The sequence below is a fragment of the Pogoniulus pusillus genome, chromosome 6 (assembly GCF_015220805.1).
Source record: "Pogoniulus pusillus isolate bPogPus1 chromosome 6, bPogPus1.pri, whole genome shotgun sequence".
NCBI classification, from domain to species: domain Eukaryota; kingdom Metazoa; phylum Chordata; class Aves; order Piciformes; family Lybiidae; genus Pogoniulus; species Pogoniulus pusillus.
Window position 1 is genome coordinate 15,710,420 of NC_087269.1, and position 71,162 is coordinate 15,781,581.

The 71,162-nt window shown below is 40.6% G+C and overlaps 1 protein-coding gene across 2 annotated transcripts; it reads left to right on the plus strand.

The window, feature by feature from the left end:
- The first annotated feature begins 331 nt into the window (after positions 1–331).
- LOC135176045 (gamma-aminobutyric acid receptor subunit pi-like) lies at positions 332–58,882 on the plus strand. Of its 2 annotated transcripts, XM_064144646.1 has the most exons (10): positions 332–473; positions 8,642–8,730; positions 17,410–17,513; positions 30,722–30,789; positions 32,561–32,778; positions 33,464–33,546; positions 38,487–38,624; positions 48,279–48,431; positions 49,785–49,978; positions 58,214–58,882. In XM_064144646.1, exons 2-10 carry the CDS (start codon positions 8,672–8,674, stop codon positions 58,523–58,525), a joined length of 1,329 nt encoding a protein of 442 aa, XP_064000716.1. In that variant the 5' UTR covers positions 332–473; positions 8,642–8,671; the 3' UTR covers positions 58,526–58,882. The 2 variants fall into 2 exon arrangements, with proteins under 2 accessions (XP_064000716.1, XP_064000715.1); XM_064144645.1 differs by lacking the exons at positions 332–473; positions 8,642–8,730; positions 30,722–30,789 and having other exon boundaries at positions 17,429–17,513.
- Positions 58,883–71,162: the final 12,280 nt, after the last annotated feature.

Genomic DNA, 71,162 nt, shown 5'->3' on the forward strand with positions numbered 1-71,162 from the left:
AAGAGACCAAAGTGGATGTTTCTACCCAGGACAGCTGGGATGTAATAGTTTAGAGAATGAAAACAAGGGAACAGGCAGGAAGTTTTGTGAAAGGTCTGTTGCAGAGGCATAGCACAAAAAGAAGCGATGAGAAGTGCTGCCCCTGATTTTTGTCTGGCAGGGATCCCGGCACCACCTCTCTCCAGCATCCTTTCCCCTCAAACACATTTGAAACTGAAAAGGGCTGTGTGAGAGAGAGCTAAGGAGGAGTGGCAGGAAAGGGACAACGCTGCTTAGAGGCACCTGCGCGGTCCTAAACCGGCAAGGGGAGGAGGGAAGGGGCGGGGGGGTCTCTTCTCGCACTGACGCCCACCGCAGCCGTGGGCGGGCTCGAACCCGCGTCCCACAGCGCAGGCAGTCCTGCCAGGCTGCACGGAGCGGGCGGCCGCTGCGCTCCATCCGCCGCCCTCGAGGGGCCGCGGCCCCGGCTGCAGGTAAGGCGCGTTGGCAACTTATCACCCCCTCCCCAGCACTGTTCCACTCCCGCGGGGCCCTTGCCTTCCCTTCTCATTCCTCTCCCTCACCTAGATTTTTTATGTTCTTTTATTTATTTATTTAATGTTAGGGTTGGTTATTTGTTTTGTTTTGTTTGTTTGTTTGTTTGTTTTCCACTCTGAGACATTATTAAGATGCATATTGCTGGTTTAAAACAGCAAAGAACAGCTCAGATTGTTATTAAAGAAATAGGTCAAATCTGAGAAGCCTGAGAGAAACCTTGTTTTTAAAAATGGTGAGTGGCATATGGAGAAACTTCTCCCAGAAAGACAATGTGTGAAAGGCAGCTTCCATTTTCCACCTAAATCTGCACATCTCACTTTAAATCATTATGTAGATGAGCAACATGCTGGTACTTTAAAAGTGTACAATATTTGAATGAAAATAGAACATGTTGATTAAACCTGTTGTTGAGTAGTGATGAAAGGAAACACTTGAACTAAATGAAAGAGTTTTATTTCTCTAGCAGGCCTTTTCCTAATTACATTAAAAAAATCATCTGCCTATGTACAGGATTTTGAGGTCTATTCAAACTTTGTAAATAGAGTTCTTAAAGGTTGTTTTTAATCACAACGAAATAAATAAAGCTAAAGCAGCACATACTTAAAGAAAAAGGAGATCCACTCACACATTTACCACATGGGGGGATTAGTTAAATCTGTATTAGTGGAAAAAACACTCTGAAACACAGGTTTTAACGAAAAATGCCATTTGCTTTCCAAGCCCCTCTTGAGATTTCCTCTTAGGTTGAATTCCAGCTGACTTTGAGTTCAGTTCCATAGCTCAGTCAGAATAACCTCTCTGACTTCAGCCTTAGTAGATACAAAAGCATGCAACTGAGCCTAGAACACTGGACATTGAGAACAGTCACATTTGTGCATGACTGTACAATTAAAACTATGCCCTCCCTGCGCTTATAATTTGCTAACAGATGTTTCTACTAAGTAATTTTCATTACATTAATTTGTGCAAGTTCACTTCAAAAGCAACCACTTTCTAGGTGGTAAAAAAACCCCACTTCGTCTGCTTTGAAAACTGATTTTCTCTTTTCTAGTCTTTCAGCTTGTTGAACTGCACAAAATGGTTAGTTGGTAAATCTCCTGGTTACAGGACACTTAGTGATTCAGTGCGAAATTAGAGAGCTCTGACTCAAACTGACAAGTAGCTGTTGGGTGACTAAGTGTCCCATGAAAAAGAACACTGTGGAGGTTTACAGGCACGCATAAGAATAGTCAAAATAGGAAAAAAATCTGTGCTTCAAGTTAAGAACTTCCATGGAAAACAAGGCATCACTGGGTTGCATTTCCTCCCTTCTTCCCATTTCCCCCCTAAACAAACTTTTGCAATTACAAACAAAATTAATTGCAAAGCAAGGAGCTGAATCTGCGACACATTGCAAAGTATTCAATGAGGAGAGAAGATGAATATGATTTAACCTGACCTGCTACCGCAGGGCTGTTATCTTTCCCTTGCAGCCTCGAGCATGTGTTCAGTGGCATATAGTGAGATGTCCCTCTTTGTCCCATGCTAGAGGCTGCACGATGGGAAGCTGCAGGCGGATTAGTTTGGTCCTAGTTGCAGGTAGCCTCTGCAACCTGGGAATGCTTGTATAAAGCTCACAAACATCAGGTTCTGTGTGAGAAGACTCTTCTCCCAGTTAAGAGCTTGGAGATTCTAGCTCTGTTAACTTTAATAAGGAACAATAATTTAAGCTGACATCAGGAAGAGGTGATTTTACTTGTTTTTTCAAGTAATCAAGTGTTATTTGCTTAATTTGAACTAGCACATTCTGTCTAACTTTCTGGATTTTCAAATGTTTATATAAATCGTATCTATTTTGATAACACCCAAACAAAACTGTGGCTCTGTGTTACTATGGGCTATGTAAATAGGTTCACCTGGTCTGTGTAACTAGTGAAGCATGACAGCAGTGCTGCAGTAACACTGTGTCTACTTTCAGACAGACTTGTGGGTGCCTATTAGAAATTTGGTCACCCAAAGTGTTCATCCAGTCACCTGTCAGGTCTTGGCTGGGAGATAGGAGACCACCGAGCTATTGGTGTTAGGCACATGAAAACTCTTTTCACCTTCCTGAAAAGTGAAAACCTTTGATATTTCATTCATCATTTGCAGTCTCTGAAGGTTGCCTACCTCTTTGACTTGACTCAAACACATGCCTTCTTCAAACTGCAGGGAAATCGAACACTTCTACTCTTTTCTGCTCTGAGACCACCACATGTGACTTGTGAATGTCTAACACAGACCGATGTGGCAGAATGTGACCCCTGACAGTCTACAAGTTTCACTGTGGGAGGTTATTGGGGTGTTGACACACACCTTAAAAAGCCAGTAAAGATCTCAGATTTAAGAGACCTGTATTTGGATACAAAAGGATGCAAACATTTTGCGAGTGTATGTAGAGGTCCAGCTGCACTGATAGCAGAGCTGGGATGCAGAGATTTAAGTAAAAAAGTCTGTATACATGTATAACTAATCATTAACAACCCCACAAACTTCTGATTAATTTGAATAATTACAAATGACAGTAATCATCAACAGTGATTGAAGCACCAGTGATCTGCTGTGATTTGAACGTCAGCTCTCTAAAGGCAGTTTTAGGAACAAGGTGGTGATTAATTATTTAATCCTCTGTCTAGAAAATAGCCATTGTGGGACACTTTCTAGTAATTTTCAATTGAATAGCAATGAGTGTTGTATTTAAGCAGTCGCATGAACACATTAATTTATTAAAGCCTATCCCACGAATGTTTGTTACTACATCAATTTCAGTACATTTTAAAACCATTCGGTTAGTTCTGTGTTATGCTGGTTGGAAGTAGGACATCTGACACTTGTTCTATGATGGCAACTGGAGCTGTGTTCCCACCCTAAACACAGTTATAAATCTGAAATTAATTTTCCAGGGAAACTGTATAACATTAACAACATCTCTGCCAGTTAAATTCCTTCTAAGCTAACCCAAGACACAGACTAATCTGTGTTAAGTGTAGAGTGAAAATGACAACAGATAAGCATAAAATAATCCTACTACAGTTTATGTAAGTCACTATAAGGCTTTGATGTTTATGAAATTGATAATACCAAGAACATGGTGAGAAATACAGGTCTCAGTTGAGAACAGAAAATCAGATAATTCTCATATGCTTATTACAGTAAGTATTAGCAGCATATTGGTCATCACTCCTGATTCCTTTTAAGGCTAGAAGTATCAATACTGAATATAAAAATAAATAAATGATTTTAAAATGGCTGTAACAATGGATTTATTTGACCTAGCTTCTGACATTGCAGTGTGTTTTGAGGACTGTGATCTTACATATTAACTTGTATATTATTCATGATATTGAAATGTAGCATTCAATTGTTCCTTGCTGTGCTTATTTATTTATTCAAAATAAATGAGCCAATTTGTCATGCAGATTGATTAAGGTTCATTTTAATGGCTCTTGAACAGTGAGCTGTACATTTGTAAGCAATGTTTAATTGTTAAGTTTCATTTATGTCTCATTTTGCTACACCAGAGAAGCAGATTTTAATTTCTGGTGAATCTTAATTCATTCTACTTATTTTATGATATGACCTTGGGCCATTGAACAATTTCTTTGGAGAAAAAGAAGTTTCAAAATACTGAACTTTAGAAAGCTGCTGTAGAGATTGAAGCAATTTGTTGAGTGTTTCAGTGAGAAAGTGACATTTTCAGCTGTTTCACCTGGCACATGTGACATATTGATCAGAACACCAAAGCATCACTGGAGATAGCACTGCACTTGGAATGGTTGCTAGACATATCAACAGTAGCAACTAAACTTCCATCCAATTGCTAACATAACACTGTCACCACAGATGGCCTTTGTGCTGCCTATCTCTGCAAAGGAAACATGACAAGACAGCTACTTTCTGTGGACCAAGGAAATCTAACTTTGCTTACTTGCCCAAGGAGACTTTGCATGGTTTATGCCGATGCTAGGCAAGATAAGATATGCCTAGGGTTTAGAAACAAGCTAACTGGTACGCCAAGAGCCAGCTTGTCAACCAAATAAGAGGGTGCCACTTCTAAATAGTATGCACTGGTCCACCTTCATCAGTCAATTTCCCAGTTAGACCCAAAGTTTTGCTGCTGGGTTTTATTCTGTCTTTCTAATTTACTCAACAACAACAAAAAACCCTCTTGTTGCTTATCGCTCAAGCCATAGTCTCTGCAGTATTAATCAATCTTAACATGAGAAATAGTATGTGAGAGTGGCCATTTTATTCTCTTTCATGACCTACATGTTTTAGGGAGACCTAAAAAGAATCATAAAACTGAGACTCTTACAGATACATGTCATTTTACTCATATGGATGTGTATAAAGTATAGAGCGTGGCAGTTTCTTCCACAAAATGCTATCTGTCAGTGACTGTCAATCAGTTGCATGCAGTTGATAGGCAGAAGTCACTCACTGTCCTTTTATTTTCAATTGTCACTTGAGCAGGAGATTAAAAAAAATATTTTGTATGCAATTTGGAAATAAAAAAGAGTAAGGAAAATATCTCAAAACTGGAGAAGTCAACGAAGGTGGCAATACAGTGTCACATGCTGATTTGCAAAAGGCAAGGGCAGGAGCAAAGCATAAAGAAAGCATCTGGAAACTACAGTAGCATTCTGGGGCCATATCCTGGAGTAGTTTTTCTATTTCTCTCTCTGCCCCACTACTCCTAAATCTTAATTGTGTGGCTGCCTTCCACAAATCCACTCCTTTCCTCCACTGAGTCTTCAGTATTTTCAGCTTTCTCTCCAACTGATTCATATTGATCTCACAGCCAGAGGATGGAGTGAAGAATACTGCATGGCTACGCAGCAGTTGTAGTACATGTCATAAGCAAAACAGTGCAGAGCAGGGGAGGTAGTTACACTTCTCTGGCAGTCTTGTGGGATCCTTCCCAAAATCTGAGCTGAGTTGCTCCCACTTTTCTAGCTGCTTTTCAGTCAAAGACTTAATGGAGCTGACATTCAACAGTTTGAATTCAGAAGTAAAATGCAACTGCAGTGCCGATTCAGTTCATACTATCTATAAAACCACTAGTGACTTACTTTAAGGTAGTTCTGCGTGCAATTTTAGATGCCTGCAACAGCAGCCATGGAGATTCAGATACGTGGCCACTACAATAGGACAAAGTGCTGTCTCTAATTATTTGTAGTGTTTTTCATGCATCTGTCTACCCATGGATTAGATAGTTCAGTGTAACAGGCATGCCATTCTTTGATTTATTATCACAAACTTAACTTCTAGTGAAATTGTAAGAGACTGCTGCTACCCTGCCACTTCTCTGCCTCCTTCCATTTCAGTCTTGGAGGTTTGTGAAAGTTGCATAATTCATTTGTCCTCTGACGCTGAAGATAATAAATATTGAACTGCAAGGAGAAATGCCCAATCATTAGATACTATTTTAAAGTCCTAATCTGATCTGCCTCAAAGTAGAAACTGATATTGTCTCATCATATGGGAAACCAAGGCAGATGTTCGTTACCTTTGCCTCAATTGCTTAATGATATGTTTAGAATATGAAGATGTGTTAATATATGCAGAACAATCTACACACCATGTAGCCTGTGCAGTAAAACCAAATAGCTAGATATTTCATGCAAAGAATGGGTTATGTCTATTTTTCCGGGCTCTGAGAAAGAGGAAAACATGGCTCCTGCTGAACTAGTTTTAAATACTGGTATTTAATAAGGTCTACATATGGAGGAAGGCATCCTGCTGTGAGTGTATAGCATCTCATAAAGAAATGCATGACAGAGGAAAGATCCAGATGTACAAATGTGCCAAAAGGCAGGATTTTCAATGGAACAAACCAGCTCAGTGAGCCCAACAACAACGAAAAGACGGCAGAGAAAAATGTGTGTGTGCATGCAAGCATGTATGCATTTGCAGCAGTTATTTTTATACCCAGCTTAAGTATTAGCTGTGAAACTGCTTAAGACTTCAATAGCTACCCAGTTCTATTCACTGCCTGGCACGCAGTGACCCAGTGAATGGACTACCAGTTGATATGACAATTACATTTCTTGATTATTATTACTCTATAAGAAATAGGAGATCCTTTCCTTCCTATCATTTCCATGCTCTCCCTCCCTGAGCACACTGAATTAACACCATAGATTGGATTTGACTTTTCATGTGTTAAAGACTAAAATTCTTCACCCCTTCCCTCCATAAAATTGCTAAATTGGATCCTGGTTAAGATCTGAAGGTAAACCAGTTGCTTTAGAAGGATTAGTAATCTACCCATTGATTTTTATCTTTGGTGCTGTAAAAAAGTAAAAGCAAACAAGCACAGAAATATCCACAGATTTCCTTAATCTCTTTATAACAGATCTTCAAACACACCAGGAGCTCATAGTAGCAATTCGAAAGCTAAATATAAAAGAAGATTTATGAAGTACTTATGAAGTCAGTAAGAGTTTTTCTGGGAAACCAGAAAGATAATTCTTATTTTTGGCATATTTTCCTGTGAGATAAAGATAGTGAATGCAGAACGTATCCATCCAAACCCAAAACAAGATATGCAAAAGACATCTTACAATATGCACCAGAAGTGTTACAGAATCAGCGTTTAGAGAGCAATGTTGACAACACCATCTGCTCATTTGTGCTGTATCTTCCTATAACAGACTCTCTTAATGTCTCATGCATGATTTTCTGTGGAAGTGAGTAGGAGTGCATGATTTATTTTGACATTAATATTTACCAGACTAGTGTATGCTTAAAGTGTCAAAGATGCTGAGATTTTTTTTTCCCTCCCCACTTGTTTAAAAAGATGTTGGAATGTCTTTTATTTATTTATTTATTTATTTATTTATTTATTTAGACATGACATATTTCATATGTCAGAGTGGTGAAGTGACAAGTCAGGTCTCATTCACACTGCATTAATTGGAATAAATACCACTGATGTTGCTCTTACTATAACTATCAACTGAAAGAAAAAAATACTTCGGGGTTAAAAGGTCTGCTAACATTTTGTACTGATTACTAAAGGGTGATGAAATAAAGCTTCAATTTCTGAAGCTTCAAATCCTTCACTGATAGTAATTTTTGTGAAATTAGAGTGCAAGAGACTCCTTTCAAATTGATTTGGGTCATTGAAAATAACATAATTTGAGTAGTGTTTCCTAAAACTTACAACATCTATTTAATTTCTATTTATTAGCATTTAAAGGCTGTCTTGCACCTTTAGGATAAGTCTCGTTCCTGTCAGGTAGGGTTTTTTAAAAGCTTTAAAGCAAGTCTTACACATAACATTTCAGTGCTTTGATGAACTATAGCGAAAGTTTACACAGCCTGAATTATAGATCTGTTGCATGACTGCATTAAACTATTGACTTGTTACTGTTTTCACTCAGAAATGGATTACAGAACTGACAGATTACTTAAAAATAACCATTGTGGATGTGAATCATACTGAGAAACTCAAATCTGATTTAGGAGAAAACATATTGCCTCAGACAAACATTGTGATGAGTGTGGGTGGTTATATATGATTATCTATATGCAGTCAAATGATCTGTTACTAATATCTGAGGGTCAAAACAGATAATTTCAAATTTTCTCATGAACAAAAAGCTTACCCAGGATATGTATAACAACCATTTTTACTACCCATGTATCAGAGATGTTACTCTGAAACACCTTCATATTTTAGGATGGGGTTACGTTGGTTTTGTTTAGAGGAGTGCCCTGATCAGCAAGAGATTAACTCATTTGCAAGCATAAAGAGCAGAGACAACCTCCGTGTTTATGATTCTGTTGCTCATGATTGCACTACTTTTGCAAAACAATTACTTCTCCTAATATTTAAAGGACAGATGCAAAAGAGAAAGAACTGTGGTGTACTAGAATGCATCTTCTTCTGGCAAGCTAAGTTATTGCTGATATGTCTTTTTTTAAAGTATGAGTGTTTTATTGTCATAGATAGTAGTATATTTATAGCAGCAGTTACTAAGATAAAATATCTTTAGTATTGAAAACCTTGTGAAATTTGTGTACTTGAAAACAAATGTGCTGTAAAACATTACCTCTGGGCATTTCCAATTTTTTTTAGGAGCTACAAGAACTTTTGAAACCACACCTGATGATGTGCAGGCTTAAATGCTGCAGTCCCAGAATCTTCTTTCTATTGATGTTGTGTAGGTAAGAAATATTTGATAAGAATGTTATTTCTTTAATGCATAATAGTATTGGTTGGTTTATACTCAATTTACTTGCAATTAGAAATATGTCTGACCAGGTAACAAAGCCAAAATCTACCTGAAACTTGAAATCTGCTGTTTACAAGGATTAACCACCCTGGATATCAGCTACAGAAGTACAGGACTGAACTCCTTCAGGAATCAACTCATCTGCCTTGACTGATTTACAGAGTTATTTTTTTCTTCACTGAGAAAACTGATGGGGAAAAAAATAACTTAAGCAAATGATCCTTCAAATAAAGAACTACTGTGTAGAATGTGTGAATATCATATCAAATACTTAGCAAATTTAGAAGGACATGTGGTCCTTGTCTGGAGCATAGAACCATGCCAAAGCACAGCACACCCTTCACCTAGATGTACTGTAACCTCAAAGTAACAAAGTAATCATTGTACATTCATTACTAAAGAAGACTGTCTTAAAAATAATTACCTGGTTAAAACATTGTCTTCCAAGTTTCTGCTGATGAAGTTGTGACATCTTGGGGAAAGCTGAGTTGTGTTAAGCTAAAACAGATTCCTTTTGTATACAAAAGTAACCCTGCTAACTGCAGTTGCCATGACAAAGAAAAAAAAAGATAGAAATGGATAAGTATAAAATTCCTTATAGGTAACTCTAATAAGAAAATGCAAGCATGGACATGTTAAACATTGTCATCACCACCCTTAACTGAAACATTTAAAGCCTATTAGCCAATTCATTGTGTGGGATTGCCCAACCTATTTGGTCTCCCAGTAAGTTCCTCAAGATAAGGTTCTTGGTGAGCTTTGGTTCAAGTGTGTGTGCAAACACGTTTAGATAAAGCCTCCAATTGGCTGTGAGTGCCAGCAGAATAGTCCCCTGAAAGGGAGTTTAAAGCACACATCTCTCCTACCTTCTCCAGTGCTACAAAGAGATCTTTGTCTTGAGCACACACTTGATCCACTTCTACCTTTCTTCCTTGTCAGCTGTGACTTGCCACACTCCGTAATCACTGGATGATTCAGGGTTTTGCAATGATAAAACACAATATTCTAGAAGCATTTAAATAACATGGTGGCAAAATTTTCCAAGATGTTCAGCCTGTGTTGCAGAGGGGAAAGTTAATTAATGCAAGATGATATTTTCCAAAATTAATATTTTATACTTTGGTTCTTACATGGTTATGGAAACATTCTATGGATAATATCTACATCTAGTATAACCAACAAAATATAGAAACATTAATTGAACTGGAAGAGACTATTCCTGTGGTCAAATGCCACTTGTGGCCAGTATGCTGCTTGCTCAGTAGATGGGCTCAAGGAGCTCTTTCCGCTCTGTGGCAGAAGGCAGTAGAGAATTCCAAAGAGGCATTTAAGCATTTACTCACAGATTATTACTTTTACCCACTCATGGGGGTAGCCACAGTCCAGACAGTGCCCAAATGCTTCCAGGGGACTCTGTCTTGTTGGATGTTGTGGCTTGAATCTTCCCAGCTTCTGGGGAAAGGATGCAGACAATCTCTGACTTTGTTCTCCTGGCTTCTTCTGGATGATCTGTATGTATGTCCAGGGATTCTAGGCAGGGCCTCCAGGTGCAGAAGGCAGATGTGGTGCAGTCTCAGCACGATGTCATGCTGGCCACACAGGCCAATCGCGTGCAGACAGCCAGGGTCTGCTTCTGGTAACTGTCAGCAGTGGAGTTTAGCAGGCAAGCAATAAGGCAGTGTGCAATAGCATCAGGGCTGGGCCCAGCAGAGAGAGAGCAGGCAAAGAGCAGGGAAGCAAAGCAGTGAAGCAAAAGCAGGTTGTTCACCTGCATGTCTCCTTTTATCAATGTGGGCTGAGATTAATTGCCTTTGGACACAGAATAGCCAATCAGGATGGCAGTTAGCCAAACCTTACCATATTAGGCAAAGCCATAGGCTCACTTTTCCCTAATTTGGGAAAATCAGGGGCCTTGCACTAGGCAGGCACAAGCTAAGTGTGTATACCTTACACCACAGGACCCTGGGCAGGCCAGACTCAGTGGCTCCAGGTTCTTTTGTGTCCATTTCCTGCACTTGCCTCTCTGGTGGAGCAGAAAAACATGCCTAGACGTGTATAAGCCTATTTTGGGCCAATGAGGCCTACCACAACGGCCTGTAATTGCCTTTATCATTATTATGAAGTACCCCTTGTAAATCCTCTCTTACAGCAACTCATGGATAGGAGCAATCAGAAGCACTGACAGTTAGTTCCTGAACAGTATCCATGGGAGTTATGTGCATGCACAGGATCTGTTGAGCTTGGACACAAGTACACAGCATTGAACCCATCTGATCATGTTGTATCCAAATACAGGCTGTGAAGAAGCTGCGAAGTTCACAGCCAAGTCGATGCTTAGTTATACAAACACTTTTTTCCAGTGTAGAAACTGGGAAGGTTTGGTGAAAGTGTCGATTATAACACAAAAAAGCTTGTCCTGCTTTGCACTGAAACAGAAATATTTCAAAGAAACATCCAAGGACTGAGGTGCACTCTGAAGCAAGGGCCAGGGTTGCTCCCCAAGTGGCTGCTCTGGTGTGAAGGGTTTTCTTTCCTGAGTACTTTCTTTAAGAGGCCTAGGGAGGGATCCTCTTTTTGGAGACAGACAGAGCCTCATCTTCCCTATCCTGTACAGAGAACATGGCCAGCAGTGCCACACCATTCACACCTGGATCTCAGACTCCATCTTAGTTTCTAGTTCTCCTTTCCTGAATAACATTTCTTCATTTTCAGCACTTTAAATTACATTTTGATCCCACACAAACTAAAAATCTTACATCCAGACAGTTACCTGAATGGTCACTTTCCCAGAAATAATCTTGTTAAGAGGTAGAAATGAAAAAATAAAGGCAAATTTAGGAGAGTAATTAACAAACTTACACTTCAGATTGTTGTAAATGGATGATAGCTGATCCCAAGAAGGGCTCTCATTTATTTCAGGAAAGGCATTTTCAGATTAAAGAATGCTATCTTGGGTTTGTGTAATCTCAAAATCATTTCAGACAGAAAAGGCCTTTAAGATTGTTGATTTCAGTCATCATCTAACTCTACCAAATCTGGTGGTAATCCATGGCTGTTAGCACCACATCTAGGCATCTTTTAAACACCTGCAGGGAAGGGGATTCAACCACATCTCTGGGCAGCCTATGCCAGTGTTGGATAGCCCTCCCAGTGCAGGACTTTATTCCAATACCTAATCTAAGCCTCCCCTGGCACAACTTCAGGCCATATCCTCTTATTCTATCCTTTTATTTTCTAGAGAGGAGACCAACACTCACCTCACTACAACTTGCTTTCAGGTAGTTGTAGAGAGATAAGGTTTCCACTCTGGCTCCTTTTCTCCAAACTAAACAACCACAGCTCTCTCAGTCACTGTTGAGTTGCTTCAGCATCTCAATGTCTTATAGTTAACGCCCCACAATTCTCAAGGTGGCCTCAGCAGTGCTGAATACAGTTGGGACTGGGACCATCACTTTCCTAGTCCTGCTGGCCATATTATTCCTGATATAGGCCAGGATGCTTTTTGCCCTCTTGGCCACGTGGGCACACTGCTGGCTCATGTTCAGCCAGCTGTTAACACCCCCAGGTTTTCCTCTGCTGGGCACCTTTCCAGGCACCTTTCCTGTAGCACTGCATGGGATTGTTGTGACTCAAATGCATGACCTAGCACTTGGCCTTGTAGAATCTCATGCAGTTGGGTCCGACCCATCAATTTAGCCTTTCCAGGTCCCTCAGTAGAGCCTGCATACCCTCACGCAGGTCTACACTCCCTCCCAACTTGGTGCCATCTGCAAATTTACCGAGGGTGCATTCAAACCCCCTTTCCACATCTTTGATAAAGATATTGGATATAGGGTCAGATTCAGAACATTCTGTGGGATTTTTTCTTCTTTTAGCTGTCTTTAAGAGCACTTACAGGAATGAACAAATAATGTGTCTGATAAGTGGAAATATAACTGTTTCAACCTCACCACTTAACAGACACCCCCATGACAATATTGCCTATTTTGATGCAGAGAATTAATCAGTGATCTAAGTGATTCTACTGCAGTTTATCTACCAAGATCATACAAAAGCCTGTATCCTTGAGCAGTCAAGTGTGAAACAAGAAGTAACACCTTTGTTTGCATCTGTAAACCCTCTGCCTGTCAGTGGCTGCCTGAAAAGCGCCTTTTCCTCCTAGCTTTTCCTGAGGGGGGTGTTTCAAAGGCTTGCTCACACTGTGTTTGGCATTTTGTTTCTCCCTCCTCTCAGTTCTAAGGTGTTTTTGCCTCTTTCATGATACATAACTTCTGACAAAAAATAGCCAGGAAAGATATTCCTATACATGTCTAGACTGTACTTTTGTTTTAAGGGATGACACATACTACTCTTTCGGGCAGATGTTCCCTTATCCCCTTCCAGACACAGAATTCTGCTAAGAGTCCAACTTGAAAATATCTTAAATAACAAGCACCCAAGTTCAGCCTATGTTGTAAAAAATGCAACGTTTTTGAGCTGCAAGAATAACTAAGAAAATTAAAGCCAGCTTTTATAAAAGCAAGCATGAGTCACTGGATCTGATGAGTTTAAAGCATGTACTATATGTGACAACCCCAAATAGACAGAGATTCCTGTCAAAGAAAGGTAAAATTTATTCTATCCTTTGTGGCTGTAACAGCTGCTTCAAGAGGATTCCATGCTTAGATGCATGGCAGGTAGTTAAATGTAACAACATAAATACTGCTTAAAAGTGAAGTTTAGTTGCATTGATGAGAAGATGCTCATGCATAGGAGAAATGAGTCTCAGCTTTTGGTTTTATCCTTTGTGATTGCTACATAGGACAGAATACCAACATTTGTGCAGCTGTGAGCTTACTTTCCTAATGATGAAAGGAGCATGTAAACGGAATCATAGAACCAACCAGGTTGGAATAGACCTCCAAGATCATCCAGTCCAACCTAGCACCCAGCCCTATCCAGTCATCTAGACCATGGCACTAAGTGCCTCGTCCAGTCTTTTCTTGAACACCTCCAAGGACGGTGACTCCACCACCTCCCTGGGCAGCCCACTCCAATGGCAAATCACTCTCTCTGTCAAGAACTTCCTCCTAACATCCAGCCTATACTTCCCCCGGCACAACTTGAGACTGTGTCCTCCTGTTGGTGGTTGCCTGGGAGAAGAGGCCAACCCCCATCTGGCTACAACCTCCCTTCAGGTAGTTGTAGACAGTAATGAGGTCACCCCTGAGCCTCCTCTTCTCCAGGCTAAACAACCCCAGCTCCCTCAGCCTCTCCTCACAGGGTTTGTGTTCCAGGCCCCTCACCAGATTTGTCGCCCTTCTCTGGACACATTCCAGCACCTCAGCATCTCTCTTGAAATGAGGAGCCCAGAACTGGACACAGTATCCAAGGTGTGGCCTGACCAGTGCTGAGTACAGGGGAAGAATAACCTCCCTTGTCCTACTGGCCACACTGTTCCTGATGCAGGCCAGGATGCCATTGGCTCTCTTGGCCATCTGGGCACACTGCTGTCTCATCTTCAGCCTGCTATCTATCAGTACTCCCAGGTCCTTTTCCTCCTGGCTGCTCTCCAGCCACTCTGTCCCCAGCCTGTAGTGCTGCTTGAGGTTGTTGTGGCCAAAGTGAAGAGCACTTTGAAGGAAGCAGGCCATCCTCCGATAGAATGTAGATAAACAAAACCACTTGAGGCACATAGCAGCCATAGGTTCTTTGGTTTTCTACACTGGCAAACTGCTTATGAGTAGCCCCAAAGTTACCAGAGAGGGTAATTCACACTTAGGAAGTGTTGTGGTCCTTTCTTATATTGGCTGGCTATGATAGGACTTCTTAAAAACTGCATTGCAAAATAGCAGACAAGAGGCAGTGCCCAATTAATTCACAGCCTCAGTTACTGCACAACAGCTTTCTCATGACAATGAGTTCTTAACTACAAAAATGAAAGACCCAAAGATATGAGGCTACACATCATATGCTAATGAGGGAAATCAAGAATTACCTGAAAGGGTCCTGCAGGAAATTTAAGGGAAGGACTTCACTGCAGTCATAGAATCATAGAATCAACCAGGTTGGAAAAGACCTGCAAGATCATCCAGTCCAACCTAGAACCCAGCCCTATCCAGTCATCTAGACCATGGCACTAAATGCCTCATCCAGTCTCTCTTGAACGCCTCCAGGGATGGTGCCTCCACCACCTCCCTGGGCAGCCCATTCCAATGCCAATCACTCTGTCTGGGAAAAACTTCCTCTTAACATCCAGCTTATACTTCCCCCAGCACAATTTGAGACTGTGTCCCCTTGTTCTCTTGTTGGTTGCCTGGGAGAAGAGACCAAACCCTACCTGGCTACAACCTCCCTTCAGGTAGTTGTAGACAGCAATGAGGTCACCTCTGAGCCTCCTCTTCTGCAGGCTAAACAACCCCAGCTCCCTCAGCCTCTCCTCATAGGGTTTGTGTTCCAAGCCTTTCACCAGCTTGGTCGCCCTTCGCCCTTCTCTGGACACATTCCAGCATCTCAACATCTCAATAATGGCAAATAGGATATCTCTCAGAGTAGGGCTTTTTATGAGAACATACTAGTCCACTCCACAGGTGATCAGCAAAACATCACACCCTTGCAGTGGACAAGAGGCAAGTGTTGCTTTATTGTTTTGCAGTATGTGAAAGTTATTTGAGGACAACCCAGTCAAGCTGTGACATTAAACTCCTGCAGCTCATTGAACAGTTAGTTAAAACCATATGCAAGAAAACAAACATGTCAAAACCCATTGCAAATACAATAATAAGTACAGTTCTAGTTTAAACACTTCTGTGCAACATAAACCTGGTCTTTTTAATTTATATTCACATTTCAACTCAAAGTGCTTGTGATTGTTTATTTAGGACACAGCTTATGGGAGAATTATGCCTTTTTTTCGATGCTGGTATCACTTGAGACCACACTTAACATGAAGAAAAGTTATAGTGCCCTTCTCTAGCAATGAAGATATAAAAAGCATGGTCAGAACAAGGGAGATCAATGGGATGATTTAAATGTCTAAGCTAGATGAGTTACAAGACTAATAATGAAAAGCAGCTGCTTATGGAGAAACGTGGTCTGGTGAAGAGGAAAATTACGCAACAGGAGCAGCACTTCAAGACAGTAGACATCACATCTAAAAGCACAGTTGGCCATGTGCACTCAATGAGACCAACACAGCGTTTAAATTTTGTCGATCTAAGATACTGGCTTATCCACAGTGCATGAAAACCATGCTTTCTGACTGAACAGCTCAAGCCTTCCCAAAAATGTAGTTAAGTGAAAATCAAAGGAGCAGCTTTGGAAAACTGTACAGGTCTACAAATATCAGTAGTAAGGGTAAGATATCTCAGAAGCATCTCTGTGAAGAAAAAAATCAGTGATGAATTGGTGGGACTAGGAAAAGCCACAGAAACACATGTCTGTTTAGCCACTGGTTTGTATCCATCTCACCACAGAGGAGCCACCACACTACAGCTCTTGTCCCCACTATAGAAGAGCTAAGGAGTAGAACTGGTCACTCTTAGCAACCAGTTCCGTGTGACGTGTGTTGTAAGATCAACAGATATGCTCTCTCCTGGTGAATATATAAGTAGCTGCTCTGCATTTCACCTTCATAACTAAAGAAAACTATATCCTTGCTTTTCCTAAATCGTTGGCAATGAGCAGTTACTACCAATTGTGTTTAATTTATGAAGGATCTGTCATGATCTCTTCTTGCAATCTCAAGGCCTTAGGCAGAAATGAAGAACAAAGCTATGGTATCTTTTGCTGTGGGACAGCCACCTGTGGTGCAACAGCCCTTAATAGCTCCAGGCATCCCTCCCACAGCTGCTAACCATCAAGACCCATAAAAGGTGAAGGGGCAGAATGTGCAAAAATGAATTCTGATGTGATACCTGTGAGTAAAGCATTGTAATTCAGGTGTGCATCTTCCCTAGTACCTTCACTCATCCTCACAATGAGGCTATTGCAGGGGCTCTAGGATGAAAAATGGGTCTTGTAATTATTTATATGTTATTTCTGTGGATTGTATTTGTAGCTCTTTCTGGACAAAGAAGTGGTTTCTGTTCTCATTATGCTTAACTGATTTTGCCCAAAAGGATTATTTTCATAACGTGTTTAAAATTTGCATTGTAAAAGCAGGATTTTGGAAGTGTTTTTACATTCTAATCTTTGAGACTGCTTTCTGTGTCTCTCCAGGAGCTAAATTGAATGTATTTCATTATATAAAAAGAAGCTTAATTTTAAATGCTGAAATAAACAATTGGTACCTCTCCTGCATCTCTAGCTTACAACAATAATGCTCTATTTACAGAGAAGGCAATAAAGAAGATTCAACTGTTTCTATAAAGTAATTATAGATTTTAAGATAGAAAAATAATATTTTTTCCAAATAATAGACTAATGCAGATTATAAAACCTGTTATTTTATAGAGTATTATTTTTTGTGGTTCTGTGAAATGCAGACATACAAATGTTCCATGATAATGTTATCTGATGGTCAGTAACCATCAGTAACCTTCAAACTAATGTAACATTTTCTTAGCATGCCATCTCTGCTATAATTGATGATGTTCTTTTAAAACACCCTCACTTTTTCCATTCCTTTTAGGTCAATGCAAATTCTTGAAGCTGAGGGAAAAGGTGAAATTCTGCCTCCTACTATACAAAAAATAATAAGAGGCTACAACAAGTATCTACGTCCTTTTTTTGATGGTAAGTAGAAAAGCAGTTTTAATGAGTCTGGGTCATAACATAACAAAGTGTCTGAAACTCTCCAATGAGAAGAAATGTCTTTTTGCTGCCCTTTTTCTTCTCCAGTGTTTGACAGAGACTGATCTGATTATATATCATAGAATCAACCAGGTTGGAAGAGACCTCCAAGATCATCCAGTCCAACCTATCACCCAGCCCTAACCAATCAACTAGACCATGGCACTAAGTGCCTCATCCAGGCTTTGCTTGAAGACCCCCAGGGACGGTGCCTCCACCACCTCCCTGGGCAGCCCATTCCAATGGCAAATCACTCTCTCTGGGAAGAACTTCTTCCTAATATCCAGCCTATACCTACCCTGGCACAGCTTGAGACTGTGTCCCCTTGTTCTATTGCTGGTTGCCTGGGAGAAGAGGCCAACCCCCACCTGGCTACAATGTCCCTTCAGGTAGTTGTAGACAGTAATAAGATCACCCCTGAGCCTCCTCTTCTCCAGGCTAAACAACCCCAGCTCTCTCAGCCTCTTCTCATAGGATTTGTGCTCCAGGCCCCTCACCAGCTTTGTTGCCCTTCTCTGGACATGTTCCAGCACCTCAACATCTTTCTTGAATTGAGGGGCCCAGAACTGGACACAATACTCAAGGTGTGGCCTGAGCAGTGCTGAGTACGGGGGAAGAATAACCTCCCTCCAGAGCCGAGTACAAGGGGAAGCAATGTCTGAATCAACTTCACAAAAATATTAAGATTTTAAGGTTTAAGATAAAGGGAAAACTATTTCAGCTCTTTGATGTTCCTGTAATTGTCTCAGCTGCTGATATAACTGCTACAAAGTATTTACATGGTCTAAGAAGATTTTCAGCAGTACTACCAACAAGTGAACTAACTCCTCATTGAAGCTGATGCATAATGGAAAAGAACTATGTACAATGACAATTAATATATTCCATTCATTACTACATGCTAGTAAAGAAATATGTTTGCACTACTCTGATGGATGTGCTTTGGAAACAACAAACAGAATTTCATTCTGAAATTTTGTGGTAGTAGTTTAGAGCAACATTAAAGCTTTTTGAGTTATGAATCTCCCTTTTCTAATGTGAGCCAATTTTTTCCTCCTCAGCTGTTGTAATGCAGCAAGGCTATAGCTCTTTTTGTGCCTGGGATTTTTTTTTCAGAGGGATTCTAAGGACTTTCTGTGTTTGCCTGGAAATCCCAGAGGAGCTCAAGCACAGAGCAAGTCTATGTCATATGGAGAGACAGTTCAGCACTTCCAGACAGTGCCAGGATTGTTGCATATGCTCACCACAGCTCAGACGTGTAAACACTGCATCCCTTGATGTGTCTATATTAGCCCTATTGTAGAAGGAAGGGGATGAGACTCTGGAAAATACATTTTATTGATGCCAGTTCTAAATGTAGCATTGGTGGTTTTGTGAGGAATTCCCTCCTTGTAGAAGTGATTTTACATCAAGATGAGTCAGGAAGTGTTCCTCCCGATTTTTGGAGATGCAGATTATTGCAAAACCATTTGGAGTCATTTTCCATGTGACCAAGGCATTTGCTCAGAGTTAGGTGGTATCTGTCTAATCCCTTTTCTGTAGCTGGCAAAGCAGGCTGCAGCTGGAATGAGATTCAGGCCTAGAAGAAGCTATTTCTCTTCTCAGAAGCAGAGCAAATAAACCACCTAAATATTATCTTAACAAATCAGTGAATTAGACTCATTTGTGTGACCACAGACATCCTCACTCTGTTTCATGTTGCATTTTACTTATTTATCTGGATATTGTCTACAGCAGCTGATGTAACTTATATGTTTTTTGGGTTTTTTTTGGTGAAAAAGTTTTCAGTATAACTGGCTTTACCCAGAGTTATATCAATGGCTGAAGCACACCTGCTAAATAGTTAGGGAAGCCAGAATTAGTCATTCCTACTTCTTGAAAGTGTATTTTTGTCCTCTCCATTCATAATTATGCATGAAGAAACTTATCATAAAACTAGCTGATATTATTTGTTGGCATATAGAGTGCATTGAACTTAGTGTTTTCTAGTCATGGTGGAAAGCTGAAACGTGATTTTGATTGTTACCATGTGAGAAGGTCTTGAATTTTGGAATAATTCAAAGTAATCTCAAAATTATTTGTCCTTGATTTTTTTTCTTTAGGCAGCAAATAGGGATTTTGAAGTGAAACTTTCTACAGAGAGCCAGTCACATTATTACAAAATCAGTGGCACTGAACTCCTTAATACTTAGTAAAATGGGTTTTTTAGTCCTAAAAATAAAGCATGAGGTATAAACAAATGATCATAAGATTAAGGTTGTTTTTCCCTAAAGCAAGAGAAACAGAAACATTGACTAATCCAGGGAATTGAATGGCATCTTATCATTTCTTTTTTTTAATCAACCCTTCATTCACCTGTCTGCTTGTGTTTATTTCTTGAGCTGGCCCTGGCAGGTCCCAGTCTGGAAATTACCTTTGCAGGTGCAAGTAAATTAGTGTAAACTAGCAAAGAGATTATGAAGATAATTTTAATTTGAATCCTGTGACTGTGCATAGCAACATAAAAATTGTCTTCTCCTCTCCTTACATGTGTTGGAACCAACAGATTTCTAGACTTTAACCTCGGATTAATCTCATCTTACTTTCATCATATCCTCCCCACAGGTCATCCCCCCACACCCTTTCTATCCAAACACTGACACTTATACACAATACTGGCTGTAATTCCAGTCTCCAGGCCTTTAATTTAGGTGCCTAAAGTTAGATTAGTTGAAAGTAGTCTTCATATGTCAAAGATTGCAGAGTAGTAAAACAGGCTGAGTATTTTCTTTGTCTGTGATGGATGGCACATACCAAATTATAGAGATGCTTTTACATGGTGTTTGGTATAGAAATATCATGGAATCATAGAATCAACCAGGTTGGAAGAGACCTGCAAGGTCATCCAGTCTAACCTATCACCCAACCATATCCAATCAACTAGACTATGGCACTAAGTGCCTCATCCAGGCTTTGCTTGAACACCTCCAGGGACCTCCACCTCCCTGGGCAGCCCATTCCAATGGGAAATCACTCTCTCTGGGAAGAACTTCCTCCTACCATCCAGCCTGAACTTCCCCCAGCACAACCTGAGACTGTGTCCCCTTGTTCTGTTGGTGGTTGACTGGGAGAAGAGACCAACCCCCACCTGTCTACAGCTTCCCTCCATATAGTTGTAGACAGCAATAAGGTCACCTCTGAGCCTCCTCCTCTCCAGGCTAAACAACCCTAGCTCCCTCAGCCTCTACTCACAGGGCTGTGTTCTGGGCCTCTTGCCAGCTTTGTCACCCTTCTCTGGACATGTTCCAGTATCTCAACATCTCTCTTGAATTGAGGAGCCCAGAACTGGACGCAGTATCCAAGGTGTGGCCTGACCAGTGCTGAGCACAGGGGAAGAATAACCTCCTGTGTACTACTGGCCACACTGTTCCTGATACAGGCCAGGATGCCACTGGCTCATCTTCAGCCTACTATCTATCAGTACCCCCAGGTCCCTTTCTTCCTGGCTGCTCTCCAGCCACTCTGTCCCCAGCCTGTAGTGCTGCTTGGGATTGTTGTGGCCAAAGTGTAGAACCCCGCACTTGGCCTTGTTAAATCTCATCCCATTGGCATCTGCCCACCCATCCAGCCTGTCAGGATCCCTCTTCAGGGTCCTCCTACCCTCCAACAGATTGACACCTGCTCCTAGCATGGTGTCATCTGCAAACTTACTGGTGCTGGCCTCAATCTCCTGGTCCAGATCATCAATATAGATATTGAACAGGAGTCCCTCAGGGAGTAGTTATGTGGCTCTGCCCTCATTGGAATGTCACTATTAAGTGTGTTCTCTTAACTGTAACGTTTTAGTGTCTTTGAGCTGGTTCATCAAACAAGTCTTAATAACCTTAACAGGTAGACACAGGAAATTCCATTAGTGAATAAGAAAAAATGCTTAATCTAGAACAATTTTAGACATTCTTTGGACCAGAATAAGAAATACTCCTATACTCTTGTTACTAGATAGTACTTCTTAATGTCATAATACCCATCCTAGACTTTTAGATAGATATTAAAGTCTTCTATAGAAAGGGATTTAAAAATGCCTTTATTTCCCTTAAATGTGCTGCACTTTATCTCAGCAATACAGGTTGTTTTCTACATCAGGTTTTCTCCTGGAATTCTATAGAGCAGTTTTATAACTTCAGGTGCTGTGCCAAACTTCTCTGAATTAATGAGCAATTCTTGCTGACTTCAGTCAGGGTTGGATAAGGTTCATAGAGTTGTTAAGGGGTGCATAAAACCTTGCAAATAAATTTATACAAATAGATTTTATTCTGTGATTAAATTTGATAATTAAAGTGTTCTAATTAAAATGAGAGAGACCAGGAAAAGGTCACAGCTAAGTATATTTGAATATGGAAGCTGCTTTCAAGTGGTATAGAAAAGTATCATGCTTAAATCAGTTATTCTAACACGTACTTAGAAGTTTATTTTCCTTTAGCTCTGTAATGAGTAATATACTTTGTGGTCTTAAGGTTTAAATTTAAGGAAGAGAAATAAAACTTCAAGCCCAAACTTCTGTGAAAGAGAAGTCATCGTATTTTTTCCCCCTCAAATGTAATTTGTATTAAATTCTATTAATTAGATGAAGACATTTTAGTCCTTGGAAGCTTGCAGTTTACCTCTAAGAAGGACCAGGAGATACATGCTGGAAGAGCAGTGGATGTGCTTTACCTTGGTTTCAGTAAAGCATTTGACACCATCTCCCACAGCATCCTCATAGTTAAATTGAGGGGATGTGGTCTGGATGATTGAGTAGTGAGGTGGAGTGGGAACTGGTTAAAGGAAAGAAGTCGGAGAGCTGTGGTCAATGGGACAGAGTCTAGCTGGAGGCCTGTAACTAGTGGAGTTCCTCGGGGGTCGGTACTGGGACCAGTATTATTCAATGTATTCATTAACGACCTGGATGAGGGCATGGAGTGCACTGTCAGCAAGTTTGCTGACAACATCAAGCTGAGTGCAGTGGCTGACACAACAGAGACTTGTGTTGCCATCCAGAGAGACTTAAGCTGGACAGTTGGACAGGGAGAAATTTAGGGAAGTTCAACAGGGGCAAGTGTAGTTTTGCACCTGGGAAAGAACAACTCTGTGTATTAGTATAGGTTGGGAACTGACCTGCTGGAGAGCAGTGAAGGGGAGAAGGACTTGGGAGTCTTGCTGGATGGAAGGATGGCCATGAGGCAGCAGTGTGCTCTTGTGGCAAGGAAATCCAATGCCATTCTGGCATGTATTAGAAGTGGTGTGGTTAGTAGGTTGAGGGAGGTTCTCCTTCCCCTCTACTCTTCCCTGGTAAAGCCTCATGTGGAGTATTGTGTCCAGTTCTGGGCCCCTCAGTTCAAGAAGGACAGGGAGCTGCTTGAACGAGTCCAGTACAGAGCCACAAAAACAAGGAAGTTGAACCTCTTCCTTACGAGGAGAGCCTGAGGGAGATGGGGCTTTTTAGCTTGGAGAGGAGAAGACTGAGAGGTGACCTCATTAATGTTTATAAGTATGTCAGAGGTGAGTGCCTGGAGGCTGGAGCCAGGCTCTGCTTAGTGATGCCCAGTGACAGGACAGTGGGCAATAGGTGGAAGTTGAGGCATAGGAGGTTCCATGTGAAACTGAAGAAGAATTTTTTCACTGTGAGGGTGACAGAGCACTGGAACCAGCTGCCCAGGGAGGTTGTGGAGTCTCCTTCTTGGGAGATATTCAAGAACCGTCTGGATGTGTTCCAGTGTCATCTGCTCTAGGTGATCCTGCTCTGGCAAGGGGGCTGGACCAGATGATCTTTTGAGGTACCTTCCAGCTCTGACATTCTGTGATTCTATAATATCAGATGTTGGCTGTGTCAGAGACCCTTTGATTTAGTGAGACTAGCTCACATGACAAATGAGAAAGAAATATGAAATAATCATCATCTAAAGACTGTTTTATGTACCAGATGGGCAATGCCTAATCCCTCAGAGAAAGGTAAGAAGCCCAGGATTTATATGTCCAATTGTATATAGGAAAGAAATATCATGTTGAATTCTGAGTCCTCAAAATTGTGACTTCATAAGTCAGAAACCTGACTCAAAAGCCAAATTTCAGCATACAGGCAGTAATGTAGATTTTCCTTCCTTTATGACGGGAATAAGAGACATCCTTGAGAATCATAGAATCAGCCAGGTTGGAAGAGACCTCCAAGATCATCCAGTCCAACCTAGCACCCAGCCCTAGCCAGTCAACTAGACCATGGCACTAAGTGCCTCATCCAGTCTTTTATTGAACACCTCCAGGGATGGTGCCTCCACCACCTCCCTGGGCAGCCCATTCCAATGCCAATCACTCTCTCTGGGAAGAACTTCCTCCTAACATCCAGCCTATACTTCCCCCGGCACATCTTGAGACTGTGTCCTCTTGTTCTATTGGTGGTTGTCTGGGAGAAGAGGCCACCCCCCACCTGGCTACAATGTCCCTTCAGGTAGTTGTAGACAGCAAAGAGGCCACCTCTGAGCCTCCTCTTCTCCAGGCTAAACAACCCCAGCTCCCTCAGCCTCTCCTCATAGGGTTTGTGTTCCAGGCCCCTCACCAGCTTTGTTGCCCTTCTCTGGACATGTTCCAGCACCTCAACATCTCTCTTGAATTGAGTGGCCCAGAACTGGACACAGTACCCAAGGTGTGGCCTGACCAGTGCTGAGTACAGGGGAAGAATAACCTATCAATATCACAAAACCCAGCATCCTGCATGCCAGACAGTTTGGATTTTGTTCCTTTTATTTTTCCTTGTTGTGATGACTGTTTTTTTTGGTGCTTTTTTGTTATTGCTTCCCCCCCCCCTTTTTTTTTTAAATTGTTGTTGTTTGGGTTATTTTGTGACTTTTGGACTGACTCTAAATAGTAAGTTTTAAAGACTGTAAATAATGAGCAGTGACCAAGTTAAGTTAGAAAAAAAATTCCATTTATTTGAAGTTTTGTGTTGTCCCCAGCTTCCATAAACTGGGATCTCACTTTGCTTTCTTTGTCGAAGAATGCATACAACTTATTACTGAATAACCTTACTGTGCACCTACTGGTGCTGTGCAAGTCACCTCTCTGTCTTTTCTTTGAGCACTCATTTTCATGTTACAGGATTTCATAGTAAGCTTCCAGAGTTCTTTGTCTTCTGGAATATTTCTCTCTCTCAGTTGAACTCTCTCTGCTGTTTGCACATTTTATTTTATTTTATTTTTTTCTTCAAATGTGGAAAACAAATCTTGTCACTGTAATCTTATAACAGCCTTGCCAACATAGTCTAGATTACAAGATAACTTAATTCTGTGTACTGCTTCCCATTGCAACAGTGCTGCTGCCAAACCATCATACCGAGAGATCACGTTAAAATGATTATCTTTGACAACCTCTAAATCCTTCCAAAAAGCACTGCTTGCCAGGATAGTTTCCTATCCTGTATACAGTGCCTGTGTAATTTGTCCCCACATTAGCTGCTTACATTGGCTGTATTAAAATATGCTTGCTTGACAAAAAATTTAACAAGTTGTTACTAACTACCATCCACACCAATTTTTATCATGTCCACAAACTGCACTAGCAAAGCTACATCACTTGTCTAAAAATCATTGATGTGAGCAAATAGGATTGAAGCCGATTCCTTCTAGAAACGAGTCTGTCTTCTGATGCCTTCATACACACAATTACAGCTGAGATCTGTCAGAGAGCATATCTTAATCTGTCCAGTCTCTTCACATAACTTGTATTTGTCAAGAAAGTTGTCTTGGAGCGAGAAATTAAATACACTGAAAAAAATCAAAGCATAAAACATCTAAAAGTCCTGTAGTACTCTAAACCACATCAAAGCATGACACATCTGAAAGTCCCATAGGACTCTAAACCAAAACAAAGGTGGGCAGACAGAAACAAGTTTTCATGAAACTATAAAAAATTAGGCTAGTAATCGTTTTCCTTCTAATTCTCCATTAGTGTTACATACATGGTATTCTATCCAGTATTGCTGCCAGGATGAGGTGCTCTTTCAAAAAGCCACTCCTTTTAAGATATTTTCAAATATCAGAATTGTTTCAGCTCTCTTACCCTAGCTGGAAAATGGCTAACACTAACAGTAGTAGTCTACCCTAAGAGAAATAGTAGGTCTTCAGAATTACAAATACATATGTGACACAGTGGTGGTTTACTTTGTTGGTACAACATTTAATAGGCTGTGATCACCACAGTGATCCAAACCTAATTTTTAGGTAGGCTGTCTGACACTCTCCTGACTCCCTTCCCACAGAATCACAGAGCTTTAGAAGTTGGAATGGACCTCCAGAGATCATAGAGCCTGACCTACCTGCCAGGGCAGCATCCCCTAGGGTAGGTCACACAGGAACACATCTAGGTTTTGAAAGTCTCCAGAAAAGGAGACTCCACAACCTCTCTGGGCAGCCTATTCCCCATGGATTGCTCTGGATATCTGTAAAGTGCATAAAGTATCAGTCTTTGTACATACATTTTAACTTCATTGAAGTTTGTGTTCATTAGACTGTGTAATAAGACACATCCTTTGGCATTTCTTTGCTGTATTCTGAAGATTCCTTTCACTGATCCAGGACAAATTGACTTTAGTTTCCTTCTGAAGATTGGTAGACTTCTGAACTTGTCATGATACATACAACTCCTGCTAAACAGGGAAATGCAGGAACTGATTGCCTCATCTGGTCTGCTGACCTGGTTTTGACACAGTGTTTTGTGGTGGTGTGTTTGGTGGTTTTGTTTGGTTGGTTTGTTTTTCCCACAAGCCTTCCTCCCTGTTGCTGTATCTGAGTGGGTGTACCTTTCTGCTGAGTTTCGTGAGTGCTTGGCTTGGCAGGCTGGCTGCACAACACAGCAACTCGGGCCACAAAGACTGTCAGGTCTAGCAGAGCAGCCACGACTTAGCACCCAAGTCTGTGCTATGACAACGTATTTGAGCTTGAACTGCCTCCTAACCTAAGGTGGATGTCTTTTGTCACCCAACACCACAGTTCTGTTGTATTTTTCAAAACATTGAGTAACAAGGAGGAAAGAAGGGAGAGAGATAAATAAGTGCTGTGTCTACCATTCCAGAGAAGTTAAAACTAATTTATTTTCAGTAGTTTTCCTGGAAATTAGTTTTTTCCTCTCATTAGAACTGATTATACTGAAATACTGATAATGAACATTTCTCCTCACCTGTGTCAACTTAACCATGTAAGGACCAAGTGTTGTTCCTTTCAATAAAAACAGGATACACACCCCCAGCTCCCTCAGCCTCTCCTCATAGGGTTTGTGTTCCAGGCCCCTCACCAGCCTTGTCGCCCTTCTCTGGACACGTTCCAGCACCTCAACATCTCTCTCAAATTGAGTGGCCCAGAACTGGACACAGTACTCAAGGTGTGGCCTGGCCAGTGTTGAGTACAGGGGAAGAATAACCTATCAATATCACAAAATACAACAAGATACAACAGGAAAGAGCTTGACTATTCCCAGCCATATTTCCAGTGTTGTCACCACCTTAGGATCATCCTAAGTATGTGCCTTGGATGATGAGGTTCCCCCCAAATTCTCGTGCAAATGTTGGCAGCAATATGCTCTGTTACAGTCATCCATGGGAATGTGTGGAGACTGGTTACAGAAAAAGGATTATAAATTGCACTTATTTCAAAATTCCATTATTTTTGAAGGTCTGACATGTCTTTTGGGGCTTGGCAGTATTGTATCTGTAATAATGATATAGTACAATGGTAGGCATAAGTATCAACTGACTCTGTTGTTATTGCTCCCTGGAAAGCTGGGCTGAGCTTTCTTATCCAGGATTGTGTTTTTAACTCTGGAGGGATGAAACAAACCTGCTCTTGGAGTAGCAAAACTTAAAAATAAATGCTGTCAATGATCTGACAACTTCTTAGTCAAATGATTTTGATCCAAAGATACCTCCAAAGCCTTTTAATCCTAAATACAACTTAGAGTATATAATAAACACATAGATTATCATAGGAGGATGCAGCAAGCCTACAGTTCTTCTTTATGCTGGAGCTTTATTTTTGAACTTTTAGCAGAGTCCAGAATAAAGCATTTACAGATTCTGTTAGGAGTGCTAGATGTTTTACAACCATAGCACTTGCATTACAAATGCACCCAAGTGCCGGGTGCTGCACTTTGGCCACAACAACCCCATGCAGAGATACAGGCTGGGGTTGGAGTGGCTGGAGAGCAGCCAAACAGAGAGGGATCTGGGGGTGCTGATTGATACCTGCCTGGATATGAGCCAGCAGTGTGCCCAGGTGGCCAAGAGAGCCAGTGGCAAACTGGCCTGCATCAGGAATGTTGTGGTCAGCAGGAGCAGGGAGGTCATTTTGCCCCTGTACTCTGCACTGGTTAGACCACACCTTGAGTACTGTGTTCAGTTCTGGGCCCCCCAGTTTAGGAGGGACATTGAGATGCTTGAGCATGTCCAGAGAAGGGCGATGAGGCTGGTGAGAGGCCTTGAGCACAGCCCTATGAGGAGAGGCTGAGGGAGCTGGGATTGTTTAGCCTGGAGAAGAGGAGGCTCAGGGCAGACCTTATTGCTGTCTACAACTACCTGAGGGGTGGTTGTGGCCAGGGGGAGGTTGCTCTCTTCTCTCAGGTGGCCAGCACCAGAACGAGAGGACACAGCCTCAGGCTGCGCCAGGGGAGATTTAGGCTTGAGGTGAGGAGAAAGTTCTTCACTGAGAGAGTCATTGGACACTGGAATGGGCTGCCCGGGGAGGTGGTGGAGTTGCCGTCCCTGGGGCTGTTCAAGGCAGGATTGGACGTGGCACTTGGTGCCATGGTCTAGCCTTGAGCTCTGTGGTAAAGGGTTGGACTTGATGATCTGTGAGGTCTCTTCCAACCTTGATGATACTGTGATACTGTGAAAATATTTGGGGAAAAAAAACCCCAAAAGTAAAGCACTGATACCACTTAGAATGACTAGTTTTTAATTCAGTGTTAGTCAGTGGGATAGATTTGGACCCATCTTCCTTTAAATGCCATTTGGAGGCATATCAGATCTATGTACATAATACATTGCAAAGAGGGTTTTGGTTTTGTGGCTGTGATGTGCAGGCATCGTCAGATCTGTTGCGGAGGGGAAATTAATTGATGCAAGATTATTTTTTCCAAAATTAATATTGTTTATTAATTTTGCTATTCAGAACTCTGCCACCCCCAACCACTAAATTTAATAATATTTTGGTTCTTACACGGTCATGGAAACATTATATGGATAATATCCAGATCTAGTAATAACCAGCAAAATATAGAAACATTCATTAAACTGGAAGAGAAGGTTGGCATGGTCAAATGCCACTTGTGGTCAATATCCTGCTTGCCCAGTAGATGGGCTCAAGGAGCTCTTTCTGCTCTATGGCAGAAGGCAGTAGAGAATTCCAAAGAGGCATTTAAGCATTTACTCACAGATTATTACTTTTACCCACTCATGGGGGTAGCCACAGTCCAGACAGTGCCCAAATGCTTTCAGGGGACTCTGTCTTGTTGGATGTTGTGCCTTGAATCTTCCCAGCTTCTGGGGAAAGGATGCAGACAATCTCTGACCTTGTTCTCCTGGCTTCTTCTGGATGATCTGTATGTGTGTCCAGGCATTCTAGGCAGGGCCTCCAGGTGGAGAAGGCAGATGTGATGCAGTCTCATCACGATGTCATGCTGGCCACACAGGCCAATCGCGTGCAGACATCCAGGGTCTGCTTCTGGTAACTGGCAGCAGTGGAGTTTAGCAGGCAAGCAATAAGGCAGTGTGCAAGAGCATCAGGGCTGGGCCCAGCAGAGAGAGAGCAGGCAAAGAGCAGGGAAGCAAAGCAGTGAAGCAAAAGCAGGTTGTTCACCTGCATGTCTCCTTTTATCAATGTGGGCTGAGATTAATTGCCCTTTGGACACAGAATAGCCAATCAGGATGGCAGTTAGCTAAACCTTACCATATTAGGCAAAGCCATAGGCTCACTTTTCCCTAATTTGGGAAAATCAGGGGCCTTGCACTAGGCAGGCACAAGCTAAGTGTGTGTACCTTACACCACAGGACCCTGGGCAGGCCAGACTCAGTGGTTCCAGGTTCTTTTGTGTCCATTTCCTGCACTTGCCTCTCTGGTGGAGCAGAAAAACATGCCTAGGCAAGGCAGGGCGTGTATAAGCCTATTTTGGGCTTATGAGGCCTGCCACAAGATCTCATCTCATCTCATCTATTTCTGCATTTCTCAGTACTGCATACTCTGCTTCTCAGTTATTCAGAAGGATGCACTTATGTAATTTGACTTTCCTTGTACTTGTACTCTGTTAATGATTCTGCACATCTCCAACCAGGAATGATGTCTTGTTTCCAGGAAAGCACTGCACATAGCCTGTTTCAAAATGCACAGCTGGTGATCTTCCTTCTGACACTGCAAAATGCACATTCACAAAGAAATGAGAGCCTGAGCATGCTGACTTTACAATAACACAACAACAGCCCCTTAGATAAGCTGTTTAACCAAACTGAATAAACCTTCAGCTGATATTAATATTGTAAGAATGAAATGTCTAGCTTGTAAATGCAAATTGTTGAATCACTTTAGCTGCTAATGGTCAAAACTTTGATATTGAAAAGGCTGTGACACAATACAGACAATATGTTACTAAATAAGCAGTAAATGCAGTCACTCAGTTATCCCATCTGCATATTTCTCATCTGACATTGCCAGGAGCATCTCCTTGATTCCCTAACATCTGATGGACCAGATGTTGCAGACGGAGGAATTCTTTCCACTGCTCTGAACCTCAGAGCAGAAGGGTGTGATGTACCATGGGGATCGTACCTTCCACAGCTTGTTGTGCAGCATTTTCCCCACCACTTTAATTCTGGGAAATAAGTAATCCTATAAGCCAGGAGGTATTTCTTAAATAAAGGATGTTTATTAAAATGAAGATAATGATAATCTAGAAGCATTGTGCTTTGGTTATGAAATTAAGATTATTTCATAATCTAAATTTGAGGAAGGTTTCCTGTGAAAAGTAGCTGCTAAACACTTCAGAAAAGGAGAAAAAAAGAAAGGATCATGTAGATTTTCTAGACAGTTCTCCTGAACACTGAATATTAAGGAGGTCTGTGCTAGGTTCTGACTTTCTCTCTCTCTTTTTCTTTGGTGCAGATGGTCCTGTGTCAATCGGAATGAGCCTGGATATTGCAAGCATAGATACAATATCAGAAATAAATATGGTATTGTAGCTTTCACAATCTTTTTTGTTTTGCTTGCTGTTTACTGCTGCTGGCAATGTGACTTTGAGACTTTTCTCCTTGTGCAGTCACTGTGTGTTAGGAGATGGAATTTTATTTTTCACTTCAGAGAGTAGTTCTAACACTAAGTATAGAAATGCAGACACAGACCATAGATCTCTCAGATAGAATCATAGAATCAATCATGTTGGAAGAGACCTCCAAGATCATCCAGTACAACCTAGCACCCAGCCCTAGCCAGTCAACTAGACCATAGCACTAAGTGGCTCATTCAGTCTTCTCTTGAACACCTCCAGGGGTGGTGACTCCACCACCTCCCTGGGCAGCCCATTCCAATGGGAAATCACTCTCTCTGTGAAGAACTTCCTCCAGCACAACTTGAGACTGTGTCCCCTTGTTTTGTTGCTGGTTGCCTGGGAGAAGAGACCAACCCCCCACCTGGCTACAACCTCCCTTCAGGTAGTTGTAGACAGCAATGAGGTCCCCCCTGAACCTCCTCTTCTCTAGGCTAAACAACCTCAGCTCTCTCAGATACAAACATAAATTTGCAACCAAGTATTAATCTTAATAAAGGGCATGTGAAAAGGTGTTTATTTTCCAGATGAAACATCTAAATCTTCACATAGTTCAGAAAATTAACGATATATTCATGCGACATGGAAGCCACTCCCCTTTCCTGTAATTAGACACAGCTGAACTCTCATTGTCTTTCTCCTTTACTACTACTGTCACATATTATTTCATTCCAGCTGTGTTTCATTACATTTGTCTCATTTATTTTTGAACAAACTATGAAATGTAATATACTTTTCTAAATAAACAGTCTCTGCTGGTACATAGAAACAAAAGGCAAAATTCATTGATCAGATATTCAATGTTAGATTTTTTTCCCTCCCTGCATATGTATATAAAAATGTATAAGCATATAAAGAAATATAAATGTTAATAGGTGTATATATAAAAAGCACCTCACCATTTCATTACTTGGACTTCCACAAAAGTTGAATGTTAGAATGTCTCTGTGCTTTGTAAGCATTAACCTAGTACTTAGAAAGGAGGAAATAAGGTCAGAACTTAAGATGAACTTATCATGCTGATAAAAACATACTCTAAAATCAAAAATGTTTGTTTTTCTTATGAAGTGCTAAGAAATAGTGTGATTTTAATCTTAAGAAGAAGACATCTGAATTAAAGGTGAATTGGGATGAGAGCTAGAGTTGAAATCTGGATGAATTTGGCATCATTCTTTCCCTTGTGATGCTGAAAGGACAAATTGTGCTGGTGTGATGATGATTCCCTTCCTATTAAACTAACTTGCCCTTTTGTCTGTCTGAATTTATACAATTTTTCACAAACTTGTCTTTAAAAATGCGTTATTTAGTACTTTATGTGAACAAAAGGATCTTTTCAACCACTTATGAATCATCCTAAAATTCAAAGATTTACAGAGCCAGATCATTTGCTTACAGAACTCTGATGACTTCAGCTGATTTATAGTTCCAGACTTAGGCCATCAGCTTTTACTGTAAAATTCCAGTGACTAAAGAACAAAATGTACTCAAGTTAATGTTTCATAATGGTATCAACTTCAGTACAAGAGCCAGTCCAACTGCTATAAGAGAGCCAGCGTTTAAGAATGGGTATGTGAAGTGTCACAGACTGTTTCTGTCCAGCAGCTGTTTCCATATGCTTTTGTAAGTCAGGATATAATAAAGGCTTGGTCTGTGTGATATTTTTTGTTGTTCTCTTCCAGGATTACACAGCTACCATATTTCTAAGGCAACGATGGACTGATGAGAGACTTTGTTTCGATGGTAATAAGAGTTTAAGCTTAGATGGTCGGCTTGTGGAAATGCTTTGGGTACCAGATACCTTCATAGTAGATTCAAAAAAGTCTTTTCTTCATGATATCACTGTTGAGAATCGTCTTATAAGAATATACCCCAATGGAACTGTCTTGTATGCACTACGGTAGGTATAAACCACATACCAGTCTTTATATTTGCCTTCTGCTTGCATTTTAAGCTTTCCAGCTTAGCATCACTTTGTGCTTAAGGAACTGGTGTTTTGGTAAAAGCAGAATATGTATGGTCTTGTATTTTGTGATATAATTGAGCAATGTGGTTAAAGTCTTAAATTTACTAATAGGTCCTCTTCCCCCCCTTCCCCCTCCCCCCGCCCCTTAAGTAGATCCTTTTTGTTTCATGTAGACCAAATGCAGGATTTGTGTATTCCAACAGTTTAACAATGAAGTCATCACAAAGGAAAGAAAGCTCTGATGACTGGTTTGTGTTATTTGTTGAAGACTGTTTTTTAGAGTTGATTTTAGTAACAAAATTGTACGCTGTATTGAAAAACAATCAGCAAAGCTGAAATGCACTCTGCAAGAGGGAAGGAAGCAAGGGGTGACCTTTTTAGACTGCCACAAAAAGCAGTTATTCTGGAGTAATTTCCTATTTGGAATGCTATTACTCTTTCATGTTAAATAATGACAAGTATTAGATTTTGTCCTCACAACAAATACTTTCCTGCAAATAATAGTTCAAATTTCAGTAGTTCAATAGTTCAAAGCAAATAGGCTTACTACTATTTTTAATGATGAACAATTTTATTCCATTAAGAATCAGCAATAGTCCTTTTATTTCTTTCTTTCAAGCATCACCACAACTGTTGCTTGCAGCATGGACCTGACCAAATATCCGATGGACAAGCAGACATGTACTTTGCAACTGGAAAGCTGTAAGAAACTGAACTCTTGTTATTTTTACACAACTAGAAAAAAATATCTCTCATCTTTTCTTTTTTGTTAATAGCTGCTAGATATTATTACCAAAGAGGCTGGAATTTCCAAAGAAGCCAAGGGACAATATGTGACTAATCCCTGTCGACTTACAATAGTGTCTTTATAGAAAGATAAATGCATGAGGCATTATTGAAAATAGCATGGTAATACTGAAATGCTGCTGTATTATCAATGATTAAAACAAGCCTCAGGAGATGATCATAGGCCTGATTTTGCAGTACATCCTGCAGCTATTCTGTTGGCCTTCGGGGGGAGTTCTGCGAACAGATTTTCCATCACAGCGAGGAAAAACCTTTTTCTCTCTTTCAGGTAGTACGTGTTACTTTATCCCTTGAGGCACAGTTCCTTTAGGAAAGAAACAAATTAGAATAAGGTTTATTTGTAAGGTATAAAGGTCATACTTAGTTAATTTACTGCCTTCATACTGAAAAAAAGGGTAATTGCTTAGGCAGTTCTGTTCTGAGATGGATACATGCAGATCCTTCTACGACTTATTTGTCTCTATATGAGTGTCCTGTGGAAAAATGTTATCAATTGATGGACAAAGACTAAATACACCTTTACAGGTTCTCCTTTGAGCAATGTCCTCATTAAAGTGTGGTCTCTTTGTAGGAATGGTTGCTTTGCAAATAGCTGAATTTATTTGCTGTTTTTCAGGTGATACAATTCTCAACATATTTTCAAGTGAGAATGTGTAAAAGGATACCCAATTCTGTAAAATGAAAATGTATGTTCAAATATATGTCAATACATATTCAAAGTATTTTGGAAGACTTTTCAGTACTTCTCAAGTTTTGCTCTTTACCATTTCAGATATGCTTGCTACATTTCCTCTTGTTAATTACCAAGCACAGGACTGTGGCAAAATTTCATTTTAGCCAGAATGTTAAAAGGGAATCAAGGCCAAAAGTTCTTCATGCAGGAGTCCCCCTAGAATCAGCACGTTTATAAGACCAACTGTTCAACAAACAGTAATTTGAATTAAAATTTGGATTTATCTCTATTTTTTTCCTCTTAGAACATATCGATAAGTCAACACATATGGATTTACAGCAACAGCATTACCTAATGAGTCATTCAATATATTCTGTAGTTGCAGGATGAAATATATGTCCCACAGCAACATAAATCTATTTGACAGAATTAAAAAAAAAAAGTCCCTATATAATTATAAATAATCATTTTCCAGAATGATTCCATCTGCTTTTTCAGCAACACACAAGTGACTCCTGTCTAAGGGGAAAACATAGTAATGTCCTCACCAATGCTCCCATGACACTGGTGTTTAGTTTTAGGAAAAAGAGTTAGAAACATTAAAAGCAAAAAGGAAAGAATGTTCCTTTAGCCACAGCCCTTTTTCTTCAGTGCACTGTAGTGTTTTCTTTTGGGTATGCTGGAAATGGTGTTTGTTCCACCATGAGATCAGAGATGTCAGTTTATAGATGTTGATAGGAGAAACCAAGTCATGGATGAATAATGACATCGTCCTAGAATAATGCCTGCAGATGCCATTACCTGGAATTAAGAATTGTGACTATACACACATCCACACAGCACTGATGTGTATAAGATAAAACAAAAAACACATGGAAAAAATATATGCTGAAAGAAAGTGCTGGACCTTTCATTAAGTGATCACTAATGTAAAGACAAACATAGAATCACAGAAGCAGAGAATGTTAGAGGTTGAAAGGGACCTCCAGAGATTGAGTCCAACCCCCCTGCCAAAGCAGGGTCCCCTAGGATAGTGCACACAGGAATGCATCTAGGTGGGTTTTGAAAGTCTCCAGAGAGGGAGACTCCGCGACACCTCTGGGCAGTCTATTCCAGTGCTCCATCACCCTTACAGTAAAGTAGTGTCTCCTTATATTGAGGTGAAACCTTCTATGTTTCAGTTTGTATCCATTGTTCCTTGTCTTATTACTTGCCTTATCACTGACATGATGTTATCAAGCAATAGCTTCATATGGTAAAGCATCCCTAGTGGCCTTTACAACATGCTATTCTGCTGCCAGTAGTTAGTGACATTCATTGACTTACACTTTCTACATAGCAAACCTGATTTTAGCCTTTTTCCAGCCCACACCCTTCAGGAGGTAGTACTGGCATATGTTAGGAGACAGAGAGTTGTGATTCTGAGTCTCTGTTGACATGGTGGATGTGACATTTGGGAACTTGGAGGGCTCCTGCCCTGTTTGGTGCTGCCAGAGGGTTCATGCTGCGTGGTAGGGAGCACCACCATCCGTTCAGACTAGGACGAGGGCTTTTTTTTCCTCTCTCTTTTTTCTTCTTTCCCTTTTTATTTTCAACTCTCCCTCTTAGAGGCAGGCCTCCAGTTGAAATACATATTCATGGTTTGGGCCCATCTCTGAAATTTTATTTCCTTTTTGAACATGTCCTTTAGCATTTATTCAGTGAAGAGCCACATGAAGACACTTAACTTGTGCTTGACAATCAGGGGAAATTAAAATTAGCAATGGAAAGGTAAACTCATTTGTATTAGGCATGATGAATGTTTAATCCCAAATTTACTATTCCTGTAGTTAACTCTGATGATATTAGTTGCTTGTACTGTATCAGTGAGGCACAGGAATGAGACATTTTGGGCTTGAGGAATTAGAAAGAATGAAAACTCAGTGTTACATAAAGAGAGTAGAGATTACTTGTAATAGCCAGATGACACAGCTGAAGGATTTTATCTCTACAAACTTAAAAAATATTTTAGAATTAGTAAAATATTAATCCCCTGAATAAAGAAGAACTCTGCACAGAGGGAGGGCTGTGCTATTTAATTTTACTCACTATTGGGAAGACTCTTACCACAAGCTCTTCACAAACAGAGCTTTGAAATAAATACTTTAAAAAAAAATTTTATAGGAAAGATCACCAAATTGTTCATTTAGTGAAAACACTTTAGAACAAAATTGCTTCCATTAGAGCAAAACTACTCCATTTGGAGATATGCTTGTTAACACACATCTGGCATCAAGAATTCTTCCCATTTCATACAACTTAGAAGACTCGATATGTTGTACAAAGTAAATAACTTACTGTAGTACTCTCTAGTTCTTTGGACTTCATCTAAATAATCTCCAGTGCATTTATACTGAATCACAGAATCAAAGAATCAACCAGGTTGGAAGAGACCTCCAAAATCATCCAGGCCAACCTAGCACCCAGCCCTATCCAGTCAACTAGGCCATGGCACTAAGTGCCTCATCCAGTCTTCTCCTGAACACCTCCAGGGATGGTGACTCCACCACCTCCCTGGGCAGCCCATTCCAATGGCAAATAACTCTCTCTGTGAAGGAAAGTAAAATGAATCCATGCCTGAAATCATGCAATAAAAACTGCTTCTATGAACTTTTTGTTTTGACTAAGAACAAGGCAATAATTTGTTTATGGGAAATGTTGCTTTTCATTTTTCTCTAAAATGTGGGATATTTCCCAGCCTGTGGTTTTAGGGAATCATGAACTTAGCTTGGATGCACATGCTGTTGGCTCAGTCTTCTGACATGGCAGTGTTTTGGCTTGAATTGTTATAAATGTGATAGTGGGAGCAGAGATTCATGGTCATTATACTTTTTCAGAAAGTTGCCAACAATAGTGAAAAGAGGACTTGCATTATAAAAAAAATTGGTCAGGGAAAGAATTTCCAAGTGAAACTGTAATTTTAGTTTGCAACCAGTTCAGTGCTTCCTTTAAACAAAATTTCCAAACACTTGCTTTTCCTACATTAAATAAATGAGTTCTATTTTGTCACTGCAAGAACCAAAGTAATTATCTTAATTTTTAAAGACTCTTTTTCCTTAACTTTAGTACATGCCTTTTATGTCTTTCCCCCCCGATTTTAGAGCTTTGTTCTTTTTGTGGCATATGTCCTTGTGCAATGGATTACATTGTCTCATACTGCAATTTACTTATAATTGACAAAGTCTAAAAATAATCATCTGTTCATGTTTCTGTCCCCTAAGCTTAGCTATTAACTTGCACAATACAAACCTGTCAGCTACAAGATTGATTGATCTGAGTAAGCTAAAGGAAAAGATGTTCAGATGCTCCCTGTTAACATGTAAATTGCATTAACATAATCTTGAATTAATCACATTCGCTAGCCTGAAAATTGCCTCCCTTGTAATATAATGGGGAAAAGCTACAGAGGTATTTTAGCTGTGATTGTGCTGCATATTGACAAGTGTGTGCAAAACAGAGTTGTCTTCTGATAGATGATTCATGTCCCATCTCATCTCCTAATTGCTACCTGAAGGTTAGGAGGAAATCTCCTGGGACCCCTGAAATGTACCATGCTCTTGAGCCCACAGAATCATCGGCATCTACACTGATGTCCTTGGGAAGCATTCAAACCCCTAAGCCAAAATGTTGCTGAGCCCAGCTTGGAACACAGAACCAAAATGTGAAAGCCCTGCTGCTCTCCTCATTCCTTCATGTCTATGGAAATGACGTCCAAATGCACTGCATCAAGACATAGCAGCCTGGGATACAGCAAAGGGCCACGCTTAATGTTGAGTCCAAATGCTGGCGGGGATGCAATTCATAAAACCCGAATTTCTTTATAGATTAATAGCTTTAGAATATCATGTGGTACTGATTTTTTAATGAGTTTGTCATGTACACTAGAAAAAAAAAGTTGTAAAATGACCTCCTCCAAAAAAAGTCAGCTTTCAGATGGTAGGACTTTGCATGCTAGTGGGAGGGATTTTTTGCAAACAGACATTACATTTCTGCCAAAACCTGTCATTTTTTATGTCTAATTGCACTGTCAGAGAAATAAGAAACAGCTGAACCGTAAGTGTGCTCACCACAAATGAATTACTGTGTAAAGCAAACACTTTTGTTGGCTTGTGTATCACTACAGGGGGCTATAACATCAACGATGTCATGTTTTACTGGACTAGAGGAAATGATTCAGTTCGAGGCTTGGATACACTCCGACTGGCACAGTATACAGTAGAAGACCACTTTACCTCAGTATCCGAAGCAGTATATGAGACAGGTAAAATCACCATTCCCAAACTTTCTAGGTACAGTTTGGAATATGGTTTTGCAAACAGAGCAGCATTAAGGAACTGAGCACTTTGCTTTGTCTTAGGATGACTGTTGTAATTTTCTGCTAGATTGCACTCTTGAAACCATAACTACATTTCCAGGCATTAGCAGCAGAGACTCAGCCAATGTAAAGGCTGAGAGTTTTGGAGCATTTTCTTGGATTTTGTTATCTAAAGAATGATGAACAACAGATGTACTACTTCAATGTCAGTGAGATCTCCCATGAAGCAAAAAGCCTGTAGATTTGGCATTCAAACTGGAGGGAAACCCTGGGCAGCCAGCTCAGAACAGTTCCCAGCCTTCCTGGAAACAGCCACTCTGGTGTTTTTGGGCAAGTGACCCACAAAAATTTATGTGAATATGCTGGGTGGTTTTACAACTGCAAAAAATTTGCTTTCATGGCTAGTCCTTGTTGCAGTTACTCTTTCTCTGCAGCAGCCTGTCCAGCGTAATGGGCAGTACAGCACAGATTACCTCGCCTGAAGTTCCTCTTCCCAGGAAGGGGTCAGAAGCATTTCTACAGATCTTCTGCTGATCTTAGGAAACTACTGCATACATTTTTCTCTAACTGCAGGACTTAACCTCATGAAAGTCTGTTCATATTTATTTTCTAGAGATTTTGAAAGGTCTGTCAGAGAGTACAACACCTGCCAAACCTGCTTTATGCTCTTTGAGTTCCGATTAGGTTCTTCATTGCTGTTCTTCATTGCATACTCATTTTCTCTTCTGCTGAACTCAACACACCAACTGAAAGGGCAACCTTTAAACAAAGGCATACACATCCTTCAAAGCTGTAGTTTCACCAGAGGATATTAATTCTGAATCACATATTTATTTTATTTATTCCATTATTGTGTACTATGTCTTTGATGATGCAACACTGAAACTTTATGCTTTCATTTCAGATATTTATTCAGGGTGAAAGTTAAAGTTCACTAACTGTATATAGAAGTAAAAAGGAAATACATGCTCACAGGCTTCAGAATCATAAGTATCTTGCTACTTACATAAGTGACATCTGCTTGCTTTTCTCCATTTTACAGCTTCTGGGTAAGCAACATCAGGTTCAACTGAAGGAGAATAATCCTTTATTGCTGTTCTGCCTGGAAGGGTATTAGAACCTGTTCACCACCTAGGAAAGAGGAAACCTGCTTAATTCTTATCATCCAGGCACTAATGCCAAAAAGCAAAGCTCTGTTATTTTGTTGCCAAATAGAATAAGAACAAATCCAGTTGTAACCCAAGAGGCACAACCAGATGAACTGTGCTTTTCAGCAAATGATGCAATAGTCTTCTCTCCGTATTGTCAGGAATCAAACATATAGAGTTAAAAGCCATTTTTTTCATTTAATTACACATTTTATCACAAAGAACTTAATTAGATTAAAATTTCTCACATTTGATAGTTTCAATTCCCCTGTTCAAGAAAGCCACAATATCAACAGTTATGCAGCGCTTTTAAAATGAAATCTTATAATCCTCTTAATTTTCTGTTGAGTTGTTATGAATTAGGTGTTATTTTCTGCAGATATTTTTTCTTTTCAGAAAGCAGTGCCTACTGCAGCCCATATTAAAAAAGAGAACTAACCAGATTATGGAACTATGTAATCAATTCAAGATGAAAAATGGTTCTCTGCAGTTCCTGAACGCCACTAATAGATAACTGAGAGTACTTTATAAATAGTAGTATCACTATAAACAACAGTTATTTACAGCAGTTGTGATTCAGAAGGCTAAAGCTAAAGATATGAGAGAAGAACCATGTGGAGGATTTCCTAACACAGCAAAAAAAAAGACATCAAGATTTGATACTCTGTGAACTTGAACGGAGAGTACAGCTGCTGTGCAAGTGAAATATTGTACAACAGTGCAACCCTCAAGTTCACATACAGCCACTGACAGAGACAGATATAAAATGCAGTCAGCAAAATTCCTGCATAAGCACCTTCAGTAAATTTAAGTAAGGGACATTGTGGATTAATCTTGCTCATAGGATGGCGCACATTTCATAATAGTAATCACATTATTGTAATCACATAACAGTAAGTCACTTTGAATAATGTTAGATTGCTGGCTAAGGTTTGTGTTGATACAACCAACTTAATTTTGGACATGGGCAAATTAATTATTGGAATAACTTTTTACATGTCTCTTAACTATAGTCCTTGTTCTGCCTACCCTGATACACTCCTAGACCCCAAAATCATATTTCTGCAGTGGTGGCTGCTGTTCTTTTATTTCAGCTGTCTAGCCAACACCACCTGCATTCTCAGAGTAATAAATAGTGATGTAAAAGGCCTGTCGTTCTTATTGGAAAAACATAAATGCAATGAAAGACTGTTACAGTCTAGCTTTTTTGGTGCAAATAATCATAGAAACAAGGCTGAAATACCCTATAAGATGTAATTTAATCTATTCTCACATCACAAGGCAAGGTCATCTAGATCTACAGCCTACTGCCTGACAGCTGTTTCCAGGAGTCAGTTAGACAAACCTCCAAAGTGTCTGCTTCGCCTTCCCTGGATGATTCCCCCCCCACCCCCCCAGTGATTATTACATGCGTATTTTCTCATGTCTAATCTTGATTTCTCTTGCTGCATTTCAAATGCATTAAGTGGAAACAGAAGACAAGCTTCCTGCTGTTTTTCAGCAGCCCTTTCACTCTTTGAGGGCAGATATATCTTTACATAAACCAATGCTTTCCCTCTTTCTAATTCATATAAACAGTCTCCTAGATCTCCTCTCTCTGCTGTTGTTCTCCCATCGCATTTCCCATATCTTGGCTAATGTGCAGCACCCAAAACTGGATATCCCATACCCATCAGATATCCTCCATAGGGGGAAAAGTATAGTTATGTGTTTCATGAACTCTGTGCCTCTTTATTAATTCTGAGTTGATACTTACTGTTCTTCCAGAAAACCATTGTGCATTTTGTACCTCATTCAGCTTGCAATGCATTCTAGCGCTACACCTCCTTTTTTGCCCTGTAGTCACATGTTCCCTATGCTGTTGTATTGGTCTGATTGAAACTTCTCAGGGACTCAAAATAGCTGACAGAACAATATGATAATAGTATGCCCTCCTCTCTTCCCACCTTTGGAAATAAAGGAATTAGATGTAGAGAGGGAAAGGGGTAAAATGCCCAAAGAATAGTCTTGCTTCGATTAAGTTAAAAACTTCAACAATAAATAAAAGGTATTTAAGGTAGGGGAGTTACAAAGAGGTACAGGGAGTGAAACAAGATACAAAAATATATATACAACCAGATTAATGACAATGGATGGAGGTAGATTCCAGAATGAGCTGTCCACCATGTAGTAGGATGGCCATGTGGCAAAACAGGAGCTGCAGGAACAAGGACAGTGCCATCAGGCATGCAGGGAGGGCAAAGAGAGAAAGAAACAGGAAGTTCATCTGTTTCTATAGGGCAGGAAGTGGGAGTGGGCTAACCACTACACCTGGGGTCAGGTTCAGACCACCCCCAGGAGGGTTAACCCTTTACAGTTGTGTTTAGGGAACTAGTAATTCCCACCTAAGTGTAGGACTTTGTCCTTGCTTTTGTTGAATTGCATCTTGTTTGACTGAGGCTTATAGTTATTGAGGTAATTTTGAACTCTAATTCTCTTTTCCAATGTGTTAATGCAGAGTCTCAGCTTGCTCAGGTCTAATCATAGAACCATAGAATCAGCCAGGTTGGAAGAGACCTCCAAGATCATCCAGGCCAACCTAGCACCCAGCCCCATCCAGTCAACTAGACCATGGCACTAAGTGCCTCATCCAGTCTTTGCTTGAACACCTCCAGGGATGGTGCCTCCACCACCTCCCTGGGCAGCCCATTCCAATGGGAAATCACTCTCTCTGTGAAGAACTTCCTCCTAACATCCAGCCTAATCTTCCCTTGGCACAACTTGAGACTGTGTCCCCTTGTTCTATTGCTGGATGTCTGGGAGAAGAGACCAACCCCCACCTGGCTACAACCTCCCTTCAGGTAGTTGTAGACAGCAATCTAATCTAATCTAATCTAATCTAATCTAATCTAATCTAATCTAATCTAATCTAATCTAATCTAATACTGAGTCTCCAGCCTGAGCCTAGAAGGCAGGGAGAGTTAAGTCAGACAGTCAGGGCTCTCAGTGCACTTCCTTTCTTAGAAGACCATGAAGTCAGCAGCACAGCATCTTCAAGTGGTGTTATTTTTGCAGAACAGAGGGAAAGAAGAGACAAAAGCATAGTCAGCCTCTCCTTGATGAACAAAGACAAGACATTTGCCCTCTTCATAAAGACTACAAGGGGAGCTGCTGGTTTTGTCTGCATTCACTGCCGGGTTTTTGATGTCTATCATAAATTCCGCTTTAACCTCTTTGGTCTAGAGGCCACATCAAACCACCTTTGGCTATGTAGTGATGAAAGTCTGCTGGACTGTGGCTGTCTCGTGGTATTGACTTTTCAAGTGGGAAGTCATGGCTGAGCCTGCACATAAGAAAGTGCATAGGCTATATATAAGCTATAAAATGCGTACAACAGAGTAAAAATATCGCAGATTCCTACACAGAGCATATGTTATCAGTCACAATCTCTCTCTCCCAAACTGAAGGCATAACTTTGCTTTGCCCTACAGAACCATCTGCAGTTTCCTAAGGCTGAGGAGACTCCTTAGTTAATAGTTGAACTTTTCTAGGATTTTCAATTCTTGATTTTTGAGGTACGGCACACCGAGTACCTGCCATAACAAACTGCGCATTGCAGACTGTGTTTGCAGCACATAGTCAAGGCAGTAAGATGATTTTTAAAGCTTTCCTCTACTGTGCCCTCAGAAGGTAAAACCAAACCAAACAACAACAAAAAAAAAAAAAAAAAAAAAAAAAAAAAAAAGAAGAAAATGATGCATTGGTGCAGTTATACTGACGTGCTTCTGTGAGATGCGGATCACACGTTTTAGCTGGCACCTGAGGGGTTAGCATACATATTTCATGACAGAGAAGAATGTGCTCTTTGTGCCTGACTGCACAGCCCAATGCAGGACACAAAGTGCTTCTTAGATAAAGAGTGGTGTGGAGCAGTCTTTTACTGAAAAAGAGTTCATCAAAAAGTCTGCAGGAAGCAACTGTGGAGATGCTCCCATCCCATAACACTAGAGTGGAAGTTAGAATCTGCTGGCAGTGTTTGTAGAGCATCAATTCTCCCTTCAGGTGCCTCTGCTGTGACTATCCACCGGTCAGAGGGCAGCAGGAAAGAACAGAGATGTTTTTTTTTCTTGCCTTCAGAAAACTCTGCCTTAGACCTAGGCCTACAGTTGCTCTTTTACTGTGAACCAGTCTATGTTGATGTGGTATAATATTGATAATACTAAAGCAAATAGTCAGCTGGAACCAATTGAAATTTTATTTTTCATCTCTTACTTCTTTCTCCTTTCTAGGATGTATTTTTGTTTGTTTTTCTTTGTTTTCATTTTTGTCAAAGCAGGTGAGAGACATAGTAGGTGTTAAGGCTATGTTCTGATTATCTAGATTTCTTTGTCTACAAGTTGGAGCATTTTGCTGTCTAGTTTTGTACTTCTGCCTTTTTTAGTAAACTCTATGAAGCTAAGAAACTCAGCTTAATCTTTTGTTGTGGGGGTCACCTAGGTAGAATACCTTACCTTGTGATGGGTTTAGAGTATGTATATTGACAGTAATTTCTGATACTTTGGTAAGCACTAACACTGTGCCTTTGTTGCAGAGTTAGTCATCTGCACAGAGTTTATTACCAGATTTAAATCAAACAGTCATACACTGAGATGACATCCACCATGGGCCAGAAACTTGAGTGAAAAAGTATCTTTTCATTTTAATGCATAGATTTTGTTGTCCATAAAACTCAAGCAAGGGACAAAGTCAGTAGTTTTGAGGAGTCAACTTGTGCTGTACTTGAGTTAACTCTAGTAAAGCCAGGACTAGGAACCTGTTTTGGTTTTGATCTGACTGATGGCACCATACCTTCAGATGTGCAAGTCAAAGGCAATGAGATGCAGCATTTCTATCTCATATGCAACACACATAAATAGGAGTAGCAAATGTTTTGGTACATGTGAAGTGTAGAAGAAAAAAGGACTTCACTATTTCTCTATTTTTCTTTTCTCCTGTTGCTCATTTATTTAGCACAATAGGTATCCAGTAGGTACTTTCTTTTGACTACTTTTTTCTTCAGTTTATTACAAGAAGAGCTCATATGAATTCTGTATACAGGCTGCTTCAACATTTGCATTATAAAATCTCTCTTACTCTTTATAAAAATGATGGGACTACTATTATCATGTCTATGCTGTGCCTTTGCATTCTGGCAAGCAGAAAGCCTTAAGGTTAGATAAATGCCTTTCCTTTGTTCCCCCAAAAGCCACAGAGCTATAAGCTGTTGCAACTCAATTTCTCTTTGTTCCTTATATTGCTTCAGAAACATTTATCAGAAAAAATAACACAAAAGAACACAGAAATGTTTAAAGTTCTTGGCTATGATTGGAAATTGTAGGAAAGTGGCAAAATGCAACTTTCAAGCTTGATATTTTGGGCTTACTTCCTCTGTACACACTTGGCTTTCATACTAAGATGAACAGAGATATAGCTGTAGAGCCCTAATGAGGAGAGAGTATTGCTACATGGCTAGTATGTATCAGCTATATCAGAGCCTTTCTTCACGACAAGTTCTAAGGCTGAACCCCCAAATGCCTGTGGTACCCTGTGTGAAGCATAGTCCAATCTCTTCACTCCCTTCTGCTGGGTACATGGCACTACATCCTTCCCTTTGGCCAGCCCAGAAACGTGACACAAATTGCTTTTGTGGAGGATTCAGTTTCCTGATGATGGTTTGCAGCCTCTGCAGTCTCACATGAGCTTTGAGTTGACACCCTTCCCCCCACAGTGGCCATGCTGCTGTCTGTTGTGTGTTAGCTGCAACTGTGCCACTGTAATGGCAGTTTGGGGTACAAACACTGCAGATAAAGTTTTGCATTTCTATTTAAAAGTATCTGTTTGAGTCTTAGTTAAGTAGCAGCCTAGAAGATTGCAGGCAAGATTAATAAAATCCTTAATTGTTTTAATTAAGGTTTTAAGTGCTTGCTCTTGCGCACTGGGAAGCCACAGATTTACAATTGCCTGTACAACCCTGATTCTCTTTCCCTAAATATATATTTATGCTGTGGTCTTTTATTGTACAGAGTCGGTGTGTTCCTATAGAACTAGTGCTTGATTTAGTGCAAGGATGAGTGCAGACAGAAGCAGAGTAAAGTGCACATTTTGCATTTCCTAACTTTACTTTGGTCTGCCTACTCTTAAAATCAATTTTGAGGGCGAAATGACTTTCATTGAAACAAATGTCTCAGTAGAAAAATCACAGTGTTGAGAGAGGTGCATAGATTTACAGATTGCAGAAGAGTAGAAGAAACTCTCAAAGCTCGTGATCTTAAATGTCTCCAGAGATGGGACCTCAACCACATCCCTGGGAACCTCTTCCAGTATTTTACCTCTCTCATGATAAAGAACTTTCTCCTATGTCCAACCTGAATCTACTTTGCTCCAGTTTAAAATCATTGCCTCTCATCCTATCACTACAAGCTCTTCTGAACACTCCTTCTCCAGCCTTCTTGTAGGTCCCCTTTGGGTATTGAAATGTAGCTATAAGGTCTCCCCAGAGTCTTCTCTTCTCCCAAATGAATAGCCCAATTTCTTTCAGCCTGTCTTAGAAGGAGAGATGCTCCATCCCTCATTGCACTAATGTAAGGTTCCTTTGACATAAATAATGTTTGCATCTCCTGTCTCATGGAGACAGTTGAAGTCTACTGTCCACCTGTGTATCCTTTTTACCTATCATTCAGAAATGTGAAGAACTCAATATGCTGAACTTGCAAGGAAGATTCCTAAGTACAGAGTATTTGCACCTTCAGGAGGAGAAGCCTGACTTCCAAAGGACTATTTAATCTTCTAGTCAAAAACCAGAGTGAACATGGCAGAAACCTAAAGTCAGTCCAAGACTAGAAATTAGGCATTTGTTTTAAACAGAAAGAATGACTTTAATTGTAACAGATCACTGGGAGCAATGACAGATGCCTCATGTCTATCTATCCTCAGATTTAGTCTAGACATCTGTGTGAAAAGTGGACTCTATTGCAATCAATGTGATTGAGCTCAAAGGAAGGGATAATTGAGGCAATTTAATGATCTGTGATTAGGATCAGATTCCATATGATTCCTAATGATTCTTTCTGATTTTAAGAGTTCTGTGAAATCTTATTGTTCTCTGGATGTAATTCCTAAAAATGGAAATTTAACAGTGCCATTTCTAGCCTGGAAGCAAGAAGACATTTCTTAGCATCTGTGACTTGCACTTCAAGGTTTTAAAAGTACTCTTCCTTGACTCCATGCCTCACAGCACACCTGAGGGATGAACAAATAGCTTGCCTGTGCAGATATTGTCTTTGCTAAAGTGGAGTCACTGTTCTGTAGTTCTGCCCTGACTCATAATGTGCAGCACTGGAAACAAATATAGGTCCTGGAGATCTTCTTGTATCAAAATAGATGAAGTCAAAGGTATCTGACCACAGTACACTCAATCATTACTCTCTCACAGATAGTTTAGATCAAGAAATTAGTTAAAATTATGTTTTAAAAAATTTAAATACATTAACACTTAACTGCTTTATCACTTAACTTTGAATACCAGAATAAAAAGTCCATTCTGCACATTTAAGTTAGTAAAAAGTGAGTTTATTGCCTTAATTCATTCCACTGGCCAGGTAACAGTTTCATGTCCTGCATTTGTCTTGCCTAAACATAGCAAAATTCTGCTCAGCTACTGAGCTGAATGTCAAATTCAGGCTCTGCTTACTGTTTCCTAATAAAACCCACTTCTGTTTTTGACTGTGGGCTCTATCTTTCATCTTCTGGAAATCACTCATTTAGAAGCAAATCATTTGAGCCACAACAGCGACACTGTTAAGAACAGCAAAAACACTGTAGTGCACTAATGATTTAAAAAAAAAGAACAAACAACAAACAGACAAAAAGGTAGAGAAGGTGCAAAGGCATAGCTTTTTCTGATGTGGAGTATAAGAGGTACCTTTGATCCACATCTTGAGCAACAGTAAGTGAAAAGCAAAACAAACCAGATATTCCTGGTAGTCAAATGTTAGGACATAATTTTGTAACTTCATAAAATTACAGTTGTTTTTGAGCTGGTTTATGCAATAGTTCATTGTGGTAATTCTTATGAATACCCACAGCTAAATATGTATGCAATTTCAAAGTTCCCTGCATTGTGTTGTATAATGAAACTTCCTTCCCACTCATTGATGGATTTTTCTCCTTTACTAATCCTCAGTAGGTTTCCCATTCAAGTTGTTATTAATGAAACTTGGGATATGAGTGGGTGTTATATATTTTGGTGTTTCCCCCTCCTTCAGTTCAATTTAGAGTCTTCTTGATAGTTTTTCAGCTTGGTGTTTATTTTTCTTCTTTCCAGGCTTATTTGTTAAGGTTTTGCTGCATTGCAACACACAGAAGTAAAACACACTGATAATTTAAAGAACTTTTTATGAGTTAGACCTTCACTATATGTATTTTTTTTCCACAGGACGTTACCCCAGACTAGTGTTTCACTTTGAACTTAAGAGAAACATCTTGTATTTCATACTAGAGACATATGTACCATCCATCCTACTGGTTGTACTTTCCTGGGTGTCATTTTGGATAAGCCAGTCATCGGTTCCAGCCAGAATCTGCATAGGTGAGGAGCTGACACAACAAAAGAAAGCAAAGCAGTTGGATCATTAAAGTATTTGCTTTATTGCATGTACATGGCATCCATTTCCAAAAGTTGCACTCATCTGAGCTCTATGGAATTGCTTTCCTGTTTTGCCTTCTGCGGTGCATCACACAGATTCCCCTTAAAGCCTTGCCATTCTTTAACTAAGGAATCATCTTTGGGAACTGCAGAACTCCTGGGTGCAAGGGAGGCTGCTGAAAGTGAAGGAAAGAAGCTCAGTCATTTTGGAATGCAGAGACAGAATTGGGAGGCTTTTGTGAGGTATAATGGTACATACTAATTAACACAGAGATAATAAGAGAATTATAAGAGATTAAATATAATCAATTTCAAATAAAGGATATTCTGAGAGGGAAAGAATGCAAATCAGTTCTGATTAGACTGCAGCTACAGTGGGAAAACACTCTACAGAGTAGGGAAGAAAGAGAGAAATCATTTCAAATGAATCCAGTGGGCAGCTGCACTGAGCAAAATGGTTTTACAGGGAACATTTGCAGAGTACTGCAATAATAATGTGTCAATAATTAATGTATATTCTGTGACACCAAAATCTCTTTCATTTTCATGTCCAGACTTCTGTGTTTTCTAAACATTTCTAAGGAATGTTTTTAAGCATTTAACTTCAGAATCATAAGTTCATTTGTGTCCCAGTTTGAGGCCAGGACCTACTCAGGACTGGAGGACAGAAGGGACTTTTACTCCTTTTGAAGAGTAAGAACAAAGATACTGCACACTGTTTGGAAGTTTAAAGAGAGATTCTATTTACTAGTGCATATATGCAAAAGGCAGTCAGGTAGAATGAATACATCCACGAGTTAAGCCAAGTCTACTGGACTAAAACCATCTAAAGTCCTCCACCCTTCTGACCCTCAACAGGCCTAAGAGTAGGACAAAACTGCCCCTCCCCTCTCATCTTAGGCCTACAAGACCTCATCAGGCCTCATGATGCAGCTCAAATTTACCACAATTTGAGTCTTCTTCCCAAACCAGAACACATACAATCATAGAATCATAGAATCAACCAGGTTGGAAGAGACCTCCAAGATCATCCAGGCCAACCTAGCACCCAGCCCTAGCCAGTCAACTAGACCATGGCACCGAGTGCCTCATCCAGTCTTTACTTGAAGACCCCCAGGGACGGTGCCTCCACCACCTCCCTGAGCAGCGCATTCCAATGGGAAATCACAGCATGAAATGCTGTACCATAGTAGCATTTCACAGAGCCAGCAAAAAGTGTCTTTTAGCAGGGCACTTGCAGCAGAGGTGCTATTGCTCTTAGTGTTCTATCAGAACTTAGATTTTTGCATCCCACAGGTGTTACTACAGTCCTCACTATGACGACGTTGATGATGGGAGCCAGAACTTCACTGCCAAGTGCTAACTGTTTTATTAAGGCAATTGATGTGTACCTTGGTATCTGCTTCAGTTTCATCTTTGGAGCATTGTTAGAGTATGCTGTGGCTCATTTCTGCACTCTGCATCGACTCAGTCCAAAGGAACTTCCAAAGGTATTTAAATTCTTTGATTGTTGTCTTAGAAAACAGACTTCAAATATACCTGCTAAAGACAATAGAATGAATTAGCTCTAAAGGTAAATGTATTTAAGGACTCTTCTGTTTTGGAATAAAGACAGTTGAAATAGAATAACCTTGGAAAAATAACTATTTGTGTATCAAAAACTTTCTGGAAGAGATCAAACAGAGTGAAACACTTTCTATAATGTTTTTCACTTTTGGCATAGACTTTGTGGCTGTTTAGCAAATACTATACTAGACATAAGACAAAAATCACAGGTGCTTTTCTCTCCAGAAGTAGCATGCACTTAATTACAATTTGAAAATTAGACTGAGTTCAGTGACTTTGTCCCATTGCAAGACACCAAAAAAACAGTAGATATTATCACATTCTGTTTATGAATCCTTCTGCACATCCATGGTTTCTGAGTTAGTGTTATCAAGGGACAATTGATTCTGAGATGGTATTTTCCAAGTTAATATTGTTTATTAATTTTGATACTCAAAACTCTCACTACCCTGACCACTAATTTTTAATAATAATCAGTTTGTCACACAGTCATGGAAACATTATAGCAAAAATATATCAACAATTAAACTGGAAGGGAAGGTTCAATATACTGCTTGCCCACTAGATGGACTCAAGGAGCCCTTTTCTGCTTATGGCAGAAGACAATGGTGAATTACAAGAGGCTTTAAGTATTTACTCAAAAAATATTATTTCCTGACTTGTGGGGCTAGCTACAGCTTCAGGAAGTACCCAAAAACTTTCAGGGAATTCTGTTACTGTCTTTTCAGCTGCCGAGACTTCTGATTCTTCCCAGGCTTCTGGGGTATGGAGGCAGACAATCTCTGTCCTTGTCCTGGCTTCTCTGGGTGATCTGTGTACCTCCAGGATTTCCCGCCTTGGAGGAGACTTTCAGATGTAGGCAGGATGTCTTGCAATATGCAGTCTTAGCATGATGTCATGCTGGCTATGCAGGCCAATCACATGGAGGCATTTAGATCCTTGAGGCAGGCAGTTTCCAGGCAATTCAGGATGCAGAGAGGCAGTAAGTAATGGTAGCAGGCAAGCAAGCACCAATACAACAGCAGAGCATGTTGTGTTTACCTGCATATCTCTTTTTATCATTGCAGCCCGAGACTAATGGGCCTTTGGACACTGAGTAGCCAATCAGAATGGTGGTTTGCCAAGACTGACCATATTAGGTGAAGCCACAGGCTTGATTCACCCAAATTTGGGAAAAGCATAGGCCTTGCACAAGGCAGGCACAAGCTAAGTGTGTGTACCTTGTTTACCATGGGATGTAAACAAGTCTGGGCAAGCCAGAGTCCTTAGACTCAGTAGCTCCAGGTTCTTTGCCCTCTTTCCTGTGGTTGCTTTTCCCCAAAACAGAAGGAGGCAGAGCAGAAAAACATGTCTGGGCAAACCAGTACACGTATAAGCCTATTTTGGCCTGCTTATGCCTACCCTGACAGCTTATTAGTGGACAGCTTCATGCATTGCTTCTGATCCCTATAGCCTTCCACTTACATCTTCTCCTGTAAGGCTGCTGCTGAAGCTCAGGCTAGGATTCTCCACCACTATTATAGCAATGATTTTTCCTGCTCTAATGAGCTTATCATAACTCTGAAATACTGTGAAATAAAATAAAAAGAGATCAAGTCAAATAGGCATTTTTGTGTCTGATGGTTGTCATCTTACTGATACAATCAGAACAGGTTTTGTCACATCTTCCATCTCCAGTGTTTAGCACTGTTTTCAGTTCAAAGTTGTCATTAGATTGAGGTGTGTGGAAAAGGACTGAAAAACAGACACAAAGCTAGGCCACCCAGTGGGTTTTAAAAGACACCATCTAATGGGGGAACGTCTGAAATGCTCATTTCAAGTGAAGAGTTGAATGGAAAGCCTGTAAGTAATTTTTCTTGGCAAGGCAGCACCAGTGACAACTCCCTCTGAGCATATCCATCTTGTGAAGTAAGTGGTTGGCATTTTGCTTGTAGAGCAGAAACAACAGTAACAACAAAGCTTATTGGAAGTTTGGGTAAGAAAGTAAAGTGTTTCAGTGCTTGGATGATTAAGCATCTTTGGATCTGTGAAGGACATTCATGACTGCCCTTTCTTTCCCCTACCTGTTTCAGATTCCCTTTCATCTGGGGCACATGTACTAGTATTTGCAGACGAGATAGACATAGGAACTTGAGGACTTAAAAGACATGGAGGAAGTGGAAGTACAGCCCTAAAATAAGGAAGGAGACTTAATGTACAGTTTTGTGATGAACTTAATGACTGAAAGAGATGGTCTGTCACTTCAGGCACAATCCTGCCTTTTGCTGTGCATCAAGAGTGAGCAAGAAAGCCAAACTCACTAATTGCCCTCACAAACGCAAGCATACAAGCCAAGGGCTATTGGTTGGTCCTAGATCAACTCAATACTGTAGAATAAAGGAAATCATGTCACATCCTTTCCTTACTGCAGCCAAGGACAAGCATTGTTTACTGAGCAGAGTGCTATAGAGAGTACACCTAACTGGAATTTCTCCTTTCATAGAATCATAGAATCAACCAGGTTGGAAGAGACCTCCAAGATCATCCAGTCCAACCTAGCACCTAGCCCTAACCAATCAACTAGACCATGGCACTAAGTGCCTCATCCAGTCTTCTCTTGAAGACCCCCAGGGACGGTGCCTCCACCACCTCCCTGGGCAGCCCATTCCAATGGGAAATCACTCTCTCTGTGAAGAACTTCTTCCTAACATCCAGCCTATACCTACCCTGGCACAACTTGAGACTGTGTCCCCTTGTTCTATTGCTGGTTGCCTGGGAGAAGAGGCCACCCCCCACCTGGCTACAATGCCCTTTCAGGTAGTTGTAGACAGTAATAAGATCACCCCTGAGCCTCCTCTTCTCCAGGCTAAACAGGCCCAGCTCCCTCAACCTCTCCTCATAGGATTTGTGCTCCAGGCCCCTCCCCAGCTTCGTTGCCCTTCTCTGGACATGTTCCAGCACCTCAACATCCTTCTTGAATTGAGGGGCCCAGAACTGGACACAGTACTCAAGGTATGGCCTGACCAGTGCTGAGCACAGGGGAAGAATAACCTCCCATGTCCTACTGGCCACACTGTTCCTGATGCAGGCCAGGATGCCATTGGCTCTCTTGGCCACCTGGGCACACTGCTGGCTCATCTTCAGCTTACTATCTATCAGTACCCCCAGGTCCCTTTCCTCCTGACTGCTCTCCAGCCACTCAGTCCCCAGCCTACAGCGCTGCTTGGGGTTGTTGTGGCCAAAGTGCAGAACCCTGCACTTGGCCTTGTTAAATCTCATCCCATTGGCCTCTGCCCACCCATCCAGCCTGTCCAGGTCCCTCTGCAGGGCTCTCCTACCTTCCAACAGATCAACACCTGCTCCCAGCTTGGTGTCATCTGCAAACTTACTGATGCTGGACTCAATCCCCTCGTCCAGGTCATCAATAAAGATATTGAACAGGACTGGGCCCAGCACTGATCCTTGGGGAACACCACTAGTGACAGCTGCCAACTGGATGTGGCACCATTCACCACCACTCTCTGAGCTCTGCCATCCAGCCAGTTCTTGATCCAGCACAGAGTGTATCTGTCCAAACCATGAGCTGCCAGCTTTGCCAGGAGCTTCTTGTGGCAGATGGTGTCCAAGGCTTTGCTGAAGTCCAGGTAGACTACATCCACAGCCTTCCCCACATTCACCAGGCAGGTAACCTGATCATAAAAGGAGATCAGGTTGGTGAGGCAGGACCTGCCCTTCCTAAACCCATGCTGGCTGGGCCTGATCCCTTGGCCATCCTGTAGGTGCTTTGTGATGGCACTCAAGATGACCTGTTCCATCACCCTGCCTGGCACTGAGGTCAGGCTCACAGGTCTGTAGTTTTCTGGCTCCTCCTTACGACCCTTCTTGTGAATGGGTATCACATTGGCCAGCTTCCAGTCTTCAGGGACCTCTCCAGTGAGCCAGGACTGCTGATAAATGATGGAGAGTGGCTTGGCCAGCTCAGCTGCCAGCTCTCTCAGCACCCTAGGGTGGATTCCATCCGGTCCCATGGACTTGTGAGGATCCAAATGATGCAGCAGGTCCCTTACTGCTTCCTCATGGATTAGAGGGGGACTGTACTGGTCCCTGACTCCATCCACCACTTCAGGAGTCCAGCTGTCCTGGAGACAACCTGTCCCACTATTGAAGATTGAGGCAAAGAAGGTGTTTCTCACTGGAAAACCCAAAACATCACAAAGACAGAAGTAGCAGCTAAAATTTCACTGTCTAGCAAGTGGTTAACATTTTTTTGTGTGTATCGTCACCACAAATGTGTTCTCTTCATTATCATATTTTCTTGTGGACAGAGGTTAATTAGAAATCTCACTTACAGTTTGCTATTCCCATGAGAACTGATATGAAATTTGCACTCAAAAATATGTAAATAAATGTAGGAGGTGAATTGAAGATGTAACCCTCTGCCTTGTATAGGAATTAGCTGCACTGCTCTGCTTTCTGATTTGCTCTTTAAAGCACTTTTAAAGACTTGAGGATCTTCAGTCTAGCATCTAAACTGGTGGAAGAGCTCATAGTACCCACAGCCTTGTGATGCCTCACATCATGTGAACCAGGACCAACAGACATATCTTCAAAGCTAAGGGCAAAAACAGAGGAACCACTTACCACAAGGAAGGACAGGCATTCATGTCAGCTGCCTAAGTGGAGAGGTTTCCTCCTGAGTTTTGTCTCTTTTGTACAAAGACATGAATTGTGCTTTCCTACAAAAGGCAGAAATTCTTCTTGGGTTTCACCTGTCCCAACTTAAACCTCTCCCTTTTGTTCAGAAAGGAGGAAAGTTTAAAAACTGATATCAGGGCTACAAGGTCAATGTTCAGCCTACATGCCATTCCTGTACAGGCATTTGTGCAGTCCTGAACTGCATGAGCCCCAGGTGCACAACAGTCTAGGCTGAAATATGTTGAATCTTGTGCATCTTTACTATTCAGTTCAAGTGACAACTTTCCTCCATTCGATTGGCTAGTAGGTGTGAGCAAATGCTTTGTTTAATGCAACAGTAGCAGGTCCATGTACAGTTCTTTTCAGGTGATGTGCAGTAGCTTTCTTGGATGTAACAGATTTCGTATCCAAACAGAGCCCTTCTTATACTGCCATCTGCCATTTTCTCACTGACAGCTGGAATCTGGAGACAATTCAGTGTGTCATTTCAAATTAGAGCCACAGCTGAACACTTGCAACACTTTTTTTAATGATGTAGAGCAGCTTAGTCTTTCATCACAGTCAGCTGAACATAGTAACTTTGGAAAGTGCCTTGGTAGTACCAGTTTATAAGACTGCAGCTTACAAACTAGCACTTGTCATTCTCCTCTGGCTTGCTTTCTCTTTTTATCACAGTATCACCAAGGTTGGAAGAGACCTCACAGATCATCAAGTCCAACCCTTTACCACAGAGCTCAAGGCTAGAGCATGGCACCAAGTGCCACGTCCAATCTTGCCTTGAAGTGCCCCAGGGACGGCGACTCCACCACCTCCCCGGGCAGCCCATTCCAGTGTCCAATGACTCTCTCAGTGAAGAACTTTCTCCTCACCTCGAGCCTAAATTTGCCCTGGAGCAGCCTGAGGCTGTGTCCTCTCGTTCTGGTGCTGGCCACCTGAGAGAAGAGAGCAACCTCCTCCTGGCCACAACCACCCCTCAGGTAGTTGTAGACAGCAATAAGGTCACCCCTGAGCCTCCTCTTCTCCAGGCTAAACAATCTCAGCTCCCTCAGCCTCTCCTCATAGGGCTGTGCTCGAGGCTTCTCACCAGCCTCATCGCCCTTCTCTGGACACGCTCAAGCATTTTCAAGCAATATGATACCATACTTTTGCTGTAAACTCACCTCTGTTCTGCAAGAGCCCTGCCTTGTAATACTGCAAACAGAATCAAGTACCCATGCACTGCGTGCAGTATTTTCTGCTTAAGTAATAACTGTCTCTTGGGTAGCAGAAAGGAGTAAAGAGCAACCTCCTGTGAGCTGTTCACACGTGGCTGCGTGAAAAGAAAAAACAGCACATAAGCAATGTCCTTGCATGCTCTGCAGTAAAATTCATTCTGCACAACCTTTAGCCAGCCCTACCTGAGAGACAAATAGACTCTTACACTGAGTGATGCCCCTAGTCCTGCCAGTTTAGAACTATAGATGTTGTTTTGCTCTTTTTTCCCCCCTGCTTTGCTCTTTTTTTTTCTCTTTCTACAAAAATGAGAGCAGGGGAAACAAAGCCAAGACTCTTCTGGCAGGTTTCTGTATTTTATTAACTTTTGAAGCACTGAGTGCATTCCTTAGGCTGTTGCTTGGTGCCTTGCTTCAAGTGCCAGATGCTGCTGACAAAGGCTTCTCTGCTATCCCTGGTGCTTCCCTCAGCTGCCTGAACTTTTTGAAGCTGAAGAGTCAGGTATTTATAACAGAGCTAGGCCCCAAGTAAAATTCCAGGTTTGAGCTTTAGTACTACTCTGGGGATTGTTCAAGGCTCAAGCTGGAATTTTATGGATTGAACCTCTTAATGCTTTATAGTCACATTCTTATCCTGGCCTTTAGTTTCAAAATTCTCACGTAGCTGTGGGGAGCTAGGTGAAGGATGAGTGGGATTTTGTAGTCAGTGTATTTTTAGGATGAGATGTTGTGTTGAGCTACATTTATCTCTCTCATATAAAGTATACTGGATTTTTTTTTGGCAAATTGAAAGTGGGAAGCAGTAATAATCCCTTTCTGTAGCCCCATCTGTTCTGCTTTACTGATTCACAGCAGTCTGAGGACATTGTCCAGATTCTACTTCAATTTTCGAGGACATTGCTAATTTTAGATTAAGAAAGGCTCAATAACTGTTCTGTCTACAAGTACCCTGGGCAGAAGAGCAGTTCTGCACCAACGAGGAGATCATTCAGGTGACTTAATGAGCTTTCTTTGACTTTAATAACCGCAATATTCCTAAATGAGCTTTCTGTATGGCTACACATAGGGCTGTACATCTTATCTTTTCTAAAGTTTGCCCTTGCTTAAGGTATTCCTTCATATGATACAAATGGAAAAAGCAAATTGGCCAGAGGAAAGAGATTCTACATCCATGTTTCACAAATACATGTTTAGACGTTTCTTGCTTGTATGCCACTCATTGGTTTGGAAGGTAACAAGATCACCAGGTGAAATTTAAAATCATACATACACCAGCCTGAATTAAAAGCATCCCTCCTCCAGATATTTGAGTTTAGTTTAGATGGAAACTTGAAGCCAAGCTTTGCAGCTTGGATGTGCTGGTATCTCTGCGACAACCTAAGCCAAAATAAATACTCCCAAATTCTGAAGAAAGTCTGCATTCAGTGCTGAAGCTGCAACCGATGTCTAATCCCATGTCCTCTGAGTCAGTAACAGAAAACCCACTGACTTCAAAGGGTGAAGATTACATACATGAATTTCATGGCTCTGAGACGCTGCTAATCAAAGAAACAAAAATCCACCAGAAGGCTTATACAACATTCTCCAAAGAGCTGCCTTGATGCAGCGGAGCACATAAAAATTGTGCTTAACCTTAGCCAAACTTTGAACTTAGAGCATGGATTTCAGGGCTTGAAAGCAGTATTGAGCTGCTTAGTATCGAACTAGTTGTGGAGCTTGACCTCTTTATGGTAGTTGTGCCTTTTTTTTTTCTTTTTCTTTTTTTTAAAAGTAATTTGATTGTCATCAAAAAGCACTGGGCATAGAGTAGGCAACTGCAGACAAGAAAAGTATCTTGTATTCTGGAGCGCTTGGTTTGAGGTGCCATTAGCTTTACCCAGATGATCTGACAGCTCTCTCACGTTCCTATCTCCAGACTAAAGGCTTTGCTTTACCTTCTTTCTAGACACTGAGCTTTGCCAATATTTTGCTGAGCAGAAGACAGCTTATTGCTGTGCATTTCATCGATTTGCTGCCATCTTAAGTAAAGCTTAGTGGGCCATATTTGAACAAATCCACTACTGTGAAAGCTTTTGCAATAAGATGTTGTTTAGATCAGTGGTTTTTTTTCCCCGTAAATGGAGCTGAAAGCTGAAAGGAGCTATCTGGTGTGTGTAGGTACTTGCCCTTGAAATTAAGGACTGAGCTACAGAAAGAGTCATAAGGAAGATCTTCTTATTTGCTGCAGCTCTGAAGTAAATGCACTTAAGTATCTGCTGCTTTGTTTCCTTTCAGGATGAGGATGGAGAGGCTGAAGAAGAGGGGAATGGAGTCCTGGCAGCAGTTGCTAACAGTTGCAGTGCCCCTGACAATATGAATAAGACTGATTTAAACAAGACCAGCAAAACCAACACTGAGAGAAAAAGGGAGAGAAGTAAACAGAATGGGTGTAGTTCTCCAATGTGGGTAATGAAAAGACTTTTCTGTATCTTTGATTGCTTCCGTGTTAAAAATCCTTATCACATAGACAACTATGCCAGATTTTCTTTCCCTTTATCATTCATCATAATTAATGTATTTTATTGGGTGTATTACTTGTATTTCTAAATATTTTAATGTGTACAATTGTTGTAAAGTTTAGAAAGTAGTTGTGGGAGTGGAAGTTGCAGAAGAATGAAGTAGATGTGTTTGGATAAAGGGATATGAAAGGACATGCCACCTTCTCAAGCATTTGTACCAAGTTTCTTGTTAGCTCACTTTTCCACTCTTAAGTGACTGTCATCCAAAACTGACTTTCCTATAGCATGCATGCCCCATATTAAACAATTTATCAAAGGCAAATAAGTCCTTTCAAAATATTTGAATGGCCAACTTTGTAAAGTAAGAGTTACATTACACTTCTTTCTGAACTGCATTGAATACATTGAAAAATAAAAGAAAATGAAGTGTCGCTTTCCTGCTATGCTTTTTTGTGTTCAGTTTCTTTAGCTTTGCCAATAATGCAAACACGTTCCAGATTATACAAGGAAATGCATAACTACAGACCACAGTGGTTTTGCTTCACAGCAAGAATCAGCTTTGAAGGTAAGGTGTACCAACACAAACCAATCAGCATATTCTTCTTTGTAATGTCACAAACGTGTGCTGAGACTCCTCATCTTTAGACAGAATACCCATAGGCACCGATGGCCTTTCTGAGTGAGTGCAGAGCAGAATATAGAAATGGTTTGGAGCCAAAAGGTTTAGATCCAAAGAGATGTTTTTTCCCAGGTGAGGATATGCATATATGTTGGCCAGTTCTTAATGGAATATGGCCATTTATCTTGATGTTTGTGCTCTACTTGGTCACAACCTTCCAACCCTAATGATACTGTGATACTGTGATACTGTAACTACCTAGGTAACTATTTTGCCTAAGGCAAATTTTACATGCTTAATTTTCAATTTGGAAAACTACTTTTGAGTCACTTGCCATAAAAAAATTCACTTCAAGATAAAAAGGTTTAATTAAGGAATTTGAAGTACAACCCTGGATATGCAATAACTCTTGGTGGAAAAAGGGGAATTTTTACCCAGGTGAAATAATGACTCACAGGAGAGAATGGTTAAACTTGTTGAAAACTTTAATAATCTATCCAAGTGGTGGTTTCAGTGACAAGTATTACAGAAATTGCTGATATAAACACTTGTTTCTTGTACTGCAGTCTGGAAGTTTAGAAACACTTGTTATGCATTTTTTCCCTGACTGTAACATATGTGTGGGTTGCATATTTTATATATATATGTGTGTGTGTACATATATATGGCAATATATAAGATGTATTATATAACATATATAATATATCATATATATCAATCATATATATATGTATAAAAGTGTATATGTGCTTTTATAGACTGTGTAACTATACACTGGACATATAGAAATGCATTAAAATGCATTAAAAAGCCCTCATAATATTGAGGCTCTTTGATAAACCATTCTAGCTGTGTGCTATATTTAAAGAGCACCATTACACAAGAAGAAAGAAAGTGTAAAATACCAGTGTGGATTAGATTTGCTCCTGCTCAAAACTAAATCCATAAAAGTCATCTGTGCACTGCTAAACAGGTATTGTGTCAATAAAACATCCTTGGTATTTTGATTTTCTAAACGAGTTGAGTATTGGGAGCTCATTTCTCTGCTGTTATCATCAATGACTTTTCAAGGCTTTTTGAGGTAATGTGGCTTTGAGAACAGTGTAGGGGCTTTTGGTAACTTGTAGCTGTTCTGACACTCATACAAGCAAACACATTCAGGAATCAAATCTGTTAAGGACAAGGAGAAAAAAAATATTTACTATTTTGCTGTTGCAGATTTAACCCTGAACTCTTAATTCAGGAACAGATTCTATGAGATTTTTGTCTTGGAAATGAGATGTGGAGCTTGACTCTAAGATCTCTTTTCAGTCATTAGCAGGGAGGCTGGACTCGGTGATCTCTGGAGGTCCCTTCCAACCTCTAAATTTATGTGATCCTAATTCCTGTAAAATTCACAGAAGGCACATGTTAAAGCTCCCTATTCATTTTCTTAATTTTGAAATTTATGTGAATCCTGAATCTTTTCAAATAGGTATTCACATGGTACAAGTTACCTATTTCATTAAGACTAAATTTGTCATTTGCATTTACAACATGCATAAAATAAGCATTTAGAGTTTTGTAGCTTCCAATTAACCTGGGGAAAAAAATCACCTTAAATCTTCTTTTAGAAAGCTGTTGAAGGTCTGGAAAGCTTTAGTTACAGTGCATTAACTGATAATAGAGTCTGTTTTTCCATGGATGTGCTAATTGTAAGCAGAGTTAGACACTGAATCCTTCATGTTTACAAAGAAATAATAGACTGCACAGCCAGATTATTTATTATTGTGCATTGGATAATTCTGCTTTAATTACTAATTTGAAAAACTTCATTTGATGTGAATTTGTGTAAGTAGATGTCCCCTCCAGGAAACAGATCTTCTGTACAATTGGTGAAGAATGAAGCACAGCTGTTAAGTGATCTCCTTCAAATGTACAAAACTGTCTCCAGGAATTAGCAGATTCCGTGGAGTTAGCTGGAAAGACTCTCCCTAGTAAGTGACATGCATGGCTAAAACTCAGAGGTGAATCAGAGATGCAGAAGTCTCTTTTAGATGGAAGAAGAGGGGGTAAACTGGAGGCTGGGGTTAGCCTTGACAATGAAAATGGCTTTGTTTTCATAACTGGTGAAAAAGAAGGGAAGACCTTGGACTTTCTGCAAACATTTTGATTGATACTTCTCTCTTTTTTATTTACTTAGATTTTAGTGCTTTCTAATCATGATCTTTTCAGACTCATTATTCAGCAGTCCTGTTGTATTTTGAAGCCACTTGAAGCAGATGTACAACTAGGGACCTGAGGCAGGTCAAGTGAGCTAGCAGCAGAAACTGCTGATGCACCTTCTTGTAATTTACTTTGCTGTTAGCAGGGGTTGTGCTACTTTTGGCATATCTGAAGGTAGCAGCCAGCCCAAAAAATAAAATTTCTACACCCTGTGGAATACCTGCAATCCTGATCTTTTGGTTTAACAGCCATCTCACAGATATCCAAGCACTGTGCCGACTAGGAAAGAAACATCTTTGATGTCTTTAGTATTACTATTGTTCTTAATGAGAAATTACTATGAAAATAAATTATTCACTGAGCTACTGCTTTAAATGTAATGAGAACATTTTTTCCCTGAGATTTTAGACACCTGAAGGTATTGATCCTTGCTGCCTTTCCACGTGTGATTATCTGGTGCATTTCTCTTACCTCTGTTGTAGGTAAGTAGCTCATGCTTATTTGGATGCTAGTTGGAAATTTTTCAGAGCATTTGAAATATTCCACCTAAATCAAAAGGGAAATACCAAGAAAAGATTATATATATATATATATATTTTTAAGAACAGGCATTCATTAGCTCCCTCTCACAAACTAAAGCAGGATTTAAAATTAATACCATAGCATTTATTTTAGAACACTAACCACTAAACATCTGAATACACCTGTCAACACATATAGCAAGCATAAGTGAAAGGCATCAAACTGTTGGTCTAAGCACCCATTTTCAGCACAGTGACCTTCATTATTATCAGTGCAGCTATAACTTGGATAGCTCCGTTGCCTTCCTTGTAACCTAATAATTTATAGGTTCTGTTTAATCTTTTGGCTTGGGAAAACATTAAAAAAAATGTCCCAGATTCTCACCCTGCTGTTTAAAAAGGAACTGTCAGCAAGATCAGAGTTTAAAGAAAACCTGTGTAACAGCGAGGCTGATGTCAGAAGTAGAAATAGAAAGATGTAAGTCCTCAGCTTCTTGCTAGCTGCTAGTGGCATGGTGCAGCAGAATGCCTAAAACACCTCCTCAAGTGTGATCTGAAGAGGCGACTGGAGACCTGGAGCCGTTGTACAATTCACTCCACGTAGCGGTAGGTGGAGCTAATTAACCACTTTTCGTGACCGAACGAGCAAATGGAAAGGGCAAACGGTACTTAAGGAGGACTCTAGGGAAAAGCCATTACAGGCTGACATTTGTAGTGTGGTAACTAGGTCATATCTGCAGTGACAGATTCATTAACATCAGGTGAAACCACATTGTCGGGTGGACAGTTGAGGTCTTCTGTTTTTTCACACTTACGTTCAGACTTCTCAAATCCAGATTATTGTTACTATTGGTTTAGCCACTGAAATTGTTAAATTGTTCTGCCAGTAACTTCATTATTGCGTCTGAATTTGCTGTTCTTCTGTCAAGACTTTCTCCTGCAGGTTATAATGTTTCAAACAAAAGTGGTGCAGCACCTCAGTACTTCAACACAGCAGAATAGTGGCTGTATCAACAGTTTTCCTGCAAGTAATTCTGAATCCTAAATAAAAGTGCCCAGGTAATTCACTGGCACATTGCTAGCAGTTGACTCAGTGATCAAATGAATTTGAAAAGCAAGTTCAAATGGTTTGGGAAAAATTCCCTTGAAACAGGGTATGTTGAAACAGTGGGAAATGGAGCTGATCACACAGGTTGCCATAAGAAGAGGCTATCTCAGGCTGAGAGCTCAAGATTGGAGTGGATTCACCTGACTGTAGAGAAGTGGGTGCTTGAGAGTGCTTAAAGCAGATAAGGTTGACATGAATTCAAAATTTTTTATGGATTTGCCATTACTTATCATATAGGCTGGATGTTAGGTGGAAGTTCTTCCCAGAGAGAGTGATTGGCATTGGAATGGGCTGCCCAGGGAGGTGGTGGAGGCACCGTCCCTGGAGGTGTTCAAGCAAAGCCTGGATGAGGCACTTGGTGCCATGGTCTAGTTGACTGGCTAGGGCTGGGTGCTAGGTTGGACTGGATGATCTTGGAGGTCTCTTCCAACCTGGTTGATTCTATGATAATTCAAACCAGAAGTCTAATAATAATGCTAAGTTCAGCTTTTCATCAGTTTCCATCTGGAGACAACTTTCTTCAGTCCCATCTGACAGCCAGACTTTCCATCTTCAGAAAGAGAAGGATAAAGTGGCATTTCAGCCTCTTCATGTGTGTTTACTTACATAATTTGGGTTCTGGGTTCCTTTCCGAATTCAAGTGACCCCTATTTTCAGATTAAACATAGCCAACACTTCAGAAGACCAAAAATCCCATAAAATTATATCACTGTTGCATGTGCACACAAACCACACCCCCAGTTAATTTTCAAACTCTGCAATGAATTTAAATTTAATCCAGATTTAACTACTGGATAATTTCATTTGTATTAGTGTATGAGCATCTGCTCCACTGCTGCTTCCCACACTATAGAAGGTAATTTTGGAACCTAGACAGTAAAAAGATTTGATACCAAGGTTATCTGATTTGTCAGGAAAGAGAGGAATGTAATTTCTCAGCTTTAAAGGCAGGTCAGAAGTGGATAAAGAAGTAGCAGCTCTGTCTCCGCCTGGGACTTGGCCTCCTTGAAAGCAGAACAAGTTAGAAAAAAAAACCAAAACACATGAAAGTACAAAATGGATTTTGATCCTGAATTGGCATTCTCAACCTGTACACTTGTGGCCCTCATGCTGATGTTAATGTTGTTGCTTCAAACAATATTTATTTCATCTCAGAAACGGTGACAAACCTGTGAGATCTGCTCACGTGAGGAAAGCTACCATTGGACCCATTGATACACACAGAAGAAAGGATTGTCTCCTCCTTTCCTATGTCCTGGTTTCATTATAAGCCAGTTCATTTCAGTCCACTTCTACCTGCTTTGGACGAGTGCTACTACAAGGTGAATAAGAATCATGTAACACTGCATTAGTCTCTTCTAAGTGAACCATCTGTCCAATTACATGCATTTAAATGCTAGTTCATTAGACTCATATGCTGAACTATATTATGAATGTAGTTAATTTAGTGCTAATCAAGGTACTTTCTGTTCACAGCAATATGGTTTTGATGATATTTAATGAGTGTAACTGTCCTTTTCTGTGGTATTTTCCATCCTTGTGAATCAAAAAAAGACCTGGTCCAGTGCTTGCTGTAGTTTTATAAGGCTCACCTTGACAAACCCTTGGTGCATTTCTGAGTACAGAAGAACTGACAGTGCTGACCTTCCCAAATGGCACAATCTTGAAAAAAAAAGAAGCAGTAGCAGATTAAGATCTGAAGAACTTTTGTCTTTCTCCATCATTCTTTAGCATCTTTCCCTAAATGTTGTGCTCAGGTATAGTTCCTAGCACTTTCTGGCATTCTTTAATTATTAAAGATTCAGAGATCTTAGTAAATTTTTTTTTTCTTTAAAAGAAAAAAACAAACCAAGCCTGAAATATGATATGCAAATAGCTAAAAACTTTGAAGTCTGAGGCTTCCTGTGCCACAGGATAAATTTAATTCTACTGAACAACATTTTAATGCACTGTTGATCCACGTTTTGTGAAGTCTGGCAATAATAACTGATAACTCTTGAGATTTTCATGCATTACCATAGAGGATCCTGGATGGGATCCTACATCATCTCAACCACCTATCTGTGCAGATGCTAGGGTCTTACTTCAAGTGAAACAAATGGCCAGACTCAAAAATGCACAATTTTGTGACTGTCCTTTCCATCATATCCCAGCTGCTGGCTAAAGCCTTGCTCATTTTGGAAAATAAGATGATATGGCAGCTATAATGGCAAATATTTTTTGTGGTTCACCAGTCCCACTACACCTTCAACCAAATCTACTAAAAGAGCCCAAAGGTAAGGAGAGTTAATTCCTTTATCTCCACCCTAATATCTTAAAATCCTTATTTCTAAGTTTAATTTCTGGGCCAATAATTTCAAAGCTGAATTTGCCTGGAGTTGCTATGCATTGCCTTAAAAGTCTTCAGATAGTATCGAACTTTTGTCACTGTAACACAGCTATAGGTTATCTTTTCTGTAAGCAAGTGCATGTAGTGGCCCAAGTTGGGTTTCTCTGTGTTGGGTTACTTGAATTATTATGTAGCTCTTTATCAGCAAAAGTGAAATGTGTCTGCCTGTATTCCTGCTCTAGCATATTCCTTCTCAGAAGGCTGTACATTGCTCTGTTATATTGGGTCTTCAGGATGCACTGCCATGCTGTACTAAAGATGACAGAGGAACAAGCCAAAATCATCAATTTTAATGATGTTTCAGCATCATCCTGGTCCTGTGTCACTCCTGTGTACACTGCAGCCATCAATCTCTGTTTGTCTAAAATGGGTTGTTCCAGAATCTTAAATATAGGGAGGGTTGAGGTGGCTAATTTATTATATTTTGACAAGGACAAGACTTATCTGGCAATCCAGTGTGGCTGAGTATTTGGTGAATAGTGCATGCATTTCCTCAGATCCAAATTGCTCTGTTAGTTTTTCATGACCCTCTTATCTCTGTGCTGTCCCTATCCACCCTGCTTTCCTTATCACATAATGGGATTGTCTTACGATTTAATTTCTGTTGGCTTTCAGTGTGCATGTTGCTGAGAGTGCATGCTGCTATGTAAGCCTCTCTTGCTGAGAGATGGCTTCACTCACCCTAAAATGTGCCCCTCCTCTGCACTGCAGGAAACTGTTGGACATGGCTGCTGGCTCCTATTGTCTCTTTTGTGTTTCATTTCTGATTTGAATCGCTACCAACATCAAGGAGAGCTTCTACCCACACCTCTCCCTATCAAGGGCTCTTTAACACAAAGCTTCATACACTTAAACAGATGGAGTTAAGAGTCCATTAGGTTAGAAATATCAATATATCTACCTGTCAATCCATGCTACCTAGTTTTCTGAACCTATTTAACAAATATGATAAAGGAATAGAAATCTCAGAGGCAGGATGTTCCTACAAACTTTATGAAAATAGATGTTCAGATCAGAGAGACATCTGAAGGCTATCCACTGAGAAATGCTCTACCGGGTGAACTTGAATCTTAATTCCCAGAGAGCACATCTAAATGCCCTGAATGCAGAGCAAGCTTCAGTCACAACTTCTAACTTCCAGACATGAGAGTCAATCAACACAGAAACACAAACCTAGAGAAAATTAAGCTTCATTAACGCTAATATTCATAAGATTCTTCTCTGGTCCTCAGAGACTGAAAGTGAGGTAGAAGGGCAAAGGAACTTCTCTGTTTGCTCTTTTTCTTGAATTGCAGTGAGAGGTAGAATTTATGTCTTCAGTTTGGCCTGTGTGAGAACACAGTACAAATGATGCTGCTATAGCTCCAGAAAACACGTTTATATCCCTAATCTTCCTCTTACTCTCATCTTAATTCTCCCAACACCCATTCCCTCTCCTTTCATCTTTGCAGATACATTCACCTAGTATTAGACTAGAAGTTTTTAATGTCTATCTCCCAGTGATATAAGATAAATAAAAATCAGCCTGCCTCCTTCACCTTTGGCCCTGGATGGCCTCATGAAAATGAAACTGGAAAGTATAAAGTGAAAGTTGCTAGGAAAAGTGTCTTCCTCTTTGGGAAGAAGAGTTGCTGAGGTGAAAACGTCAGGTTGTAGCTGAAACAAATGCATTGTATTCATCTCCTGAGAAGATCATGCATTTGCAATCCTGATTGAAGGGCAGGTCACTGGAATTTTACAATATATGCAGAAGATATTTAACCTAGAACCTGAAAGACAAAATCATGTTCAGAAGAGGGTGCTCTCAGCTCGTCCTGCTTTTGTTCTGTCTTAAACATTTTGGTGGGAGTCTGAAGAATTTTCTCTTTGTTGGGATTAATAAAATGCCTTTTTGCAAAATATTTTCTGGGAGTTTTCACTAAGCAGATTGCCCTTTCCACTGCACCATGTGCAAAATACAAACTCAAGCCTTTGAGTCTGGATTTTTCTATATGTTTTAGGAGGCTTTCTGTATTTTTAACATGTCACTCCACAATGAACTTGCTGTTTGGGATCACGCTATTTTCTGTGTTTATGTTCTCATGTAGTCATGCTCTGGTGGCATTAATATTTACAGGAACTGAATTCCTAGCACCCATGACTGAGTGCCATGGAAAACACTAAAAATTGCAAGAGAAGCAATTCCTGCTAATAACACTTGCATTTTTATCCAGGCATGAAAAAGAAACAATGACATATAGCCTCAGTGATCAGTTTCCAATGATTGAGATTGCTCACATATCTCAGTGTTCACAAATAGTTGATTAAATAATCTTCAAATAAAAAAAATAATGAAAACTCAGTGCTGCCAGTAATGATTTCCTTAGCAAAGCATTCAAGCACAGAGTTCACTGCAGGGAGTGTAGTACATCATAAAATACCTGACACTTGATAAGTTTTATTAAAGCAGTGTTGATGTCATGGACAAAAATGAGCCTTTGAAAAGTTAGTTGATATATGTGTGCAGTTTCTCTCTTTTTTTTTTGCATAGACAGTCTTTTTAGGTGATGAAATTTTCCCTTGCTCATAACATTAGTGTGGTGGAGGGGCAGCAGCCCCAAAACTGAGGCTTCTCTATGCCTCTAAGTGCCTGGACATGTTTTTCTGCCAGGGACCTATGGCAGTAAACAGATTGTGTAACACACACACACCCAGTCCGTGTACCCCTGGGGTCCACCCAGGTAATCCCCTATTGGGAGGGTCCAGGCAAACAGCTACTGCCTATTAAGATAAGGTTTGGGCTTACTGCCAACCTGATTGGTCACTTTAGATGTCCAAATGAGCCACGAATCTTGGCTCAGAGTCTATAAAGAGAGGTGCAAAGGAGCACCACGTGTTCAGAACGTCCAGACTCAGAGGTTCAAGCTCAGCTCTTTGATCCACATAGCAGCACCCTGCTGCCCTGACCTGCTTGCATGGCCTAGACACAGAGTCAGGCCCTTACTCTCTTGCAAACATTACTGAGGCTCAGACCTCTTGCATTGATCTCAAGGCACAGTGAAGCTGTCTGCGAACCCTTTGAGAAGCAGAGCGCATGCACGCCTACACCTTTATGTATCTGGGGAGCCGAGAGCCCCCTGCCTAAGCCCAGAGCAGCCGTACATACTGGCTTGCTATCTTGCATTTATCTATGGAGCTCAAGTCTCCCTGCAGCCCTGCACACTGCTTGCCAGCGGCTCTGTAAGCCTGGAAAGATCTAGGCCCAGCAGACCCTTCCAGACTGTCTGCTAACCTACAAACACAGCCTGCTACCTGTGAGACGCCTGTGCTAAAAGGTGCATGGACAAATCCTTCTCCTGCACTTGGAAACCCTGCCAGCTGATCATCCCTGGACACGCACAGCATCCAGAAGCAGCAGCACCGAGGCAGAGACCATTTCACACCAGGAGAGAAGGTTAGAGAAATCCTGTTTACCCCAGAGACTGGGAACACTTATCAATTCACCTGCAAGCCGGGACAGATTCCAGCTTCACCAAGACCCGAATACTGGGCACACGCTGTGGCACAATCCCAGGAGGGTGATTAATGCTTAATACTTAAGAGCAACACATTTAAGCAAGCTTTAAGTCCTTTGTAAAATAAGTTACCTCTGTCTTAAGAGCAGACACAGTTTCAGCCCTTGCTGGGCAGACAGTATAGCTGTTAAGAGGCATTAAGCCTAAGGGAATCTTTGTCTATAGTTGTTGATAATTTGATATTTCCATTTAATAATCCAATCCCTGTAAATATATCCCAAGCAGTTTTCATAGTCTCGCACATACGAACCTAATTACATAGTGGTTGGGGGTGGTACAAATTTGTAAATAATAATTTTAATAAAATAATTTTATAAAAAAATTAATACCGCCTCAAATTAATTTCTCACCTCCCCCTAACAGAGGAGGAATAAGAGAAATCCCTCCACGACAATTAGTTGATAGTCAGGGCTGTAATCTCAGACAATTACAGACTCAATTTTCTTATCTGGATTTCTGTAGCAGAGGGTAAATTCAAGTAGAAGGAAGGCACTCTCTTCTAGTTGATGCCACACAGCATGTAGTTCTAGTCCAGACTTCTCATGGAAGAGACCTTTCTGACTCTGATTCCTCACAATTTCAGGTTTTTTTTAGCAATCCTCACATGTGTGAAGTATCAAGTAACCATCTTTTACAAGTAGATACAAAAACCACCTGAAGGGAGAAGCTCATGCTTCTTGTATCAACAGTGTCTGAAATGGACTGTAGAGGGATTCTGACTCTCTGTCCATGTATGTATATATTTATAGCTGTATGACTATACATATGTTTATACCATACATAAAAATGTTTCTTGAAAAAGCAAGTTCTTATGGCTTGGTTCCTTCTGCACTTAAGAGTCTGCTTCGCAGTTATGTGCATCAGTGATCAGATCGAAAATCAACCTCAGTGATGAGCTGAGCTCCTGCAGGTCCATGTGCAGAAAGGAGCTAATCATTAGAGAGGCCTTTTGGGAAAGAGTTAAGAAAGTGAGCAGAAGTGAAAATAGAGACCTGCTTCATTGAGTCTGTTTACATTTGTGGGGAAACATCTGATGTTTGTCAGCACTCTGTTTAAGAAAATGCTATTTTCCACTGTTTCAGATGTAGCTTTGTGTTTCCATTATTTTTCACAAGAAAAGGAAAAAAAAGAAAGTAAGAAAACACAAAAATTATGAAATGTTTATATGAAAGCATCATATTACAAGGAGGTAACCTGTCACTGCCATTCTAGTGATTTCTATCCAAGTTCTTGCTGTTCCTGCATTCCTCAACATGACAGGTTAAAAATGAAGGAACTATGGCTGGGCAGCACTGTGCCAATTGTCGGTAGAGAAGGTCATCTCTGGTTTCACATGGATTGCTGTGGGACTCAAAGGCATATCAGAGAATAAAGCACACGAATTATTGGATATTCACTACATATTGAAGAAGGGAGGTCAGAGACCTTAGGTCACCCTTGTGTCTACTTAGGCTGGAAGAGTGGGTGGAATGTCAGCAGTGAAAGTGCATTAAAAAATCATAGAGAAAAGCAGGAACTGAGCTGTCAGGTCAGCAGTAAGCGAGCACAGAGAAAGGCAATACATAGCCTCTAATCACACTGATTTTGAAAGAGACACTAGAATGTGGAAAGCAATTGCAGAGAGATGGTCACAAAATCATAGCTGACCTCTTTGAGACTTAGACAGGGAGAATAGATATATGTGATCTGCACTGCAGCTAAAACACTGCATTGCAGACAGGAGAAATGAGTTTTGCCCTTAAGATCTAGCAAGTATTACAAATAGAAATACATGTAGAGCATGACCTGAGAGCTTGTTACACACTGCTTCCATTGCTGCCTAGCAAATTCAGCCAGATTCAGCTAAGGGTTTGTAATGATGTTAGCAACAATTACTCAGTTTCTAAATGCCTGGAAGGAATCTAGCAGCAGTGTAATGAGAGCCCCATAAGATACTTGGGTAAGTATCTGTCTATTTCATCTATTTCCAAAGTAAGTTTCCACCTATTCTGGTAAAGAAAGGGATGGACAATTCCATCCCAGAACACCACAGTTTCCCTGTCTGATTACCTTTGCATTTGATGAGGTGTAAGCTGAACAAAGGAAAAGTCAGAATGATTTTCAATAGATTTTACTCCCCGCTGACAAACCAGCATAAGGAGCACTGTAGACTCACAGAGCACTGGACTGAGATTTTCTGAGACTTTATTGCTAGTCCTAGATCTGTTGGTGTCTTTTTCAGCTTGAACCTCCCCACTTACTATCCACATAAAACCCCTGGTCTAATAAAGCAAACTGCTATCAGCAGCTGTATGTTACTCTGAAAATAAGAGAACAAATTTTCTACTAA

What these genes read in the sequence shown, in the direction of transcription:
- LOC135176045 (XM_064144646.1), top strand. Translation starts at nt 8,672, where the DNA reads ATGATGTGCAGGCTTAAATGCTGCAGTCCCAGAATCTTCTTTCTATTG. An exon ending in CAATATCAGAAATAAATATG is followed by an intron (nt 30,790 to 32,560) that starts GTATTGTAGCTT and finishes GTTCTCTTCCAG; the next exon opens with GATTACACAGCTACCATATT. An exon ending in GTCCAAAGGAACTTCCAAAG is followed by an intron (nt 49,979 to 58,213) that starts GTATTTAAATTC and finishes GTTTCCTTTCAG; the next exon opens with GATGAGGATGGAGAGGCTGA.